A 58954-nucleotide genomic window follows, 5' to 3' on the forward strand; every position below is an offset into this window, starting at 1 on the left:
CAAAGTGCTACAGAGTATAGGGGACAGGTATAAGGTACACAGCTAGTTAAAAACAGTTAAAATTTCAGGATACTATCAAGCATGGAAAATAAAAACAGTCCCCAGAAATAGATAAAACCCATCTAAAAAGTCATTACAGTGGATACAAACAATAAGTAAAAGCAACAAAATAAAGTAAAACACTCAATAAGTCATTGTGCACTAGAAAGCCTGTTTAAAAAAAAAGGTCTTGAGGCCTTTTGTGAAAAGCTCCACAGATTGTGTGGCCCTTAGAAATTCTGGGAGAGAATTCCAAAATTGAGGGGCCACTGCCTCAGAAGGCACTATTCAAATACAGGCCATGGGCCATCGGTCTTGTTCATATCCAAGCCTGAGACGCTGTTCCTAACATGAACAAGGGGACTGCTGAAATGCCTTTGACTGCATTGTCTGCCAAACCTGAAGTCATAAACCTTTCATCAGCTCGTTAAATTGACACAGCATCAACAGAAGGACAACATCACTTCTGAGACTTTATTGAGCTAATGAAATGAATAATCCTAATTTTTTTATGCCCTACCGACTCGCTTTGTTAACTGTCGGCTCGCCCTCCTTCCTCGCACTCCTCCTCACTGTGTCCCTGCTGCATGGTGACTCAGACACTGCAGAGCTGCTACATCTGAATGGCACGCTGGATGAGTCACACACAGATCTGACATTGTCCGCCTCTGGAAAGTTTCTTTTGCTTTCGAACAAGAGCAGAGTTACTGCACAGACCCAGACTTACATCTTCTGATTGGTTTCGGACCGTTTATCTGCTCCAGCCGCCGCAGAGTTGGTTCTGCTGTCATGACAAAAGCGTCAGAACACTTGTTTCCAGGCTCTCCTCCGCACCTACGTGCTACATAAGCAAGAAAATTATAATGGTCTTGTCTTCACACTGCTCTGACCACTGAGGCACAATTCACTGTGGATCTCTCGGCTGGCTGCTCCTTTGAGGGAGAAGACTTGTCTTTTCTGCCCATCTGTCAGTTTTTCTCCCGTCTGCTCACTCATGGAGTTGGCAGGCTTGGTGCTGACAGCTCAGAACCCGGTAAACACCTCATTCTGCCCATTACACACACAAACACATGCAAAAACCTTCAAAGGAAGCTTTAATAAGTCAGCCGGACTCAGTGGTTTCCTGTCAGCAATGACTGAAACTAACAGTTGCACAAGCAGTTGATACAAGAAAGCTTTGAGATGCTTCTGAATAACGATTTATTTATTTCAGACGCAGGGACAGACTGAAGTCACAGAATTTGTGGTGCACGTTCAGGCTGATCATGATTTGCGATCAAAACCATCTGGTATTTCAGCAATTCTTGCAAAGAATGCCTACATGTGTCATAAAGACATAAAAAATGTCATTGTTTAGATTCTATGGATTTCATCATTGAACCGATTATTACATAAGTAACGATTCATGCGTCATTCCTGAGAGACAGAATCTTCAGATGCTTTATTTCAGCTCATCTGCACAAGGTAGAACCTTTCTAAATAAAAGCCTCTGTAGGCAAAGAATGTGGTGCTTTCAGTGATCAGTTTGTGTGTGTGTATACATGCATGCACGCATGTGTGTGTGTGTGTGTTTGTGTGTGTGTTTGTGTGTGTGTGAAAGTGTGTATGTGCATGCATGCATTTGTGTGTGTGTGTGTGTGTGTGAGAGAGAGAGAGTGTGTACGTGCATGCACGCATGTGTGTGTGTGTGTGTGTGTGTTTGTGTGTGTGTGAAAGTGTGTATGTGCATGCATGCATTTGTGTGTGTGTGTGTGTGTGTGTGTGTGTGAGAGAGAGAGTGTGTACGTGCATGCACGCATGTGTGTGTGTGTGTGTTTGTGTGTGTGTTTGTGTGTGTGTGAAAGTGTGTATGTGCATGCATGCATTTGTGTGTGTGTGTGTGTGTGTGAGAGAGAGAGAGTGTGTACGTGCATGCACGCATGTGTGTGTGTGTGTGTGTGTGTGTGTGTGTGTGTGTTTGTGTGTGTGTGAAAGTGTGTACGTGCATGCATGCATTTGTGTGTGTGTGAGAGAGTGGGTGCATGTGTGTGGGCCTGTTGCATGTAGGTACAAGCGTAAAGAGAAAAGAAAGTAAGAGAATTATCTTCTATAAAGCGCCTCTCAAGATAAAAATCACCAGACGCTTCATAAGAACAAAAAAATATACATTCTAAAAAAATCTGTGGAATCCAGGAAAGGCGGAATAGGTAGAAAGAGCAGAATAAGGAGAGGGTGGTGATGACGGCCCCAACAAACATGTGAGTCTTCAGCTGCTTCTTAAAGGAGACCACTGAGTCCACTGATCTCAGGCTCAGGGGGAGAGAGGTCCAGAGTCTGGGGGCCACAGCAGCAAATGATCTGTCACCTTTGACCTTTAGCCTGGTGCTGCACAACCAGTAGGCTGGACCTCAGGGACCTGCTGGGGGTGTAGGGACTAAGAAGATCACCAATGTAAGATGGTGCTTGTCCGTGTAAGGCCCTATAGACCAGAACCAGGATCTTGAAATGAACCCTGAAGTTGACTGGCAGCCAGTGAAGCTGGAGGAGAAGCGGGGTGATGTGGGTGCGTTTGTGTGTACATGTGTGTGCGCATGAGTATGTGTGTGTGTGTGTGCGTGCGTGCGTGTGTGTGTGTGTGTGTGTGTGTGTGTGTGTGTGAGTCTGTGTGTGTATTTTATTGATCACTGCAACTTTACATGCATTATTTCTGTGTCCCTGCCCCCCCCCCCTCCCCTTTTGTCCCGGGGTTCAGCTCTGAGAGGAGTTTCTATAGAGACCAGGATCCATGAGCAAGAAGGAGGAGAGAGATGTGGTTGTCAGGAGAGACTCTGCATTCGCGAGGTTGAATCTGTAAAAGTGAACTGAAGGAGGATGTTTATTATGTTCATATCTGCTTTTTTACACCCATTCCTGCTAAATTCTGCTCCAGCAAAGACTAGCATCCAATCGGTTATTCATCCATTAGCAGCTTATTACAATTTCAATGTAAACCATAAAACATCTCTTCCTTCAGCTATCGGTGGCGCGTTGAGTGACAGAGTGATCTCTGTCGTGTTGACAGGGGTTAAGAGACTCGCCGGTGATAATACAGCCATTTCAGGCACTCCATCACTTGATAATTACATTACGCTGCTACTCCATTGCTTCCACTCGCTGCCTGTAATCTTGTTAAAATCCGAGTGATTGGGATCCCGGTGACAGAGACGAATGGCTGTGAGTCGGTGGAGGTGGAGCCGAGCCTTCTTCGTGTCTGGCTGAATGTTTTGAAGTGCTCTGAGCCTTTGTTGGGTAACCATGGAGCTGCAAAGGCATACAGCTGGAAAGCACAGAAAGTCCTCCTCAGCTCACATAATAGATGCAAACATCTGATTTTTGCAGCTTTGGGAGGAAATTCGGATCTTCGCTGCTTGGCTGTCCATTTTATTCTTTTACATTGAATGTAAGGACTTCTGTTTTATAGCTGCTTTTATTTTCATTCTAAGTAATTATGGCTCCCTCCTTTTTTAGCTTTAAATCCAGCCTTGGAGATGAAGTTGCTATGCTGCCCTCTGGTGTTCAGATTTGACACTTCCTTAAATACTTTTCTGAGAAGTTGCTGTCATGGTTGTGTCTTTATTTAAATCAAATGTTTAAGCTGTGACTATTCCAAGTAATCTTACTTTCCTCCCCACTGTATCCGGAGAGCCATTTCCAGTCCGGCTCCACATTAAGGTGCTGGGATTTGACGCGTTGTTTAATCAAAGTCAAAGTTTTGCCCTGCAGGTCCAGACCCATCAGTCTGAGCGGGGGTAATCACAATTCAGTTTTCATGACTGGAGTCGGCTGACGAATAATTTAATAATCAGTTGTATGACCTCCTCAGACTCAGTAGCAGAGGCACAGGTTTTATGCTTTGGACTGAAACAGTAAAATTATTTCATTCACAATTAGAGCTTTGAAGAGGTCCTTCACTCAGATTTTTGAGGTCTCGAGAGCATGGATGTAATTTTCACTTTAGAAGTGGGGTGTGTGGGTGTGTGTGTGTGTGTGGGGGGGGGTCTTTACAGTATACTCTAATGGGAAACAGGCTTTTCCGCTTGGTCCTAGAGCTCAACCAGTGTCAATTTAATATAGCGGAATATTGTTTTTGAATGGTTAAAAAGTGCAGGGGTCAAAGCTTGACTTTGGAAAAAGTGGGGGGGGACATGTCGTCCCCCCCCCCGTCCCCCCCCGTCCCCAAAAAAAAATTATGTAAATGCTCGACAGGAGCCAGTTGAGGTGGCTCAGGCATCTAGTTATGCGTACTGGATGCCTCCCTGGTGAGGTTTTCTGGGCACGTCCAACCGAGACGAGACCCAAAGGAAGACCCAGGACACACTGGAGGGAACGTGTTTCTCGGCAGTCCAGGGAACACCCCAGGGTTCCCCCGGAGGAGCTGGTCCAAGTGTGGACCGCTCTGCTTCGGCTGCCAACTCTGGATAAGCGAAGGAAAATGGATGGATGGAAGGATAGATAAATAGTTTAATTCTATGGCTTTAATTATTATTAGTGCATGAGATAACATTGAAACCCCTTTTTGTAAATCAATGAGAGGCCGACCGATATGGTTTTTTTAAGGCCAATGCCGATGCCGATTTTAAAAGAATTTAGCTGCCGATAGCTGATATCTAAAGCCGATTATTAAGGCTAATATATATTTATAGGTTTAGCAGCACATTGATTGTGAAAGCCAACTGAACACTCACTGTGTGCAATAGAAATTAAATAAGCCAATAAATCTCTCAACATTTTATGAACTTTTAATATAAAACAAACTCAAATCATTTTTAAAAACTTCCTCCTTTCTTCAGTCTAGTAGTGGTGGCAGATGGTCACACAGGTGACTAGATTTATTTTTATTTTTATCGGCTTTTAAAAATAATTTCGTCGACAAATGGTTGATAAAGAAAAAAATTGAATATATCGGTCGGCCTCTAGAATCAACCTCACAAAACATGAAACATTCCTTATTTTGGCACCAATACTGTTTTGTAATCTGCATCTGACACAAACTCTAATAATAGTTACCCATCTCTAATCCTGTGTTCCTGCACCGCCCAAAGGAGGAAAAGTACTTTTTACCGTGATTGCTAATGCCCGAGCTTTAAAATATTATTATTTTATGTTGAGAACTGATGGAGTTGCAGCAATTTGGCCACATTTTAAAAGTAGATTTACACACAGTCTAACTCACAAAGCCTCGTGTATCTGTTCAGAATGACTATCATTCATTTGTAACATTTGTAAAACTGACAGAGTTGTAGCCCTTTTTTGTAATATGTTGACTGATTGCTCACTTTTTGGTCCTAATGGAAAAAAAAACCATATCCAGCTAACAGCAGCGCGTAGACGCATATAACACACAGAGAGAACTTTTAAATTTCATTCAGGCACCTCATTCTTCCTCCTTATCAGATCCGCTGTAATCTGACAGAATAATAAAACACTTGTGAGTCTCTAATAAGTGTGTCCCCATCTGATGGGCTTCAGGTCCTCTTGACCCAGGGGACCAATTTGAGTGTTGCACAGCACATGGTGCCCTGCTGAATGATCAACCCCACCACCTCCACCATCACCCCGGAGAAGAAGAGGGGACACGATGAAAGGAGATTTAGGGTTTAGTTGCCGTGGCAACCTAAGATGCCATCTGTCGTGTGTGTTGATCCACATACTGGCGCTGAGACATTGTTTTAATGTAATCAGATTACTTTAAACTGAAGAAAAATGATTTTAGGCTTTAAAGGGAATTTCAGATGTAGCAGTTATTCAGTTTAAAAGCACTGATGCTAAATAGATTCTCTGCTGGAGATGAGATGAGATGAATGATAAATGACCTGTATTTGATATAGCGCCTTCTAGAGTCCTGGAACCCTCAAGGTGCTTTGCAACACAATCATTCATTCACCCATTCACACACATTCACACACTGGTGGGGATGAGCTACAATGTAGCCACAGCTGCCCTGGGGCGCACTGACAGAGGCGAAGCTGCCGAGCACTGGCACCACCGGTCCCTCCGACCACCAACGTGGGTTAAGTGTCTTGCCCAAGGACACGACAGCGACAGACTGAGTGGGGCTCGAACCTGCAACCTTCCAATTATGGGGAGAGCACTTAACTCCTGTGCCACCGTCGCCCCCATCGATGAGATGAGATGAGATCAGAATACTTTTTTTTTTGTCCCTCAGTGAGGAAATTCCATTATTGCTCAAGTACAGTCGAATGGCACACAAAAGATATCACACAAGAGTAGAATTATGAGTCAGGTTAATTATTGCACACAGTAACGATAGAAGAAGAAGAAGAAGAAGAAGAAGAAGAAAAAAATATCATTTCTATAGCGCCTCTCAAGATAAAAATCACGAGGCTAGTAGAAGTAAACATTCTACATCTAGAAGGTGATGACATTTGTAGTGGTATGCATGAACGTATGGGTTCCATATGAGCAGTTTCCATCATAAAGCATAACAGAGGCAGGAAGGGAAAACCTGTGGTATCTTTCCTTCAAACAGCGAGGGTGGATCAGTCGGTCACTGAAGCGGCTCTCCAGAGCAGACAGGGCATCCTGCAAAGGGTGTGACTCCTGGTCCACCCTGTCCATCTTCATCCCCTCTCTCTCTCTGTGACGCTGCTACTCCTACAGACCATAAGATCGCTCGTGCCAACAGAGTCAAAGAAGGTCTTCAGGAGTGTCCCCATCACTGCAAACGTCCGCAGTCTCCTCAGGAGGTAGAGCCTGCTCTGGCACTTGTACAGTGTGTCTGTGTTGTGAGACCAGTCCAGATTGTTGTTCAGGTATTTGTATTGATAACGAAAACATGGAAGGACTCCACTTTTTCATCTAAAGTAAACAAACTAGTCCCCAGATGTGTTTTCTGTCTTCCTTTCCTCACCAGGGCTGCGATCCAGATGTTGATGGGATGTTTCATCTCAGCGGCTGCGCCTGATTCGCTGGTACGTATGGTTTAACTGGCCTTTAAAAAATCATCAGTATGTTCACCATAACAAACCTGCTGACTCAGCATTTCAGCCAGAAACAGGAAGTGATTCACCGTCTCAGACAGCAGAAGGAGCGGCGTTGGGAAATGATCAACTGATATTTGATCTGATATGTGTGAGTGGAACTCTAACATCCACAGTCACAATAGTAGCGCTCAGATGAACGCTAACCAGCGAAAGTGAGGAGGAGGAGGAAGAGGAGGAGGAGGTCTGTAGGGAGGTGTTGTTTGGGAGGGAGAGGGGAGGGTCTGATGGAGGCAGGACTCATCCCGGGGGAGGGATGGCTAACGAACCAGCAGCCACACCTGAGACGAAGACTCAAACGCAACGCTTCAGCTCAAACTGACTTTTAAAATGTGTTTTTTTTAAATATGTTTAAAAATTAAAATAAAAAAAACCCCGCAACAGTGATTCAGCACATTTAGAGTTGACCAAACTCTCAACCTGTGCAGTAAAACGTCAGACGGAGAAAAACTCTGAAATATAAATGAAGACATCAGGAAGAATGTGTGAAACTTTCAAATAACTGATGGCACAACTAAAGCAGGGGCAGCGGTAGCTCAGGAGGTAGAGCGGGTCGCCTCATGATCGAAGGGTCAGGGGTTCGATTCCAGCTCCCACCAGGGGTATTCTGCTGTTGTGTCCTTGGGCAAGGCACTTCATCCAACTTGCCTGTGTTGGTGGTGGTCAGAGGGGCAGGTGTGGCTATGCAGCAGCTTATCATCACTGGCAGCGTGTGAATGTGAGAGTGCATGAAAGCGTCTTTGAGTGTATTATTATTATGATTATTGTTATTATTATTATTATTAAAGCGATCAAAGGCAAAACTCACAGACGTGTCACTGCAGCAGCTGCCAAAAAAAACTTTTCAACAAGTTTTAAAGATAAACTAAATCGGAACAACCCCGTGTTGATTTTCCCATCGTGTGGTTTCCAACCCCACTCGTAAGCTGACACCACAAACTTGCAGGCATGTTTGGGAGGAGAGTTTGTTTTAACTCCTGCACCGTTGTCTACCTCACGTGCGGCGAAGACGAGGGCGACGAACATCTGGCTGTGAGTCATGTGTGCACGTGAGGAGAAATCCGACTAAAGAAATTCGGCTTTCAATCAGAAGCACATCTTTAGAGGAACGTCCTGCTTTTACTCTGGTAAGAACAGCTTTTGTATGTTTTTTTTGTGTTCATTCCACTGATTATTTGAAAAATAACACTAAACGCATCTTCATCATTGGTGATGGTGACTTCATCACATTGACTTTATTTTATCACAGGCATTTAAATAACGTTGGTCATTTTAGATGCAAGATAAGCTTTGTGAAGCATTTCAGCCAAAAAAAGTCATTATTAAACTACTCTAAAGTAATTAACATGTCTTTTAACTTTTAAAAAAAATTAAACACTCAAAAAAATGTTCAGCTATGTATTTGGATACTTGTGAGCAAGTGAAGCTTTTATTTTGGTAATTGCTTCTGCAGAAATGAATTATTTCTCATCATCAGAGATATCAGTGGATATTTTGTTCTGACATTCTGGGTTTTAGGCACATCTACATCAAATGCTACTTTTTCTAAATTTAAAGAATGACGTTCTCCTTTGTTCTGCTGCGGGAGATAAACCCATCCTGTGCTGGTTTGGAGTTTATTTAGTCTAGAAGCAACTGAAGGGAAGCAGCGGTCACAGATAAAGATCAACCTGGCTGCTCAGGGGCAGGAGTAGCTCAGGAGGTAGAGCAGGTTTCACGTTCGATCCTAGCTCCCACCACAGAATGTTGCTGTTGTGTCCTTGGGCAAGACACTATACCTGCTTGGCCTGCTGGTGGTGGTCGGAGGAACCGGTGGCGCCAGTGTTCGGCAGCCTTGCTTCTGTCAGTGCGCCCCAGGGCAGCTGTAGCTACGTCATAGCTCATCACCGCCAGGGTGTGAATGGGTTGATGACTGTGTTGTGAAGCACCTTGGGGGGTTGTAGAACCAAAAGAAGGTGCTATACAACTACAGGCCATTTTTTGGTACCTCCTACATCCATTTAAATTAACCCTAAACCGTCTGCTGGCGCAGGGTCGTCCACTTCAAGTTCTGAATCTTAAAGTGATAATGTGTGTTTTCCCTGGCGATAGGGGGCAGTATACCTAAATCATTACAAGCAAGTGGTTTTTGTGTTGCAGTAAGACCTTACCAACGGATGGCCATTAGGGTCAAAAATCCCTGGGAGCATAGCCTCCAGCAAAACGACAAGCACAGCTCCCTTTTCACAAGCGAAGAGGTAAATGTGTAAAACAACGTTTATGAATGGCAAAAGTTTTGTAACCGTTTGTTACAAATCAGTAAATGTGTTTGGCCCTCACGCGCTCCCGTAGAAAGAAACATGGCGTCTCAACACTTTTCACACCCGAAGCGTCGAAAACTGACATAATGGGGACTCGTCCGGGATTTTTGCATTAATACTATTTAAATTTTGCCCGAGCCTTTCAGAATAATAGCCTACGGTTGTGTATAGGAACGCAGAGGTCATAACAGTGACCAAGCTTTTGTCTCCGTCGCGTTGGGGCTCCCTAGCAGACAGGGTATCCTGCAAGGGGTGTGACTCCCGCCGCGCGTGCCAGAGCGTCAGTTTCTGACACTCGTGGCAAAACGTACAATTTGCTGACATTTAACCTCTAACCTGTTGCTATTTAACCTTCCCCTCACCCCCTACCCTAACCTTAACCCGGTTTCTCATTCTAAACTTCCTGTTAAACGTGTTTGAGAGGGACGTCACAGCAACCCTGCAAACAGTCAACGTCGCATGGATGTGCAGATCATGTCTATGTTGAGTCTGTCAGTCCAGACCACGTCTGTAGGACGTCCAAACCAGGTCTTTGCACAGTGAAGGAGCAGTTTTGAATGCGCAAGAGGGTTGAGGTTAGGATGGGGGTGAGGGGAAGGTTAAACAGCAAGAGGGTAAAGGTCAGAATTCGGGGAAATCTCCGTTTTCCTGCGGCAGTCGGAAACAAACAAATGCTTGGCCACCCATCGTCAGGTTTCGATGCTTCGGGTGTGAGAATGTGTTGGATGTCTAACATCGCCCAGAGGCTCAAACCCGCCCCCATGTATTTTAGACCTGATTTTTATGGTTACATATTCTGAAGCCGCAAGTATTTTTCAACAAGTGGGCATCATTTCATTCATTTTCAACAACATTTAAAAGGATATTTCCAGAGATTAAGGGTAGAAACTACACATTCACTTTAAGAGCTTTTACTTTAGGGTTAGGTCATAGAAACACCCAGAAACAAGTACGTGCTGCTTTCTGTCACCAATGTCATATTTGATGCCGCCATAAAACAAACGCTGTCCCAATTGTGTTAGCTAGCTGTTTTTCAGACACAAACCCTGTTTTTTGCTCTCTTGAGACGACGGTGTCAAAAATGCGCTGAAGGCCAAATGCACCCAGATCATCGATCAGCCGGTCTCTCTGCGCAAGCATCTGACGCTACAGCTAAACCCTTCATGTTGCACAAACCTTTAGATTTGAGTCATTTTAGAGGTTTCCATCTGACATTCACCTCGACCAGGGGAGCCAAAATACAAGTGGCCAGGGGCCACGTAAAAATGTTTCTATGAGTTGAAGGGGTCAGAAAGAGGAGGCTCGTGGGCCGCCTACTGAGGACTACAGCATTCATTAATGGTTGTGACTTTCACTTAAAGAAATCCTTCTTTGGAAGACTTCAAAGAGCTAAATGAATAAACTGGAATAGACACACTGCAGCTTGTGTGTGTGTGTGTGTGTGTGTGTGTGTGTGTGTGTGTGTGTGTGTGTGTGTGTGTGTGTGTGTGTGTGTGTGTGTGTGTGTGTGTGTGCAGATGTGGACGCGGAGCTGGAGCATCAAGGCAGCTAGTGTCTGCGAGCTAGGCCTGTGGGTGACCTTTGCTCAGCCTTCCCAGCAGATCGTCCCTGTAGCCGAGGTGTGAATATTACACCTGGATGTTTGGCTAGAGTCAAGCTCTCACAGCCTGCTGCTCAACCTGTAAACCAAGCAGAAAGTTGGCAGGCTGTGCCTTCTATGTACACCTTGTAAACAGGTCATGCAGACCTGTCTCATGTCTTAACAACATGTTCACAAAAGGGCCCTTTCACTCTGTCCTGGGAGAAACGCACGTCTGTGTCCTCCACTTCAGCTCTTTTTTTTTTTAACAAATAAAGAGTTTGACGGCAGAAAGTCATAAAAAGTTGGGCAAATCTCTTGGTGAGGGCTTTTCTGTTTGGGGTTAGCATTTTCTCTTTCCAGCTTCATTTACTGGTGTGAGTGTAAAATGTCATGGTATGCTGCTTATGGTGGAGGACTGGTGTCTGGTCCAGAGGGAGTCTTGCCCCATAGTTGGGAATAGTCAACAGCCAAAAAAAATCTAAGTATCCAAAAATCATCTCCATCCATCCACATCCATTCAATGTCCTCCCCTTTTCCAGGGTCAGGTCACAGGGACAGCAGCAGAGAGGCTTAGACTTCCCTCTCCCCAGCCGAGACAGATAGTCCCTCCAGCTTGTCCTGGGCCCTTCCTTTGGCCCTCTCCTTCTGGTTAGACGTGCCCAGAAAACCTCACCAGGGAGGCGTCCAGGAGCCATCTCAGCTGGTTTCTCTCAATGAGGAGGAGCAGCGGATCTACTGAAGCCCCTCCTCGATCACTGAGCTTCTCACCGTATCTCTTAGGGAGACCTCAGACACCCTGCAGAGAAAACTAATTTTGGCCCTTGTATCTGTGATCTGTGATGAGGGTTGGAATGTAGATCATCTGGTAAATGGAGCAGTGATGCGCAGGTTAGAGTTTTTTTTTTCTTTTTTTCCACAAAAATAAACAATAATTAACAAGAATCTGCTTCTAGACCTGCAGAAAGAGAAAGAATAGAAGAAAAAAATGGGACACACAACAATACATCAGGAGCAAGCTATCACTGCGTCAACCTGATGATGAAATATAAAATCAACATTGTTTAACTGAACAAGCACACGATAATAAATCACAGTGCATTTAGTGGCAACGACAGCCTTGAGACATGTGTTTAACGTGCCCAAGCCCATACTTATGAGAGCACCATGTGAGCACCTGTGTGTGTACACGCGCTTGTTTATGTAAGGTTTATCTATAAAAGCGTCCAATAGAGAGTGTGAGGGACCACAGATCTGACCCCCAAAGATGTGTAGGAGACGGGGGGAGCTCCAAGTCCCAGAGATCCAGGCGCTGCCCCAGAACACAGGAACCCCAAGGAGACTGCAACCAGAAAGGCCCCCGCCCCCCTCGAGAGGCACAGAGGATCGCCCCGGGGGGCCACAACCAGCAGCCGGCAGAGCCCCTGGAGATCTCAGCGGCAAGTCCACAGGCCCGCCCGCAGCCTCCCACCCCCTAGCCGGCCGAGCCCGGGACCCAGGGGCGACCACCCCCGCCGAGGACCCAGCAGAGCCCAGGGACCCAGACCCCACCAGGCAGCCACCGGGATTGACCAGGCAGACGCCAAAGAGCTTAAATCCCCTGACCCGGGAGCCATGAACACTCAGGCAGACCAAGGCACCACACCCCACACCAAGTGTGGCAGGGGGAGGGGAGACAAGATCTATATCATAAAAAGAAGTCCCAGGAGAAGAGAGGAGTCAAAGGCCCCACCTGGCATATACAGTCATACACAAACACAGTCACACACTCCCTCCCTCATGCTCACACATGCACATACAACCCAAGACTTACAAAAATGCACGCCTGACACCCACTCATGCTCCCCATACACACCCTATTCACACTGGCCCTGGTACTGCTGCACACTGGGTACAACCATCACCGGTTACCAGAGTTTGACCCTTTCTGCTGGGGTACTGATGAGCAGGCTCCCCCGCCCAAAGCTGAGCACAGCAACCCACCACCCCAGACCCCAACCGGACAGCCAGATCTCCCTCCTAGCCTCCAGCCCCAGGAAGCCAAGCGACAACAGAGGTGTGCTAAGACCCCTAGTCTCCCTCCGCCTGCTCCAATATAGTGTAGTGTGTTGATGAGGTGTAGAGTTTTTTTCAACCCGCGGGCACCCCAGATTTGATAACGTCTGACCCGCACCAAACCGCCCTGCATCACTAGGTTTATTTTTACAACCCGCGCCGCCCCGACCCGCCTCATTAAAAACACGTTACTGAAATGCTTTTATTCAGACACAGGTGCGTTAAACAGGCCCCCAAATTGGCACTGGAAAATGTTAGTAACATTTACATTTTTAAAGGCTAAAATAAAAAAAATTAAATTGGCAGATGAAGAAAGTTTAAAATTAAATTAAATAAGGGTTATTTTTGTTTTGTTACCCTACTAATAGCGCAATAAACCAACACAAAAACAGCACCTAGAGCGCCTGCTTGGGCAAACAAAATAGTAAAACATTTTACTGCTTTTATCAAACATTTTGAAAGCCAACAAACGCATTACCTGTTATGTCCTTGTTTTGTCCAGCAAATGCTGCTGTTGTTGTCTGCGCTGATTACCTCGCTGAATCTTTCCCAAACTCACGATTTAGCAGTTTGTCCCCCCTTTCTTTTAAGAATGTAAACTCCCGAACAAATTTTATCCAAAATATTGTCCTCCATCGTTTTGTTGACGTGGCTGCCAGCCACCTGCTTGGAGCTTAGGTGCACTTCACTGGCGCGTTCTGTACGTGCCTACGTCATGAGGTCGAAGGTCATCTGCGCGGAGTTATGTTTTAAAACGTGGCCGTGTTTAAATAAACTGTCTTAAATATTGTGTTTTATAAAATTAAGCATTGATTAATATTTTTATCCTCTGTGTGCATATGAGCCCGCCCCAAACCGCACCGCATTTAGTGACCTGACCCGCGGGTACCGCGGGTTGGAAGTCAATCCGTGCACCACTAAAATGGAGAGCTTCTCCATCTGGCTCAGCTCTCTTTTCACCACGACAGGCCGGTACAACGCTCGCATCACTGCAGTTGCAGCAATCCATCCCGCTCCATCTTTCTCTCACTCATGAACAAGAACCAGAGATACTTCACATCAGGCAGGACCTCATCCCTAATCTGGAGAAGGCATTCTAATCTTTTCTGACTTAAGAAGACGAAATCTTGCTAAACCATTTCAGGTTTTAAAATTTGATTTGGTCGAAGGGAGACAGAACTGTCGACCAATCAGAGGCAAGATGTCCAAACATCAGGAAATAGGACTGAAAATCCTGCTATCTTCAGCTCAGCTCTGACTTGGCTTACTTCTTCTCCCTGAAAAAGGAGCGCCAGAGCTTTTTTTTTTCCACAGAGATCAAGTCACAAGGCATTCATTTATACTAGAGTCCACAACAAATGTGTTGAAAAAAAATGAGCGAACTAGTTCTTTAACTCATTCGCTGCCAGCTGTTTCCTGATCGGTAAAGCCCTTCGCTGCCGGCGTCTCTCACCGTTTATACTGTTCTTTTTAAGAGTGACAGAACGTTGCGCGCTAGGATGATGTTGACGCCAAAACAACCTAAACAAAGCGGAGACTCACCTCTTACATCAGGAAGAATCCACGCATTCCGAGCTTTATCCATTCTTTCATAAACCGTTGTTGGATTGTGATCGGCAAACGCTTTTCCGTTTCGCGCCTCACTTTTTACAGCAGCGGCCCAAAATGATCTCCTAACACATGGATTTTCTGCTTCCTGATCACGTGACGTGTGACATATGCGGATGACGATCGGCTTTAGAGCTGAGATGTTTGTTCTCACAGTGCGGGGGCTCGCTCCAATGACCACACAGTAAAAAAAATGCAGTGAACGGTTGGATTTAAAAGGACGACTTTAGTCATCAATGCCAGCGAATGAGTTCAAGCTCAAGCACAAGCACAAGGCCTGGAAACAAGGCAGAAAACCCCTCAGTCAATTAGCGACTGCCAGTCTCCGACGTAGCATTTTCAGCCTGGCTCAGTAAACGTTGAACCACATCAAAGCAGCTACTGGAACTGTTACCGATAGAAACAACTTGAAATAGTCGAGTCATTCTGAGCAGGTACTAGTGGGAAAAGCCCACCAGTGCCCCCAAACCATTGGACCCCAGCAGCAGCCTGAACCACTAATTCAGGACTGGATAGACCCGTGCTTTAGGTTTCCATCAGACTCTGACCCGAGTACCGGAATGCTGCAACCGAACCAGGCGAGGATGTAGCATCCAAGTAATTCATCAAATCTAGTCTTTTACTTTGTGCAAATTTTCCCATATGTTGAATGTTCTTCTAAAACTTGAGCGCAGAACTCACAACAAAACCGAACTCAGTGACATTTTCACACAGATTCAATGGTTGTCTTCTTGCTCAGCCCAGTCTCAGGTGGCATTCCTGCACATGCAGTTGTGTGCAGTACTCAATCAAGACATAGGTTGTCCCAGAATGCTGCAATATTGATCCCACCGTAATGACGTCTTCGCCCATGGCGCCACCTAAAGGTTTAGGGTGAAAGAAATCCATCAGTGTTTTCTGGCCCTGGCCTTTAGGCAGCAAGACTTCTCCAGATTCCCTGAATCTTTTCGCTACATCATAAATTATGGAGCTGAACTCAATCTGAGCAATATGTGTAAAACTGATGAAGGATCATTTGAGCTGTTTTATTCTTAACTCCAGTTACTGTAACTCTGCTGAAATGTTCTTATTTATTTTTAAATCCAGTCCAGCTGTCCTGATCCGAACATTGTTAACCTCTGGATACAACCTTTAGCGTCTTGAGTGCTGCACACCTGAAAACCCTTCAACAGTCCTGTTTTGATAGTGAATCTGGACCAACGTGATCATTTTTAGATCTAACTGACATCAGAACACTCATGCAGCTTCATGCTGCGTCAACATTGACTGTTTCTTGGTCTCCATGTTTGCACAGACTCGTTACTTTGAGATGAAATTTTAGCGCCAGTCACCTGCTGCAGGTTGAACCCTTTGTTTGCTCCGAGCAGCTTTCAGCAGAACCAGTGGCCCGCTGCTTGTGTTGTTGCTCCAATTCCAGCTGGTTAGCAGCAAGTGTTGCTAACAGCCGGTGCAAGTCTCTGCATGGGGCTGAGCGTCATGATGGAACTGGCTCTGGGAGCAGAATAAATGAGCCATGCAGCAGCACCGGGAGACCAGCTCAGGGCTGCAGCTGTATGTTTTGTTTTAAACACGGGCTGTCTGCACTCAGTCAGTTTAATCCCTTTGATTAATGGCTGCTTGTTCAGTACTGTTTGATTGGAAGTATGCAGCCTGTGGTGAGGATTAAATCAGGTGTTGGTGAGGTTTTAGCTTTGCGGCTGCATTTGGCTTTTGACATGTTTAAAACAAAAGAAAAAAATCTATCTTGGTATTATTGCCTTATTTGTCTTACTGTGCTGAGGTTTGGGGAAATGCAGGTAAAACGTGTGTTGAGACTGTATTTAAATTACAAAAAAAGGCAATTAGAATAGTTAATAAATTTTGATACCTCGAACCAACCCATAATCTATTTAGTCAAACTAAAACGCTAAAATTAGGAGATATTATTAAAGTAAAAATCTTAGAGATTCTTCATAAAGTAGTTAATAATAATATCCCAAATTGCATAAAAGTTTATTTCAAACCAAGAGATGATCATTATAATCTCAGAGGTGTATTTATGTTTGAATGTGTAAAAGCCAGAACTAATGTGAAATCAAGATGTTTTTCCGTTGTTGGTGTGAAACTGTGGAATGAGTTAGATGATGATTTGAAGAAATGTACTTCTTTACTAAAGTTTAAAGCAGGTGTAAAGTGTCACATATTTACAGGGTATGAAAAGTATGTATAGACATTAATTAATTTTCATTGTGGATATTTATATTGGGGAAAATAAAAGAAATGTATATTGGTTATGTATCTTAGGTGGAAAATAGGGTAGGCTAAAATAAGCATTGCTTCTGCCTATTCCTTTTTTGGTTTAAATTCAAATTGTTAATATTGTTTTGTTTGAAAAGAAAAAATTTTATGCTAATGCTATAAACCAAAATAAAGACCGAAAGAAAGAAGAAAGAATAGCAAAAATTGCAGTAGCTTTAATTGAAACTAACGTTAATATTTCGATTCACCAGGATCCACCAAAGTCCAGTTGAAAGGGAAGCAAGGACAGCAAAGCAGGAATGATGATTCCCAGCCTGGACAATCCTCTGAGTCCAGGGAATCTGACTGGTTTGGGGATGAACTGTCTTCTATCTCCAAAGTATAGACACTCAGGACCTGGTCTCACCAGTCCTCAGGAATACAGCCAGTGGCTGCCTTACCGCCACCATGCCAGTCTGCTGCCCATGAAGGAGGACCTGGCTCTCTGGATGAACAAGATAATGGGTGAGGCTGTTTTTTATTGTTATTTATTTAGAAAAAATCAAATTAGACGAAATAAGGAAATGTCTTTTTTTATTTTCTCATAATCAGTAAGTTAAAATCTATACAAACACTAAAAAGTTACACAGGAAATCCTTTTACAGGCAGGTTTCTGTTAGAACATGTAGTTTGTAGTACAACCTGTTCAGAAAGTCCTGTGTGTGTGTGTGTGTGTGTGTGTGTGTGTGTGTGTGTGTGTGTGTGTGTGTGTGTGTGTGTGTGTGTGTGCCTGTCTGTCTGTGCGTGTGCTTGTTTGTTTGTTTGTTTGTTTGTTTGTGTGTGTTCGTGTGTCTGTGTGTGTGTGTGTGTGTGTGTGTGTGTGTGTGTGTGTCTGTCTGTCTGTCTGTGCGTGTGCTTGTTTGTTTGTTTGTTTGTGTGTGTCCGTGTGTGTGTGTGTGTCTGTGTGTGTATGTGTGTGTGTCTGTGTGTGTGTGTGTGTCCGTGCGTGCGCGTCTGTGTGTGTGTGTGTGTCCGTGTGTGCGTGTCTGTGTGTGTGTGTGTGCGTGTGCGTCTTTGTGTGTGTGTGTGCGTGTGCGTGTGTCTGTCTGTCTGTGCGTGTGCTTGTTTGTTTGTTTGTTTGTGTGTGTGTGTGTGCGCGTGTGTGCATGTCTGTCTGTCTGTCTGTCTGTGTGTGTGTGCATGCGCATCTGTGTGTGTGTGTGCATGTCTGTGTGTGTGTGTGTGCATGTGCCCGTGTCTGTCTGTCTGTGCGTGTGCTTGTTTGTTTGTTTGTTTGTGTGTGTGTGTGTGTGTGTGTCCGTGTGTGCATGTCTGTGTTTGTGAGTGTGTGCGCGTCTGTGTGTGTGTGTGTGTGTGTGTGCGTGCGCGTCTGTGTGTGTCTGTGTGTGTGCGTGTGCGTGCGCGTCTGTGTGTGTCTGTGTGTGTGTGTGTCTGTGTGTGTGTGTGTGTGTGTGTGTTTTCTACAGGAGTGATCCTCACAGCAGACAATCTGTTAGATGAGTTGGATAACGGTGTTCTCCTCTGTCAGCTGGCACAGCGGCTCCAAAACAAGATGATTCACTTCAACAGCAGCAAGGTGCTGATTCAGCACAAACACACGCTGAGAACATGTGTAAAACTAAACAAAATCCACTCCACGTGACCTTTCAGATTTATTTTGTCATTGTTTTAAAGATACAACCAGAATGATGCAACGAAAAAGGGGAGAAAAACTGCAGCGATTTTTTTTTTTACATAGATACTTATCACTTTATTCTTGAAATTAAATATAATAGTTTAAAAATACAGGGCTGCACAGTGGAGCAGTGGTTAGTGCCTTTGCCTTGCAGCAAAAAAGGTTGTGGGTTTACGTCCCGGCCTGGGTTCCTTCTGCATGGAGTTTGCATGTTCTCCCTGTGCATGCGTGGGTTCTCTCCGGGTACCCTGGCTTCTTCCCACAGTCCAGAAACATGACTGCCAGGTTGGATAGTTAAAAAATACAAAAGTAAAGCAGGTTTACAGGCAGGAGCTCTGTGTGAGGAGTTGGAATATCGCAGACTTAGCACAAAAATCACAAATCTACAATTCGGTCCACTTGAGTGGAAATGGAAATAATTCACAAAAGTACAAATAAACACATCATTTAAACCAATGAAAATCATTAAGATACTAGTGGTATGTGTCCACCCTGAGAGTGGGAGGTCGGGGTTCAAACCCCAGTCGGGTCATACCAAAGACTTTAACATGGGACCCAATGCCTCCCTGCTTGACACTCAGATTTAAGGGGCTGGACGGGGTGGGGGGGGTGGGGGGTGGTGGGATGGGTGGGTTGGACTGGGGGGGTTAAGGCACCAAAAAGTTCCCGAGCACAGCCACAGCTGCAGCTCTCCGCTCCCCTCAGTCAGATGCAGAGGTGAATTTCACCAGTGTGTGATGATGACTAATGGGACTTTAAACTTTCACACAGTTTAAAATATACATTAAATATAATTAAAAAAAGAATATTTTTTAGGAAACGTAAAGTTTTTATGCATCTTTCCTGTTTGTTATTGTTTTATTTATCTATGAAAGCAGGACTTTGTAAAAACCCAACCCAATAAGATCTAGGTCAGCGTTGGCTCGTGTCCTCTCCAGCTTTCTTTTACTAATCCTCACTTTGCTGCAGTTGTGTTTCAACAAGTTCTCGTTCCTTTTGTCATCCTTACACACTTGCACTAATGGAGGATGCTAAAGCTAACGATGGCGTGCTCTTATTGACACACTGCTGTAATTGTAAAGACGAGTGTGTGTTTGAAGTCATCCTGCAGGTTTATGAACCAATTATCCTGTAAAAGGTGAGTCGGTGGAATCATTTCCACTGCAGACTCACTTCCTGTGTGTGATTCTGTGTTCATAACAACCACAGCCTTTTGTCCGACGAGTGATCCACTGGCGAGCTGACGCCACTTCTGGATCCTTTTTTGCCCGAGATAATACCGCCAACTTCCTCCACTGGTGTCGACGGATCGGCATTGATGATGCCCATCTTTTTGAGTCAGAGGATTTGGGTGAGTCAAGATGGAAAATTGCATCTCATATTGGTTGTTTTTAAGCCTCGACGGTTATCCTGCACTCACAAAGACCTGAAAAGGTGTTTGAAAGCAGAAGAGTTTACCTTAGGTTTTGTTGGATGATTGTTTTCCGAGAAAATTCGCAGGTGTCCTGCAAATCCAACGGGTGCAGTCAAATAGAGTGGGATGGGTTGAGGGGAGGTGATTATCTTGGTGTTTTGTGTGTGTGTGTGTGTGTGTGTGTGTTGGGGTGGGCGGGGGTGGGGGCAGCTAGGCCAGTCCACCCCTCTGCTGTTGTGTTCTTGGGCGAGACACTTAACCCCCCTTGCCTGATGGTGGTGGTTGGAGAGACTGGTGGCCTCGGTGTTTGGCAGCCTCGCCCGTGTCAGTGGCCCAGGGCAGCTGTGGCTACATCGTAGCTCATCCCCACCATCATGTGAATGTGTGTGTGTGTGTGTGAATGAGTGAATAACTGATTGAGTTGTGAAGCACCTTGGGGGGTTGTAGAACCCTAAGCAGGTGCTATACAAAGACCATTTTCCATTTACCACATTAAGCACAACCTTCCCCGTTCACTTTTTCTTTGGGCATGTCTGAGCAGGGCCACAGGTGCGTGAGAATGATAGTATGCAGGTAAATCCCCCCCCCCCACCCACACACACACACACGTTGCTAATTTCACAAATGGAAGCACATTTGTTTTCTTTTCTACACAACAAAAGTTATCACAAAGTACTACAGCAGCAGGCTGTAAACCTGTGGTTTTAAAAAAGCAAAAAGTCCTGATTCTTAAATAGCCAGTCATCTATAGCAAGCACAGTGGGGCGACAGTGTAAAGGAAAACTCCTTTTTAAGGGGAAGAAACTCCAGCAGAACCAGAACCAACCCCGGATATGGCAGAACCTAGCCCAGGAGGGTTTGGCCAGTCCACATTTTTATCGAGGATAAGCATAAAAGACAGCAAAATCAATAAAGCCAGCAGAGTGAGTCCAGTATGTCCTCTAAACCTATAGTAGTATAGCTAAAGGGATAAGCCATGTAACCGAAACTAAACATACTAATACATCAAACATAGATGAGGTCTGGAAGCTGGATCCATAAGAGAGGAACCAGGGAACTGAAAGCTCCATTTTAGTTGTATATCACCACTAAGCCTGCAGCCTGAGATCTGATCGCTCTGGAGCAAAAATGTGGAAGAACAACGTCTTTAAAGGTGTGGTTCATTTATTTAATCAATACATTTGTAGTGGTCTCTATCAGTAGTAAATGGCCTGTCAGATGCATCGGTTTCAGGAAGTACGAGTCAGCTGGTGGAGAAGGGAGCTCAAGATGGCAGGATTTGGAATCGTATTTCCTGAGGTTTGGACATCTCATTTCTGATTGGCTAACAGCAACGCAACTCTACAACTGACTCTGTTTGCTCTGCAACGTTGATGTTTTATCTCCATAAATAACACAAGCCTAAATGAGTTCTGCCATGTGGTGGAGTTGCTAATGCTAACGTTAGCGTCTATTAGCCGAGACGTCCTCCGCTGTTTCCTGGATGCTAAACCAACAACAGCCTTCCCCATCAAGATGGGTGAGTTCATGAATGTTAAGTGACAGTGTGACGTAGATCTGTCAGGATTTTCTAATCCTAGACTTTCATTGTCTGTTTTCTATCAGAAGTTAATGCAGGAGGTAGGTGTAGGAGACTATTGTCATGTTCAGCCTGCGTGAAAATGTCAGAGTGGCCTAAAACAATCAGAACAGTGAACCACACCTTTAAATCATCAACTAGCAGCTGCTATTTCAGTGGTTTTTTTTTACATTTTTGTAATCATTAAAAAATATCTGTGATGATTTCATTAATAGATTCAACTCTTCAAAAAGTGACCGATTCTAATCAAAAATAATCATTAAAACAGGTTTTCAGTCTTCCGCACCTTTACAATAAGATCAAGCTGCCTACTAAAAATGGGCAAATAAGATCTTTCTTCCTGTCATCAAGACCTTGACAACACACACACACACACACACACACCTCCACTGACAAAAGGGTAGGTGAGGTTTTTATATCTCAGCGAGGACCTGGCGCCCTCATGCCCTCAGGCCAGAGCCCACAGGAATTCCTGCTCATCTTTAAAGATAGAAAAGCACAATAGACGGGATTTTCCTTGAAATCGGCCTTCTCTCCCACACTCTTTTGTCCAAAACTGATTTTTATCTCTGGAAACATCTTACTTTTCAGATAGTCCGTTTTCTTTTTCATTTATTTATTTTTTAAATCCTGCTCTCTTTGTCCATCATGCGTCTGGTGTGTGAAGTCCTTCACAAGCAGCCCAGGGAGGTGTGCCTGTGCCTGATGGAGCTAGGACGCATCGCAGCACGGTAAAACAAAATTACAGCCTGTACATTTATTTATTTATTTATTTATTTATTTATTTATTTATTTATTTATTTATTTATTTTTTACATAAAAAGTGTGAAGAAGTAGAAATCAGAAATAGTCTGCAATAACTTAGTGGATAACCTGCACATCCATTAAAGCTGAATGCAAGTTTAGAGCAACAACTGGTTTAAAATGTAATAAAAATGTATTGTAGTTGTGATAAACAATGAAACAAGATTCAGAGTGAGTGCATGAGGAGCACAAGTCCTGAAAATTACATTTAATATGAAAATTTCAAAAATTAAATGTTTCTTTTAAACAAAGTCCAATTTTTATTATTTTTCTATAAACTATTTTTAAAGTATTTTGATCATTCTGGCTCTAATATTGATTTTTACTTTTACTTTAGATGTTTCTGACTTATTTGACTTCATGCAGCAGCTGGTGCTCGGACCTCTGGCTCCGAATCCCTAAACGCCGTCAGACGTTGTGCTGATGGATCTTTTGTTGCTCTTCACCATCAGGTACGGCGTGGAGCCACCGGGGCTGGTGAAGTTGGAGAAAGAGATAGAAAGGGAGGAGGCGGGGTGCTCGTCGCCATCATCTCCTCTTTCCTTTTTTCCTCCAACATCCTTGTATTCACCCCCCTTACCCCCTGCCTCCCCCTCTCCTACTTCATCCCTCTTTCCCAGCTCAACTCATCTTCCTGAACCTCTCTCCTCCTCTGTGTCCTCTGATCTTCCATCAGCCACATCAGACCCGGCTCGCACACCCTCACCCCCTCCTCAGCTCTCCCTCTCAGCCTCTAACCTTCGTACAACCACAGCTTCAACACAGACCCCTTTGTTCTCCTCATCCTCTACTACTAACACATCTGCTCCAGCTCCGACATCAGGCAAAACTCTGCTATCTGCTATCGATGTCTGCCCTGCAACAATAAACAAACCTGCAGCCACTCCTCCCATTACCTCTCAAGCTGCAACACAAACTCCACGTTTATCCAACAAATCCAAAACCCGGAGAAGTTCGAGCGCCAGCAATCTGGATGATATAGTATGCATTTCATTTCTGTTTGGCCTTCCTCTTACAGCATCTGGCTGGTTGACGCTCAGTCCTTTTAAAAATCTCTTTCAGGTGAAAAGTATGATTGAAACCCCTCCCTGCAGCTGTCCCACCAAGTTTCCTGTTGAAAGACAACCTAAAGGTTGCTACCGTGTTGGAGATAAAGTTCTGTTCATACGGGTAAGCATCCATCTAATCTTAAACCACTAATCTACACACCGCGTGTGGAGCACCGTCCCGCTGGTCAGCACACCTGAACATGTGGCACATTCTATACTTAAAAGCTAGCCAGCAGGGTTTCGTGCATCATTTCCTGGTGTTATGTTCAGATCTTCGTGCATGATCTGAACTCCAAGTACTGAGAATGGCTCAGCTGCTACCACATTAAACATTAGCTAAATAGCTGATCCATTAGGTTTGAGTCAGTTCTGTGTTTCGGTTACTCGTCTGAAGTGGCCATCTTGAACCAAATGAAATCCCAAAGTGGATCCATCCATCCAAAATGGTGAGTTTACTTAACCAAGTTGTGTCCGCTGGTTCCACTAAACCTAGCTGCCTAAACGTAAGGAGTATTAAATGTTTACTTTTAACATAATGTACATTAGTCTATGTTTAAGCAACTTGGTTTCATTTCATCAACATGTTATTTTGTTGAGTTTAGACCATTCCACTACTAAGTTCCCACCTTGAAACTGAAGGGTTGCAGGTTCATGCCTCACTCAGTCGTTGTGTCCTTGAGCATGACACAAAAAGAGCAGGTTCCCTGAGAAACTACTCTTTAATTATTATTTTAGAAAATGTTCAGTCACTCTGAGTTTAACATGCAGGCTGAATGTGAAAATAGTCTCCTACACATTAGCTTCTGATAGAAAATAGACAGTGAAATGCTAGGATCTGAAAAGCCTGACAATGTGACATCACACTGTCACTTAACATTCATGTACTCACCCATCTTGACTCGTGACAGGGAAGGCTGTTGCTGGCTTAGCATCCAGGAAACAGCAGAGAATGTCTCGGCTAGCAGAAGCTAAACATTACCATTAGCAACACCACCACACAGCAGAACTCCTCCAGGCATGTGCTATTTGTGAATAAGACATCATTGTTGTAAAGCAAATGGAGTCGGTGGTAGAGTTGTGTTTCTCCAAATATCAGGTAATAAGAGTCCAGATCCTGCCGTCTGATACTTTCTCCTCTGGCAGACTTCTACATCCTCTAACAGGTGCACCGGAGCTTTTTTTCCCAACAGAGAACAACTTACAAAGCTTACATTCCTACTGGAGACCACTGCAAATGTATTAAACTATGAGTAAAGATGACCTTTAACCCACTGTCGTGGCTACATCGTACCTCATCACCACCAGAGTGTGACTGTGTGTGTGTGTGGTGAATGACTGTTGCCTTAAAAAGTGCCCTGGGGGGTTCTAGGACTTTAGTAGGTGCTATATAGTTACATGCCATTTTCCATTATTCAGTATTTGCAAAACTGATGAATCACGGCAAGTTTTGTGTTGGCTAGTATTTGAGATTCACCAGAAACTAACCAGGAGATTGGTTTAAGTGATTTAATGACATCACCACTCGTGGGAGGGGCCAAAGGGGTCAGGTGCGGTGTGTGACGGGTGTAGTCAAGGGCAGGGACCTTGGCGGTCCGATCCTCGGCTACAGAAGCTGGCTCTTGGCACATGGAAAGTCACCTCTCTGGTGGGGAAGGAACCTGAATTGGTGTGTGAGGTTGAGAGGTTCCGTCTAGATATAGTCGGACTCACCTCAATGCATGGCTCTGGCTCTGGAACCAGTTTCCTTGAGAGGGGTTGGACCTTCTACCACTCTGGAGTTGCTCCCACTGAGAGGGGCCGAGCATGGGTGGGCATTCTAGTTGCCCCCCATCTTGGTGCCTGTACGTTGGGGTTTACCCGAGTGAATGAGAGGGTAGCCTCCCTCCGCCTATGTGTGGGGGACGGGTTCTGACCGGTCTGTGCTTATGCACCAAACTGCAGTTCAGACTACCCACCCTTTTTGGAGACCTTGGAGGGGGTGCTGGAAAGCGCTCCTGCCGGTAACTCCCTCGTTCTGCTGGGGGACTTTAACGCTCACGTGGGCAACGGCAGTGAGACCTGGAGAGGTGTGGTTGGGAGGAACGGCCCCCCTGATCTGAATTTGAGTGGTGTTTTGTTATTGGACTTCTGTGCCAGTCATCAATTGTCCATAATGAACACCATGTTCAGACATGAAGGTGTCCATATGTTCTCTTGGCACCAGGATACCTTAGGCCACAGCTCGATGATCGACTTTGTTGTTGTTTCATCTGACCTGCGGCTGCAAGTCTTCGGCACTCGGGTGACGAGAGGGGCGGAGCTGTCAACTGACCACTACCTGGTGGTGAGTTGGCTCAGATGGTGGGGGAGGATGCCGGTCAGACCAGGCAGGCCCAAACATATTGCGAGGGTCTGCTGGGAACGTCTGGCAGAGTCTCCTGTCAGAAGGAGCTTCAGTTCCCACCTCCGACAGAACTTCCAAAATGTTCCAGGGGAGGCGGGGGACATTGAGTCTGAATGGACCCTGTTCCGTGCCTCCATTGTTGAGGCGGCCGACTGGAGCTGTGGTCGCAGGATCGTCAGTGCCTGTTGTGGTGGCAACCCCCGAACCCGCTGGTGGAAACCGACGGTTAGGGATGCTGTCAAGCTGAAGAAAGAGTCCTATCAGGTCTTTTTGGCCTGTGGGACTCCAGAGGCAGCTGACGGGTACCGGCAGTCCAAGCGGAACGCGGCTCGGGTGGTCACCAAGGCAAAAACCCAGGCATGGGAGGAGTTGTGTGAAACCATGGAGCAAGACTTCCGTACGACTTCAAGGAGATTCTGGTCCACCATCCAGCGCCCCAAGGGGGGAAAGCAGTGTGCTACAACACTATCTATAGTGGGGACGGTGTGCTGCTGACCTCTACTCAGGACGTTGTGGATCAGTGGGAAGAATACTTTGAAGACCTCCTCAATCCCACCGACACGTCTTCCAGTGAGGAAGCAGAGTCTGGGGACTTTGGATTGGCCTCTCAAATCTCTGGTGCTGAGGTCACTGAGGTGGTTAAAAAGCTCCTCTGTGGCAAGGCTCCTGGGGTGGATGATATCCGACCGGAGTTCCTTAAGGCTCTGGACGTTGTGGGGCTGTGTTGGCTGACGCTGCTCTGCAATATCGCGTGTACATCGGGGGCAGTCCCACTGGACTGGCAGACCGGGGTGGTGGTCCCCTTATTTAAAAAGGGGGGGCCGCAGGGTGTGTTCCAACTACAGGGGGATCACACTCCTGAGCCTTCCTGGTAAGGTCTATTCAGGGGTTCTGGAGAGGAGGGTCCATCGGATTGTTTAACCTCAGATTCAGGAGGAGCAATGTGGTTTTCGTCCTGGCCGTGGAACAAGCCCTATACCCTTAGGGGGATCCCGGAGGGTGCGTAGGAATTTGCCCAACCAGTTTACATGTGTTTTGTGTATTTGGAGAAGGCGTTTGACTGCGTCCCTCGGGGGACCCTGTGGGGGGCACTCTGGGAGTATGGGGTACCAGGCCCCCTGATACGGGCTGTTAGGTCCCTGTATGACCGACGTCAGAGTTTGGTCCGCATTGCCGGCAGTAAGTCGGGCTCGTTCCCAGTGAGAGTTGGACTTCGCCAAGGCTGCCCTTTGTCACCGATTCCGTTCATAACCTTTATGGACAGGATTTCTAGGCGCGTCCAAGGTGTGGAGGGCATCCGCTTTGATGGCCTGAGGATCAGGTCTCTGCTTTTTGCACATGACGTGGTCCTGTTGGCTTCATCAGAACGTGATCTTCAGCTTTCGCTGGAGCGGTTCGCAGCCGAATGTGAAGCAGCTGGGATGAGAATCAGCTCCTCTAAATCTGAGACCATGGTCTTGATTCGGAAAAGGGTAGAATGCCTTCTCCATGTCAGGGATGAGGTCCTGCCCCAAGTGGAGGAGTTTAAGTGTCTTGGTGTCTTGTTCACAAGTGAGGGAAAACTGGAACGTGAGATCGATAGGCGGATTGGTGCTGCTTCTGCAGTGATGCGGGCGTTGTACCGGTCTGTAGTGGTGAAGAGAGCTGAGTCGGAAGGCGAAGCTCTCGATTTACCGGTCCATCTACGTTCCTACCCTCACCTATGGTCATGAGCTTTGGGTAGTGACCGAAAGAACGAGATTGCGGATACAAGCGGCTGAAATGAGTTTTCTCCAAAGAGTGGCTGGGCTCTCCCTTAGAGATAAGGTGAGAAGCTCAGTCATCTGGGAGGGGCTTGGAGTAGACCCGCTGCTCCGCCTGTTGAGTTGGCTCGGGCATCTGGTCAGGATGCCTCCTGGATGCCTCCCTGGTGAAGTTTTCCGGACACGTCCAACCGGGAGGAGACCTAAAGGTAGACCCAGGACACGGTGGAGGGACTATGTCTCTCACCTGGCCAGGGAACGCCTTGGGATTCCCCCGGAGGAGCTGGCTGGGGAGAGGGAAATCTGGGCCTCTTGCCTTGGGCTACTGCCCCCGCGACCCGACTCCGGAAAAGCGGAAGAAAATGGATGGATGGATGATATAATGACAATTTAAAAGTTTTACATTTAAATAAATGAATGAAGAACATCTTTTAACTTTTGTTTGCACTCTACGCATCTCCTTAGGACATAAAAATGCACTTTAATTGGTATAAACATACAGTCTTTAACTCAATCTTCACCAAACTTAATAAAAATTCCTTCCTTTTCTACCCCTAAATACAGATGTATGGTTGTGAAAAGCTGAAGATAGTTGAAAATGCAGCAGACTCACACAACGATGATTCACATCATAAGAAGAAGTGAGCTGCGATTTCCCTCAAGTTTTAATTCAACAGTTAAGTCAGCAACAAGTGCGGCATGTGTCAGGGTGACTGATACGCCAGCGCTCAGTGCCTTTCAGCCTCCTTCAGTCATCCTCCACCCGTACATGCGTATGTGTGGAGGCTCACGAATGGGAGGCAAGGTTGCCTGGCAACCGGTGGTCAGGATAAGACTGGGCTGACAATGATTGTATTCAGAACATAGACCTTCAGCAAAGAGTACAGGTCTGGAGGAAAAACAAACGTGCCTCTGGGTGGATGCGGAGACGTGACCCTGGCGTGTGGTTTAAATGGCAACCCACCCGGGAGCCGGAGTCCACGTCTGTGTGGGGAAGCTTTCAAAGATAAAACAAGGTCTTTCTTCACCCTGTCCTCGTGCATCAGTCCACACAGAGACAAGAAATGAAAGCTTCAGAAGGTTTGCTCTTTATAAAATGTAGATTGAGGTAAACTTTTCTAAACATTTGTTGTTTTGCTCAACCTCTGAAATAAAAGAGATGTTTAAAATAGGCAAACATTTTGTTATTATAATTGCTTTTTTCTTCTTATGTGCATTTAGGAGTTAACACAGACTAGGATGATAACCTTCAGTCACACAAATGTTTCAGTTTGGGTCTCTGGTTTTAATCATTCAACACTTTTTCAAGCCAGCAGTCTGTAAACAGTTTTTTTTTCTGTTTCCATTAGAGAATAAAGCCCAGTAAGCAGGTTTCCCCAGCACTCATCTGTCAGCGACTCGTGTTTAACACCCGAGTCGCTGCTGAAGGGGAAAAAAACGGCCTTTGTTTTTGTTTTCATTGTGATATTTAAAGGATTTGTTTTGTTCTTTATCTCACCTGATTACCCATTTTTTTTGTATGCAGCCTTGCAAAAACAGCCTCTCACTGTAAGCTGTCAGGGTTTTAACCCATAATTACTAGGATGTGGACACAAACGCGTGATTTCTGTTCCGCTGACAGACAACTACACCTCAGCTGTCTGAATAGGGCGATGTGACCCATCCACCCTGATGTCATCCATCATCTTGATCCCCACGGATCTCTATATGCGTGCAGGAAAACACGCCATAAACTTCAATTACCATAAAGATAGGCCCCTGTGCTGCTCCTGGGAGGGCAGCCGGTGTGTACAGACCTTTTAAAAGAGCAGATACTATTGATTACTGAGACAAAGTCATTAGCAGGGGGTTTAATCAGACAGCTTGTTAATGAGCGACTGAGCGTGACCGCCCCTCCTCGTGTAAACTTTACACCCAGCACCACCACGTCTGCCTTCCCCCAGCCCCCCTTCTATTCCCTCTGGAGGATATTCAATCACACCATTCGTGGAGTGCTTTCCATTCTTTGGTGCTGAAAAAGAGGAAGGCTGTCTTTTCTTCCTGAAACCAATTAGGTTCTCCATCAGCTTTGTATCGCAGTCTGATGGTGACCCGAAGAAAAGCTCATTTAAACACCTCCAAATATCATGCAAGTGCTTTTCTTTTCAAGGCTTTTAGAATCAGAAGATGTGGAGCTGAGCAAAACCGTTGAAGCATGCCTTTTTTCCTGCTTTCACTCCATCCTGTTAACATGAAACCCCATTGTCTCGTTTCTTTATCATATTTGAGCTCTTTATTTTGAAGCTCACTGTGAATCCTGATGTTGCACTGAGAGGAGGAACATTAAATTTATATGAAAAAGGGTGGAATTTGGTAATAAAAATTAATCTAATTAATCAGAGGCTTTGTAATTCATTAATCTTGATTAATCAAGAAGGAAAAGAAAGGAAACAATCTTTTATCTAGCGCCTCTTAAGATAAAAACTGTGAGGCATGTCACAAAAAAATAAAGTTAAAGTATAAAAAGATTTCTAAAATGATTAACAACATATTTTAAAGGAGAAAAGAAAAACAAATGTTGGAAGGGGAGAAAGAAAATGAATAGGAAAGAGGGAAGTCAATGGATCCCGAGAAAGGCGGAATAAGGAATGAGGAGAGGTTGGTGATGAAGGTCACACCAAAACCTGAACAGTTGAGTTTTCAGCTGCTTTTTAAAGGAGACCATTGGTCTCAGGGTCAGGGGGAGAGAGTTCCACAGTCTGGGGGCCACAGCAGCAGATGATCTGTCACCTTTGGTCTTTAGCCTGGTGCTGCACAACCAGTAGGCTTTGGCCACTGGACCTCAGGGACCTGCTGGAGATGTAGGGACTGAGAAGATCACCAATGTAAGATGGTGCTTGTCCATGTAAGGCCCTATAGACCAGAACCAGGATCTGGAAATGAACCCTGAAGTTGACTGGCAGCCAGTGAAGCTGGAGGAGAAGCGGGGTGATGTGGGAGTGTTTGGAGGACTTGGTCAGAAGCCGAGCAGAAACCCGACTCCTCCACAGGAAACAGAACAATACATTACCCTCCTCGTCCTTATGCTACATTTCTGATATAACATTTTTGACTTGTGTCACAGCAGCTTGTGAGTCAGTGCATGTGGCTAAAGCCTGCCTCCTGTTGGCAAGTGTGTCCTATTCCTCAGTGCACTCATGCATATTTCAGTAGGAGCTGAGGGAAGGAATCAATGGAGCAGCCGGGGGGCGGGCATGTGGGAATTCAGACATTCGTTTAGGAGTTGTCGACATAGAACAGTTAGTATGAAAACCTGAAGGGAAGGGGGTGTGACAGAGACAAAAAGCAATGAAGGTCTGCTGCAGAAAAAGAAAAATGTCAACCAAAGAGGTTCTGCTTTCCTTTAGCTGATCCTCCGGTGAAAGACCTGACTAAAAGTCCAGGATGTAGATTTTGTTGTTGACATTTATTCTGTTTGAAATTAACCTTTAGATGACCACTGAATTTCTGTGAATGAAAGCGGGTCAGATGAATATTCCTTCGGTGTGTGACAGGGAAGAGGTTTATCCGGCATGTCGGACTTGACCTCTGTCGACCTGAACATTTTAATCTGCAGGATGACAGCTGAGACGAGCCTCGTCTGGTGCTTCCTCTGTGGCCGACCCAGCCTCTGCACACGCCTGTGCTTGTACCGTCAGTTTTTTATGCCTCTCCCATACATGCATCCTCGCTTTAGAGGAGCGGATCAGCTTGTATTAACACAATCTTAATGGTTCTGTAATGAAGGGTTTATTGCCAGTGGGGCGGGGGGGGGGGGGGGGGGGGAATGCTGCCTTTGCAAGGCCTCTTGGGAATGCTCATGGCTCACTGGGAGAAGGTTTCAGCTGAACTCATCTCATTTTCTCCTCTTTTTTTAATTTTTCAAGGCTTCCTATTGTGCCGCTAGTTGCCATGGCAACAGTTTGTTTTCAGCTCTAATGACATGCGTCTATAAAAATACATCCGCAGTAAGGAGAGCTAGCATACAGTGGTCTTTTTTTTAAATAAACATTTGTTTAAAGGTTTTGTGTGTGTGTGTGTGTGTGTGCATGTGCGTGTGTGTGTGTGTATGTGTGTGTATGTGTGTGTATGTGTGTGTGTGTGTGTGTGTGTGTGTGTGTGTGTGTGTGTGTGTGTGTGTGTGTGTGTGTGTGTGTGTGTGTGTGTGTGGATTAGTGCAGCCTATGTGCTGGTGCTACGAGGTGAAGTTTCATTTGGTTTAATGGGATTTTGACAAAGCAGGAGATAATTTGCCTTTCAAGCCACACATGCACAACAAGCTTGTAATTATTAGAGGTGTGTGTGTGTGTGTGTGTGTGTGTGTGCGAGAAGGTTCTTGTTCTAAGGCTCTTGTTCCAGTCATCATCTCCTCCCTGGTTTGATTGTGTTCTGTCTTCCTTTTGCAGATGTTAAATGAGCGTCATGTGATGGTGCGTGTTGGCGGAGGTTGGGAGACATTTATGTGTTACCTGCAGAAACACGATCCCTGCAGAGGAGGAGGTGTGGGGACACTGGCCAGACCTATGGTCGAGGTCTGCAGGGGCAAAGCGAGGCCATCTAGTCTCAACGTCTCACCAGATAGTTACATGGTGGTCGGAGCTCATTATCGCGGGAAGAAATAGACTCCGACTGATTCTGGCTTCAGCTTAACCTGAACAAACGGAACCTAATCCGTGATTTGTAACATCCATACGAGGTTTGACAACAGATGTTTTTCATAAATCTAAAATTTTATTTATATATAAATATAAATATAAATGTTCACTTGAAGAAGTCAGAGATGATCATGGAGGCGGTAATTGTGACATAATGTATAATTTAACTACTTTGTATTTTTAACAGAAACAGATTTGAAGTATCATGCATTGATTCTTTTCATCTTTAACCTTGTTATAAATAAACTAACATTTACAAAATGCTGTTATAAAGAATAAATGGAAATATTTTGCAAGAAGTTTTATTATTGTAGTGAATCTGAGTAGGTTTTGTACCAGATGTTAATTATTGGTGGAGAGCATGAAGGATGGAAAACGTCATGTTTTGCTTCTCCTCTAGGTGGCGCCACATCCTCAATCACAAAATCGTGTGTAACCTTTGCAGTGCTCACTGATTCATCCTGCTGCATCATTAGCTCGATTAAAGCAGCAACAAGACACGTTTTCAAAGATAAAATGCTTTTTAAAAGAAACCTAAGTGGTGATGATTGACATCATGATGTGTTTTTGGAGAGAAAAACTGCAGCTAAAGGAAAGAAAATGGAACCACTGCAAATCTTAACAATCACATATTTTATTTCATTAAAATAAATTAATTAAAAATGGACATATATTTTAGTTTAAATATTTTTGATATATTTAAAGAAACTAACTAATGAAATCATGCAAGATCGTTTTTAGGCCCACACAACATCTGAAGTGGATGCACTTATAGAAAAATGATGTTTAGAAAAGAAAAGGCTGTGCTACTGAAACAGGAGCCCCACCCAACTGTGGTGTTTTAATCAGTCGACTCGAACACGGGTAGGTACCACTTTTGAAAAGGTTTTGAAATGTTCTGCTACTGTGTGCTACTCTTCTCCGCCGAGCCACAGCTGCATGTTGCCGTTTTTTGGAATTGACTTGTTTTGTGGCTGTTTTTGGATGAAAACCTGTGCTGTAATACTTTCAGGCGGCACATCTGAATAAAACCAACACTGGAAAGGTTTGATTCTCTGGCCGGCGACACACAAAAACTTTGCAAGAGTCACGTGAAACTGTCAGTCAGTACTTATACATTACAGTTTACTGCTTTTAACATTAAGGTGGATGAGTTTGTGTGAATTCAAACTGTGGAAAACTCAAATTAGCAAACTTCTCTGTCTTCCGCAACAACCATAAGAGCCCTATACTCATTAATTATATATATATATATATATATATATATATATATATATATATATATATATATATAATTTGAAGCCAACATCTTTGCCAAGGACACAGCGTGAAGCTTGTTGCATGCTCTGATCATCTTTGGTTGACAACTCCAACCTCACTTTGTTTCCAGACCCCAAAGAGACAAACTTTACGTTTCATTGATTTTCCCTGACTGATGGTGAAAGGACTGAGCATCACAAAAGTGTTGGGAAACACACAAGGAAACCATATCTTTTTCTATGAAAGCTGGTAGAACCTTCATGATTCCCACCAGATGGTCAACACTTGTAGCAACATCATCACACATGGCTGTATTGTTCCTTTGTCATGAACTGGTGTTGTGTTGTCATTTACAAAAATAAAGTCGCCCTGTTTGCTGAGGGATGAGCGAAGCACAGGGGAAAAAACCCATTTGATGCAAACTCAAAAACATAAATGTCACCAAATAATTTGCTTCGTACTTTTAGAACCGTTTACGTTGTTCGCTTCCATATATGGTTCAGAACTAAACTTATTTAGACAGACTTTAAATGTTCTTTGCCTAAAACCATCATATGAAAGCCTTCCCTGAACAGCCGTCATTAGGAAAAAAAAACATTTAGGATTAGGAATAGGGTTAGGGTTAGCCAGTCTGATCACAGCCAAAACCAAAGTGTGAGCTAGCCTTTCCACCGGATGCATAAGCCACTTCTTTGTCAGCTCCACGAGGAAGAAACGCACGCGCATTGACTGAGAAGTTTAACTTTCTGACTTCTCCACCACCTGCAGAGCGTTGCAAAGCAATTCCCCGCCAGGACAACAGAGGGCGTAGCGCTTGTTTGAGGTATCCTGCCACTGGTCCACAATAGTGTATATACTATTGTGTTTACATTGTTTCAATGTATTTCAGAGGCTTTCTAACATGGACAGATTTGTCCCTCATCCCTCTCCACTTCTTAAAGTTAAAGTTAAAGTCCCTTTAGTTGTCACACACACTGATGTGTGTGCGAAATTTGTTCTCCGCATTTGACCCATCCCCTGGGGGAGCGGTGAGCTGCAGACACAGCCGCGTTCGGGAACCATTTGGTGGTTTAACCCCCCAATCCAACCCCTTAATGCTGAGTGTCAAGCAGGGAGGCATTGGGTCCCATTTTTTCAAAGTCTTTGGTATGACCCGACCAGGAATCGAACCCTGATCTCCCAGTCTCAGGGCGGACACTCTACCACTAGGCCACTGAGCTTTACTTTGTAAAGTACCATTGTAGTACCATTGGTACTACAATGGTACTTTACATTGTACTTTCCTTTAGATCAGCACTGAGCTCTTCATGCGATGGGCACCTCTAAACCCACATTTCCCATCATTTCCGTTAATGAATTAAATGCTTGCTGCATATCTTTGTACTCCATTAGCAACTGGTAGATAAAAATCCATTTTTCAGACTTTTACCACAAAGTGTTCTTCAAACTGTTCCATGTATGCCACTAAACATCTTTTTGGAGGGGGCAATGGTGGTGATGTTGAAAAATTTAAAGGAAGCAGTGTCCTGACCAATCACAAGCTTGCAGTCTCCATCACCGTCTGCGAGTCCATCGGAGAGCTCTTGCGCCGACGCATGGCGTTGCGTGTCTTCGTACCGACGCAGATGGAGAAGTATAAATTTGGCTTAAGCCCTTTCTACTGGGAGAGTTTTAGATGCGAGGTGGCAAAAGCGTGGTGGACGCTGCCGCATGAAATGACAGCAGAATTGCAAGACTATGTGTGAAATTGCCAGGTCACGCAAAAACAAGCAAGGAAAAAGACGGCAGCATGTCTCCAAAAGTTTGTGGTGTGTTGTGGTTCTACGTTTTACTAGTTAAGCAAAAGTAAATTTGCATGTGATGCAACGCGACAGAACGCTTCTGCTCTACGGAAGCATAGAGCGACCACATTAGAGCGATATCACGTAATAACATCCTAACTTTATTTTTCCAACAATTTAACTTTCACGTTTGTACAATATAAATATTATATTGTATCCATCCCAAATGCAACAGTTTGTGGCTGGTGGTAACGCACACATCCACTAAAACAGCAGCTAATTGCTGCGTACTACGCTTCACCAATGTTACGCATGGAGTATGCCTTCGGTGGAAAGACTTACAAAAACACTAATCTTAAAAGTTTCATAGAAGTTCAGACAAATGTTTTATAATGTCCATCAACTCAAGTTTGCATTTCACTGTGTGGCAGGAAGGTGTAGCTCTTCTGGTGCATCAGGTGATTAGGTCCATAGAAACTGACTTCCAAAATAAGAAAGTGATGTAATAGTTTCTAAAAAAAAAAAGTTGTGCCTAAACTGCCGCAAAATTTGAAATATTGGAACTTTTTTAAGACAGTGGAAACAAGCTTTGGTTTTGGCTGTTCTTAAACTAGCTGTTAGCTTATCAGTCCAACCTGAGGCCATTCAGAATGACCACCACAAGTAAGACATTATTTTTTACACAAAACACTTAAAATGCTCAAATTTACCTTTAGTCTATTTCAACGCCAATGTTTTCTTTAATTTTAATTTAAATAAATGAAATAATAAATAACTGTCTTTATCTATTATTGTGCTGTTGCCTAACTTACCAAAGTAACTCCCAAAATGTTCTCCAAACATTCTGTTTGCATACACTTACAAAAAAATGACCAAAAAAAAAGCAACCGATCACTTTAAGGAGATGTTTTTACATTTAAATTTGAAAGATAAAATAAAATGTTAATTAAATGCATCATAATTATGCGTAGCAACATTACTGTTTGGGTATTTCCCCCAACACCAGGTCTGTGTCTACAATTAAACCACCAAAGTGTAATTAAATCTAGCACATTGTACTTTCCTTTAGATCAGCACTCAATCAGTTTGTATTTCTTGGTATAAAACAGGGTTTAAAGATCAAAAGGTTAAAAATTGTTAACAGGTAAACAGCCTCAAGTGTGTTTTCTAGATTAATAACTACATTTCTGTTTTTGTGCCACTTAATACTCATAAAAAACACATTAAAATTAAATGTTTAATAAGGTTTTAATTACGATTATCATCTACGTCTTCCATCTTTTATGTGTATAATCACATGTTTAACAGTATATGAAGATATTGTGTTTTAATGTCTGATGTTGCAACAACACTGTAACAATGGCTTTATTTTTTTTTTATTGAATGCCCAGTACAAAAATGCTGACGGACGTTGAAGAAAATCAAAATAAATACTTATTCTGTAGTTTGGTTTCATTGATTCACTCTCGGGTTTTGTTTAAGCTGCCAGCAGACAACTGGGTCATCAGTAAAGGTGTGGATCACTAGAATACATTTGCAGTGGTCTCTAGTTGGAACGAATACCTTGTAACGCTTACTCTGGGGAAACAAAGCACTGGTGCATCTTTTTCAGGAAATAGAAATCATAGCTGAGCTTCAGACGACAGGATTTGGAGTCTTACATCCTGACATTTGGACATCTCTCCTCTGATTGGCTAACAGCAACGCAACTCTACTGACTCTGTTCGCTCTGCAACGTTGCTGTTTGATCTCCACAGATAACCACAAGCTTGGAGGAGTTCTGCTGTGTGGTAGAGTTGCTAATGCTAACAGTTAGCTTCTACTAGCCAAGAAGTCCTCTGATGTTTCCTGGACGCTAAACCAACAACAGCCTTCCCCGTTGTGAGCGTCCATGAATGTTAAGTGACAGTGTGACGTAGATCTGTCAGGATTTTCTAATCCTAGAGTGTCACCGTCTGTTTTCTATCAGAAGCTAATGCAGGAGATAGGTGTAGGAGACTATTTTCATGTTCAGCCTGCATGAAAATCTCAGAGTGACTTATAGCAATCAGAGCAGTGAACCACACCTTTAAATCACCAACTAGCAGCTGCTGTTTCAGTGCTTTTTTTATACTTTTGTAATCATTAAAAAATGTCTATGATGATTTCATTAATAGATTCAACTCTTCATCCCACTTAAATCAGACAAATATTTAAAAAAATCTACATTTTACAAATAATGATTTAATTCTACTTGATGTAACATTTTATAAGAATACTTTTGTGTATTTGTAATCCTGCTGGGTCCATCAGATGCTGCAGACATATTTGGAGTCGTTTATCACATCCGGCCGTCTGATTTATGCAATGAAACATCACTGCTAGCATTTTCTTTTTCTTTAAATTTACAAACAGTAAACACACATCTTCAAAAATCCAGACAGGATGCTCTAAAACTGATTTTCTTGTGTTTGTGTTCTCAAGGTTAATCCAGAGGAATCAAGCTTTTGTGTAAAAGCTGATATGTGTGTGTCCTTAATAGGAGTGTGAGTGGCTTTATGTTTTTCAAAGAGCACCTTTTTAAGACAAATTCTCCTCAGAGAAAACAGTCACCATTAGATCGCCACAAACTCTCAGGAGTCGAAACACAAAAACAAACAAATGTCCACGTTGTGCTATCGATCGTCAGTCATTTGCTGCTGTACAGGTTGCTCGTCCCCCAGCTCCATCAAAAATATTCAATGTGTGAAATTTGTTGTTATTTTTCTGCTTCTATCACAACTTAGGCACACGGCACACTGACGGAGGATGGCGATGTTGGGGGTGCTGTGACGTGGTAGTAATTAGACTAAAACTGTCTCAGAGTTAAACATCAAGTTGGAAGGGTGCGGCTTGTGTGTCTGGTGAGTTGGCTGACTCCTTCGTCACACGGTTCCGTTCTCCTGCCTCGGTTTGTGGGTTGTCGTGCGGGCAGGTGTGCTCAGGGAGGGAGCCAAGGTGCAGAGGAAGCCAGCCAGCAAGGTGAGACCGAGTCCCCCCCAGGCACAGAACATGGACCAGCCATAGCCATGGCTAATGTCTTCTGGGAGGCCGTACATGTAGCGCGGGTAGCGGGACAACTCAAAGTTGATTCCTGCCACGCATGTGCAGAGGGAGATGATGCAACATGTTCCTGTGTGAGCAGAAGATACCACAGGATCAACTGGTAAATCCTGAAATGTGCTGTACATCTTAGAGACAAGTTAGTGCAAGGCAATGATTTGCTCTCTCATGTTAATATGTGCCCTCAGCTGCAGTGGTGCCCCCAAGGGGTGGCCAGGGGTGGCCATGGAATCTTATTTCCTGATATTTGGACATCTTGCCTCTGCCTGGTTAACAGCAATGACTCTGTTCGCTCTGCAACATGGATGTTTTATCTCCACAAATGACACAAGCCTGGAGGAGTTCTGCCATGTTGCAGATTTTCTAATGCTAACGGTTAGCTTCTAGTAGCCAAGACGTTCTCTGCTCACTATTGGAGGCTCAATCAACAAAGCTTTCCCTGTTGCAAGCCAAGATGGGTGAGCCCATGAAGTTTAACTTGACGTTATGACTTGAAAATGTCACTGGCCTTTCTCGTCCAAGCGTTTTTCGTCTGTTTTCTATTGGCGGAAAATGCAGGAAAAAAGGAAAGAAAACTATCTCCACATTCAGCCTGCATGTTAAACTAACAGTGACTGATTATGTTTCAAAAAGAACAAGTAAAAATGGTGAACTTTGTCTTCAAAAAACAAGAATGAAGGAGCAATGCAATGCGCAGCTAGCTAAAGGCTAAATGCTCCCAGAGGTACTAGGACCAAATTGTGCGCCGTCCAAAATATGTGGCCATCCCTATGAACATTTTCTGGGGGAGCCACTGCTCAGCTCTCACTGTGTAAACACAGTAATTGACTAAATTTAATTTGTGTGCTTGCATGTTGACGTGTACTTTCACAGTACCTCCCATGAGAAAGAGTAGCCCAGCTACATACTGCATGAGGTCATGCTGCTGGCAGCACCCCAACACTCCGATGACCCAGCCAAACAGAATGATGGACACGGCCATGCCCACGAAGCCAGCCGTCATTCTTCTCAGATCTGCAGACAGAGTCAGAAATGTCACCGAGTGAGCTGTGAGTTAAAAGTGCAGAACCATGAAACTGAAAATCTCAGTCTGTGGATTAGAATAACTCAATAACTCAGATTTCTGTGAAGGAACAAACACAACATGAGTCATTAAGATAAATGCTCTAAGCTCAGAAGCTCTGATTGTTCATGAATAAATGACATGGAAATATTCTAAAGCTCAGAGTCATTTGAGAGGGCAGTAATTATCAGTTCCTGTTCCTGGGGACAACTTCAGAGTAACATCAGCTTTGATCCTGCTCAGGTCTCCTACGAAGAAAGTCAAATGTATGAGATTTCCACAGTGATCATGCACCAGTGTGTTTTTATTTTTTTACTTTAATTTTTAATATCTGAGTACATTGACCGGTCGACATGTACAATCTTCACAGCAGGTTAGTTTTCCATCACGAGTTGCCATGGTAACAAACCCAGGTAAAAAGTGAACCAGCAGAGTGATGGTGGAAATCTCAAACTAAACTTCAATTTTAAACACGTTGCCAAGTCGTCACCATCATCATCATCATCATCATCATCACCACCTTATCTTGATAATGACCTGCCTTATAAAGTCAGAGAACTCCAAAGCGCTTTACACTGCAGTGTATCATTCATCCATTCAAACACACACTCATGCACTGATTGTGATACACTATAATTTAACCACAGCTGCCCTGAGCCAGCCACACTGACAGAGGCAAGGCTTCCAAGCACAGGCACCATCAGTCCCTCCGACCACCACCAGCAGGCAAGGTGGGTTAAGTCTCTTGCCCAAAGACATTACAGCTGAGTTCTCTGTCGAGAGCCGGGATCAAACGTGCAACCTTCCAATTAGTGGACAACCCACTCTGCCTCCTGGGCTACTGCTGCCCCATCATCACCATCATCAGCTTCATCATTATTATCCTCTTAATCACCACCACCACCACCATCATCATCATCATCACCACCACCACTACCATCATAACATCATCATCCTCATCAATGTTATCCTCTCATCATCATCAACACCATCATCCAGAGTTCTCTCTGTAGTTATGCTGCTATAGGCTTAGACTGCTGGAGGACATACTGACCACTTTCCACACTCTTCTTCTTTCTTCTACCACTTCTCTCTAATTGCATCATTTCCTGCCATTTTTGCTCCTAACTTTATTTTTCCTTAAGTGTTTTTCTCCCCAGAAGAAGCTACAGTGGTGTTCCGCATTAGCTAGCAAACTGTTGCTAACCCCTCAACATTCTCCATCTCCTGATAATAACATTTTACTGTTGAATTAATTAAAGATTCACTAAAGTTTATCTCTTTCTACATAGAATATTTAAGCCTAGTCTTAAAAGTAGACAAGGTGTCTGCCTCACGGACTAAAGCTGGAAGCTAGTTCCGCATGAGAGGAGCCTGATAGCTAAAAGATCTGCCTCCCATCCAATTTTTTAGATATTCTGGGAACCACCAGTAAACCTGCAGTCTGAGAGCGAAGTGCTTGGTTAGGAACATATGGAACAATTAGATCATTGATGTGTGATGGAGCTTGATTATTAAGAGCTTTATATGTGAGGAAGGGGATCTTAAAATCTATTCTGAATTTAACAGGTAGCCAATGTAGGGAAGCTAAGACAGGAGAGATATAATCTCTCTTTTTGATTCTCATCAGAACTCTAGCTGCAGCATTTTGGACAAGCTGAAGACTTTTAACTACATTCTGTGGACTTCCTGAGAGTAATGAATTACAGTAATCCAGTCTTGATGTATTAAATGCATGAACTAGTTTTTCAGCATCACTCCTGGAAAGGATGCTTCTAATCTTAGCAATATTCCGAAGGTGGAAGAAGAAAATCCTACAAACCTGTTTGTATGATTCTCATCATCATCATCATCATCATCATCATTGCCAACTTCATCATCGTCATCACCACCAACATTATCATCAGTTTCACCATCATCCTCATCATCTCTAGGCTTATTTTATTGTTTATTTAAGCTTTATTGCCTAATTATTATTTTGTGCCTTTGCACAAACAGCTTCCCATTGTCTCTTGTTTAGTGTCACACACTCTCAGTGTGCCAGGGGCACCATAAGTCAAGATAATAACCTGCAGAGATTGCATCACCCATATGCATCCGTTATGTCATTTAATGGTGTGCACGCTGTCGTGCATCATGCATGAATCTACAAAGATCCAGTCAGATTGAAGTGCTCCGTTCTGCTTATTTTTCTGGATGAAGTCACTGTTTATTGTTTCAGACTGTCCAAGTGAGAAAACTTTCAGCAAAAGTAGAATCTCATCTAGCAGTTTGTTTATCCAGTAAATAAAAATGTAATTTGCAAAGTTAATACAGCAATAAATCTCCTAGTCACACAGTGCTAAGGACACCTCACTACCATAGGGACATTTACTAAACAAACACATTCAAGGTTTAAAATATTTCATGATTATTTTTTGACAAATGAAGCCAAGTTCAACCTCTAACAATTTGAATAAGTAATAAATATGTAGATAAGTTAATCTGTGAATCGTGAGAGAAACACAGTGATATGAACAGGGACGGTTCCCTTTAACGCTCAGCCAGCACAGGTTATTGATTATGTGACAGAAGAGCAAAGCATGAATTTTTAATACTATAGTGATGAATTGTAGCCTCATATTCACCAAATAGAGCAAAGCGTGATTAGACAAGTGTTAGTAAAAGTGAAGGAACTGTAACGCAGCAAAAGCATCATTCCTCGTCGAATATTGGTCCAGGTCATTTCTCTAGTTGAAGACCAAAGTAAAACCAATCAATCAATGAAAAATGTATTTGTAAAAGCAAACGATCACATTAATGAACTGCCGCTATTCAAAAAAAATCTGAAATTGTGACACCTTTGCAACTATAGGACCATCCAGTTGTTGGTCTCGTCGAACCCCCTCCACTCATTACACCCTCACGTGTTTAGCAACAGAACACCTCTGGTGTGTGAGGTTCTCTGCTAAATAACATCAGAGAAGGAGAAACAGCCGGCTGCTACCACGTCAACTTTAAGACAAACTACCAGAGTCCCAAAAATAAAAAATAAAACATCACTTGAAGTCACAGACAACAAAAGACGTTTGGACCTAGAAAACAGAATCATTAGAAAAGTTCAGACTTACGGAGTGCGTGCCACTCGTCCTGGCGTATGGTCTTTGTGATGTTGACGGGTAAATTTCGTGGAAGGATGGACGAGGAATAGTGGTACTTGACAGGAGTACATCTTTGAATTATTCCTGTTGAAATCAGAAAAATTAAGACACTTTAATCTGGAGCAGGAATCTCAGTGGAGGGAAAGCTGAATTTTAAAGCTTTTTCCCTCCTTTGGGTTTATTAGATGATGGCAGGCAGCATCAGTTCACATTTTCTGATCAGGCTCCAAAAATGTTGTTGTTCTCACTAAAATTAAAAAGAAATCATAAGGAGGAATTAAAAATTATAACACCATTTTGATCCCTGGATCCAAACTCTGTAATCTAGCTCCATCAACTGTTTCTGTCATTTAATTAGCAAAGCAACAATTTTAATCATTTAAATAAAGTCTGAGTCAGTTTGACAACCACTCTAGAGTAGCTGGTGTTTAGTTTTTAATCCTCATTTATGATCTTCATGTGGCCTGAAAATAAACTGACAGCCATTGAGCCAAATACGTGGAGCTGTTTTTACCTGGAGCAAACAGAAGAGCACACATCACTCCTATTCTAATGTCTCTGCACTGGTTACCCATTAGCTTTAGAGTTCATTTCAGAATCCTGACTATAACTTTCAGGGCTCTACATGGTGTAATGTCCGGTAATGGTCAGTTTTTAAGTGCAGTTTGACCCTTCGATATCTGGTCGACATGGAGACACGAGTCTGCGTGTGTTTCCTTTAATCTGCCGGATCCTGCATCCCATCAGCTGGCTCAGAGTCTTTCTGCAGCTCTGAACACATGATAGCGTATTGTTAACAATCATGTTCCCCCCTCAAGGCCCAAGCTTCCCTTATCGTTCTGCAGGACTCTTCAAGCCTACGAATGAAGTGAACACTCTCAGCTCGGATTAGTTGCTTAATCAAAGAACAAACTCTTAAATATAATGTGAACATTTAAAACTTAAAGGTTAATTAGTCAATAAAGAATAATTTGGTTGATGAACAAATGTTATATGAACACTAAATGAAATGTTTTGATTAATCTGTGAAATGAATTTAATATATATGGCTCAGTCATGTTTTGATATGACAAGGCCATCACCATCTACACTCACACAAGGTTAATCGAGGACAAAGTAAAGTTAAGTCAAACGCGTGACGCATAGATATTTTCTCACCCACGGATCAGAACCTCTGTATCTGAAAGAAGGTGTGTGTTTCTGAGATTCTTGGTAATATCCCTTAAGATGGCATGCTCCGATTTGTTAAGAAATTAATATGACGTCTCCTGACGAACCCATGCAGTTGGGACACCTGAACCCAGAGGAGAGAGAGAGAGAGAGATGCTACAGAGAGGGTCTGTACGCCAACTGTGGGGCTCCTGGTCATCGGTGCGTAATCTGCCCCCTGAATCTTTAAGTAGGCGGATTGGTGTTGCGTCTGCAGTCTGCTGTACCGGTCTGTCGTGGTGATGAGAGAGCTGAGCCTGAAGACAAAGCCCTCGATTTACCAGTGGATCTACGTTGCTGCTCTCACCTATGGTCACAAGCTTTGGGTAGTGACTGAAAGAACAAGATAGCGGATACAAGCAGCCAAAATGAGTTTTTTCCACAGGGAGGCTGGGCTCTCCCTTAGAGCTAGGGTGAGAAGCTTGGTCATCCGGGAGGGGCTCGGAGTAGATCCACTGCTCCTCCACATCCAGAGGAGCCAGTTGAGGTGGCTTGGGCATCCGATCAGGATGCCTCCCTGGTGAGGTTTTCCGGGCAAGTCGAGTGGGGAGGACACCCAAGGGAAGACTCAGGACACGCTGGAAAGACTCTGCTGGCCAGGGAACACCTTGGGATTCCCCCGGAAGAACTGGCCCAAGTAGCTGGGGAGAGGGAAGTCTGGGCAACTTGGCTTAGGCTGCTGCCCCCACGACCCGGCTCTGGATAAGCAGCTGAAAATGGATGGATGGCTCTTTAACTCATTAACTACCATTGACTTCTAAAGTCATCATTTGCATTTTTTACTGTGTGGGCATCGGAACGAGCCCCCGCGCCGGGAGAACAAACATCTCCTCTCTAAAGCCGGTCTTCATCTGCGAACGTCACAGGTCACATGATCAGGAAGCAGAAAATCCATGTTAGGAGATCGTTTTGGGCCGCTGCTGTAAAAAAACTAAGTGAGGCTCGAACCAGAAAAGCTTCTGCCGATCACAATTCAACAACAGATTATGAAAGAACGGATAACGCTCGAAACGTGTGGATTCTTCCTGATGTAAGAGGTGAGTCCACTCTTTGTTTCGGTAGTTGTGGCGTTGGCATCATTGTAGAGCACAATGTTCTGTGACTCTTAAAAAAACAGTAAAAACGCTGAAAAACGCTGGCGGTGAATAAGTTAAGTAAATACATCAAAATATGACTTAAATCATTTTCTGATTTGTACTTTTATTCTAATACATTTTCTAAAAGTTTTAATTTGTCTTTTGTCCGACCCCCACCCCTGGTCCATTGGAGACCGTCAGTACACTTTCTTGACTGCTATTTCAAAGGTAATAACACTTTAGTTGGTGTTTTGCCCCCATCGCAAGGCAAACAGAGTCAGTGGTAGAGTGTTGTTGTTTTGGCCCAATCACAGGTGAGATGCACAAATATCAAGAAATAAGACTTCAAATCCTGTCATCTGATGCTACTTCCTCCTCTGGCTGAATTCTCTGTGCTGAAACAGGCACTTGAGCTTTTTTGCCCTCTGAGAACAGCTTATAAGGCATTCATTCCTGCTAGAGACCAATGCAAATGCATTAAAAATACAAGTGAAGCCCCTCTTTAATGGTCATTTATGAAAACGTTTTCTTGCCCGTTAGCTGACATCATTGCGTTTTAACCATAAAGGAAGCAGAATTCCAATAAACCTTTGAACCTTTGTTTGGACACATGTGTGCAATAGAACTTATATTTATTTTGATGATTCCTGATCATAAACATGCAGCAGAACAGAACAGCTCATGGAAAACAGAAAACTCCCAGATGTAATAAAGGTGCTTTGTACCCAGAGTCCATTAAGAATAATCAGTGCAAAAAGGAATTCATAAACAGAATCAAGCTGCTCGGTTTACATTTGCACTGGAGAGGAAACTAAATATGAATCTGAGTGAAATATGATCCCCAGAGTCAAACAGCCATCTAAACCGTATAATAAATGTTTGACTTGACTAAATACAACATTTACTTTCTGGGCCATTAAAGCCACATTAAATACACTATTATTATATTTGCAAATGAGGCTAAATCTAATATGCAGCTCCCTTCTGGCTGCTTTAAATTCTGTATAATAAAGAAATGAAGCAAAGAAAAATATTAGCCAAACTTCCCAAAAGCAAGTGCATGTGTAGAGAAGGGTGCAGAGCAGCATTATGCATAAAGGAAGAGGAATGATCAGTCACTCTGAATGAGATTCTGGAAGAGTTGGTTAACATTATTGAGCTATTTGAGCTCAACTGATCAATTGTGTTTCAGCACCTAAAAAACACACCAAACCCCCTCACTCAGCCATGGTGGACACCCAGAGAGGGGCAGAGTTTTGTGAAGGTGCTCTGATTTAGCTTCCTGATCCAAACCAGGACCCAGCCGAGGCCGGAATGGAGCATTTAGGAACCATGTTTACTTTAAAAACAGAACCAGGTTCTGTTTACTTATAAAATGTTGTGTCTTAAAGTAAGACCCTGGGTGATTTGTTGTGAATGATGCTGAGTTTTAAAAAATGTAGCGTTTCAGCACCATGGACAGCAACTCTCATCAATAAGGAAACGGCCTCTGGTGTGTGTGTGTGTGTGTGTGTGTGTGTGTGTGTGTGTGTGTGTGTGTGTGTGTGTGTGTGTGTGTGTGTGTGTGTGTGTGTGTGTGTGTGTGTGTGTGTGTCATCACGGCCTGGCGCTCTCAGCTGTACCTTTGTATATCAGGTCCTCGGTATCCAGGTCGAAGCCTTGCCGGTGACACTTCCTCCAGAGCCCGGACACGGTGGAGTTGAACTGCCGGCTGCAGTGGGACTCCATCGCCGACGCGATGGCGTCCCTCCCGTAGAAGTGGCGCTTCCAGCCGATGAGAGGAGCAACATCCGGGCCGCCGCCTCTCCGCTCCTGGCTCTTTGGAGGCATCTGGAGGGGGAGGTTGTGGTTGGAGATGTAGCCGTAACCGGGGTCGTTAGGCTTGTTGGGCTTGTTTCCATAGTTCTTACACCTCTCCCGGTGCTTCCTCGCGTCTGTCTCGTACCAATAGTCGGTGCAGATCGCCATGGCAAGAAGCCCCAGCGCACAGAAAGCCAAGAAGAGCCCTGCGCTGGTTAATATTTTCATAGCGGCCATCTTCCTCGCTCGATGGAGAGCCCAGAACAGTCACAAGAAGGTTCCTCCCGTGGCCGTGGAGGTGCTGGGACCGCGTGAAATAATCCACGTCGGCACACCTCAGAGCTGTCCGCAGTCCTGCCCCGGCAGCATGGTGGTGCGAGGCCCGCGTCGTGTGCACCGGATGCTGCGGTCTATTGTTGTAGTACCCGGTGGATGCTGTGTTGTTCCCACCATCTGTTATGGTACAGGAGGAGGAGGAGAGGGGATGGATGGCGACCAACGCTGTGAGGAGGAGGCAGGGGCAGTGATGTAGTCGCGCTGTCTCTCCGGGTTGCTGCGGGATGCGGAGCAGATCTGCTCCGTCTGAGGGGGAGAGGAGGGCATTTGGTATGCTTCAGCGAGCACCTCCTTTTGCTGTCAGTAAGAAACGCGCTGGAGAAATCTTACTGAATGCAATTATGCATTTTATCCTAATAAAACGGCATTTCACACTGAAACATCAAGGATGGACAAAAGTCAGTTTTACTGTTTATGCAGGAAACATTCAAACATTATATTAAAAAATCTCTGAACAACAAAAGCTAAAGGATATCAAATGTGTAGCAAATTGTGAATACATACTAGAAACACTTAAGTTAGAGATCAACTGAAGGACCCTACATTCTTAAATAAAAATGGAAACTTAAAAACTTATTAAAATAAGTGTATGAGGTGCTGATTTTTATGAAAAACTAAGCCTTTTTGAGCAACTTAGACTTTAAATAATAATAATAATTTTTTGAACCCAACCCATTAAAGGAACCTTTGGAAGGTGAAATCTAAAGATAAACCTATGTTTAAACATTTAGCCAACATCCCATATTAAGCTGCAATAACATAGAACTAGCTTGCCAACACAAAAAAGGTGCAAAAAATTCCCTTTGAAATGTCTTTCTGTCCCTTTGATGATAAATGATCCATGGTTGAATTCACTCATGTCACCACAGGGAATCAGAGACCTCAGACAGGAGATGTCTTCACAACCTATTTTCATAGCTTACTTCTGTTTTACTTCTCTCTGAATTTGAATTTTAAAACTAAGTTAAAAACTGTCAAATCTATAATTTAGATTTTACGTAAATATACACTTAGAATACAAAAGTTCATTTATTCCAGTAATTCAACTTAAAAGGTGAAACTAAAATGTGAGATAGATTCATTACATGCAAAGCCAGATTTAATGGCTTACAGCTGCTGAAAACCCCAAGTTTTATATCTCAGAATATTTTGAAAGGGTTCAATAAACTCTCATCAGCTAATGAATCCTAAACACTCACAAAGGGTTCCTTTAAAGCTGAGTCAGGTAAATCCTGGTCCTGGAGGACCAGCATCTAGCATGTTTTAGTTGTTTCTCCTCACTTGCTTCAGTGGTTAAATCACCTGCTCACTGATGGAACAGGGAAACATCTAAAACATGCTGAATATGGCCCCCCAGGACAAGTACAGAGCACCCGCTGCTTTAGTTGGTCTCAGTCTGAATAATTTAAATAAATAGACGTTTGCACACATTCCGCCTGTGTGTACTAACCTCTGGATAATTTGATTTAGTGAAACATTTAAATATATTTGTAGAAAAGCACACTTAGGTGCTTGTCTCTTTGTATCTGCACTGCCCATTGTGCCATTATTAATTAAGTAACCAGAAGGTCATTGGCACGTGTACACATCATGCAGGGCTGAATCCAGGGTAAAGTTAACTTGCTCTCACGTGTCTTGCTCCATAACAACAAGCTTTCTGACGCTGAGAGGGCGTGTTCTGATGTTTTGTTAAAACCAAAATCTGCGCAGCTCAAGTCCAGTTCTTGAACCAACCAGAGGTCGAGGGTCGGACGCCTAAGCCTCACTAAGCTGTTCTGTCACGCCGATAGAATTGCTCCGAATAAACGCACCTGTAACCAGCTGATCCAAAACTCCTTCAGAGTTATTGATTTTGAGACGCAAATAGTTTCTTCAGTCGTTGTGACCCGGAGACATCTCAGGACCAATTTGAGTCGCACTAAGGTCCTTCTACCAACCTCGTGCTCGGAGGAAACCATCTCCACCTGACATCTCGGATCCACAGAGGGTCTCCTGAACTGGGTGAGGTAGACACCTTCCGACATCGTTTTGCTGACGATTGCCAGATTTACTCTCCATTGTGTCAGGAGAAAGGTCACTCTATCCAGTCCTTTGTGTTCTGTATTAATGAGGTGAAGTCTTGGCTAATGGCCAACTACCTACATCTGAATGAGGGAAAGACAGAGCTCATTGTTTTTCACCCCAACAGCAGGAATGTGGATCGTTATGTTGATCTTGGGCCTCTTTCTCCATACTCAAAACCAGTTGTTACCAGTTTGGGGGGTGAAACTTGATGCAGGACTTAAATTTGATGCTCACATCAATTCTGTGATCTGGTCCCGTTTCTTTCACCTGAGACGCCTTGTAAAAATCAAGCATATGCTGTCGAGAGCCCACCTGGAGCGGGTACTGCATGCCTTTGTAATTTCTCGGCTTGACTACTGCAACTCTCTCTATGCAGGGTTGTGTCAGTCAACACTGCGTCGCCTACAGGTTGTGCAGAACAGCGCAGCCAGGTTCCTGACTGGGACCAGAAAACGGGACCACATCAGTCCGGTTCTGGCCTCCCTGCACTGGCTTCCGGTTTGCTATCGCTCACAATTCAAAATCCTCGTCTTTGTTTATCATTTCTTCCAGGGTGGTGGTCCCCCCATCTGGCCACGCTCCTGAACAAACATTCCCCATCACGTGCTCTGCGCTGCTCTGACCAAGGCCTGCTCGCTGTCCCTCGTTCTAGGTGTCGTACCCGTGGGGACCGGGCTTTCTCAGTCCTAGCACCGTTACTCTGGAACCAGTTGCCACCCTCAGTTAGGCTGTCCCCATCTCTGCCAGTCTTTAAGAGTCACCTAAAAACACACCTCCTCCGCTTGGCGTTTCCAGAACATGTTTGATTTTGGCCCTCTTTTATGTTGAATTTATTTCACAGTTTTCATTGGTTCACTCAATCCAATTGTGTTTTACGCATTTGTCCTGTACCAGAATGTTTCATCTATCTTGTAATTTCTATTTTGTAATTTCTATTTTGTAATTTGTATTTTGTAATTTGAATTGCTTTTATTGTTGATTTATTAATATATTTACCTACAACTGTACCATGTTCAGAGCTTTGGGCTTCCTGACAGGGTTGCGGAAGGCGCTTTATAAATAAAGCTTTGATTGACTGATTGATTGATTGATTGACAGATGGCGTCTGTATGCTGTTATCTCTAAGAAACCACTAAGTTAGCTGCAAAACAATATTTTTCACCCAGAATGCGCTTCTCTCTCTGAAAGAGATCTTCTGAGATTCACCCACGCATCCAAACATCACATTTCATTTTAGTTTTCCATCCAGACCAAGCCCCCACAATGTGGCTCTAAAAATGGTCCCATCCCGGAAGTAAGAGAAATTGCAGTTCCACCCTCATCAGCTGGGGGCTGGTGTCAGAAGCGAGCAAATCCTCATTGACTCCCATGTTAAAAATGCCAATTTCACAGCAGAAATAAACATGTTTACAGCCTGGTACCAAAACATGTTTTTTGTCTAAATTATCTAGTTTATACTCATGACAACTCTGAGGGGGGGGGGGGTGAATTTTTTTCTCACTCTTCTGTTTATGTGTATTGAAAGCCTAAAATTCTGTATAATTAATGAGCATCCGACACACCTGACCACCGCCTCAGACCCACGTGACCACAGAGCTAGCTCCGTAGAAAGGCCTCAGTACAGCCTCGATGTCTCCTGTAAACTGTTTCGGGATATTGAGTCTCTGTGCTTGTGAATTCTGTTTTGGATATTATTGGTCAATTGTTGGACTAAATGACTTGCTGTGGTATTAATTGCACTAATAGAGCGTCCAACGAGTCTCCACTTAATTTTTTTCGGTAAGTTAAAATCTATATTTGTATTTTATGTCACTGCTGCCTTTAAATTAGCTGAGTTTACCGAAGTAGCTAGCTAACTATCAGTTTAACATGTAGCATGTACTGTTTAACCATGAAATTTCAATGTAAAATACGGTAAAATAATTAATAGGGCATATTTAGATGGGTAAAAGGGTAAAGGTGTTTTCATCTGAACCCTTAAAACCTCCAGCAGGCTACACTGCACTATTGACGTGTTAGCGCGCGGCGCTAACAACTTAGCGACGTGACATGTCTCTGAGAAAGCGTAAAAACACGGATGCTTATTCTGAAGCGGGAAAATAACACTTCTTCTTAAGCAGAGCAGGATGTCGCCTCGGCTCGTTCAAGGCTGAGCCGGACTGAGCTCGATAACATTGACCAAGCACAGCCACTGGGTCATTGGAGCTGCCACCAGGCCTGCTGAAGGAACACCAGCAAGTTTCATCAGACTCGTAAAGTTTGTTTTTGCTGGGGACCCCCTGTATTTTACCGCTACCTCCTGCAGTCTTCCCCTATTAAAATTTAAAATGTGTAACTTTATGTATTGGGATAAATGACTAATATTCATGTTAAACTAAAATGTTAGGCATTTAGGGGGGAAAAAAACAAAATAAACATTATACAGATGTCAAATAAATCAAACTGTAACTAAACTATATATTTTCAAAGTCTCAATTCTGGATAAAATCCAACAACATATGCTTTATAAATAACAAACACAACACATGGCTTTTACACACACACACACACACACACACACACACACACACACACACACACACACACACATGCATGCACGCAAGCACATTCACTCACACGCACACACACAGTGCTCTGGTGTACCAGTGTGTTCATGAAACCAAAGAAGTCCAATTGCCTTCTTTAAAAATCCATTTGATGTCATACTGAACAACAGTTGTATTTGATTCTAATTTTAATGATTCTGTTTCAGGTGGAAATGCTGTGTGAATCCTGTGTAGCGTTGTGGTTTATGCTCTTTTATGAAAGAGGAACCATTCTACATTGTAATTTGTGATATTAATTTTATTAAATTAATAACCAAATTGTATAGTTTTAAGAAGACTCAAAGGTTGTTTTCGTCGATAAACTGACGATAATATCTGTGTGTCTGTGTTTCAGTTCAATGAAGAAACAAATTTGACAATTAAAAGTTTTAATTCTTCAAATTAAACTAATGATTTTGAAATTGACAAACAGGAAATAACAATCAACATTGGCAACTTTGTGGGACAATCTTTAACAGTTGATATGCTGTTCTTGATCAAATAGACCTTCTGTTGGAGGTGCTGAAGGTTGAGAGTGATATGATGTGATTATGGATGCGTGTGTGCAAAGTGTAGTGAGAATTGAACATGAGGTGAGATGAATGCGTGTGCGCATCTGATTTTGCTTCAGGAAGAAACACGTGTCTGAGTGAAAAGTGATGGTTTGAATAAACTTAGGTTTAGTTGTAAAAGATGCATCAAAACGCTATCTGTCGTGTTCTGTCTCACCGAAAATCGGACCCCATTTTAGATCCGGGACACCAGAGGATGTTCATCCAATCCAATCCAATCCAATCCAATCCAATTTTATTTATAAAGCGCATTCACAAGGCATTACAACCAAACAAGGCGCTGTACACTAAAAATGTTGGTTAATTAAACAGGCGTTATATAAACATGTCGAACACAGATAAAAGATAAAAAGGAAATACAAGAAAATTCCCAAAAATAACAGCTAAAAATCATTAAGACACAGGGTGAAGTAAAAATAGGAAAAAAAATAAAAATAAATCCAGGTGACACCAGCGGCTGGCAGAGGAGACGGAGGTGTCCGCGGCCCGGTCCAGAGATGCCCTTGGTACACGTCGATGGAAAAGCGTTTTGTCGATGCGTTTGTTAAGTTTAGTTCACTCAGAAATCAAAAGACTCGGGATGAGTCTGCGTTAGAAGTTGCGATTCAGCTATTCTGTCTGGCTGACAGGAACAGCGTGGGGGGGGGGGGGGGGGGGGCGAGCCGATCGGCTCTATCCCCCCTTTAGCGTTTATTCAGGTCTTCTCTCTTTCGTTGTCAAGCACGAACTGAACTATAAGACTGAAACTTACCAAAAGCCTTTCTCTTCTCAAAGCAAACGTGTGCGTCAGCAAATGTGTTTTGGAGTTTACTGTGAGAATCTGTGTGTGGGTGTGTGAGTGTGTGTGTGTGCTTGAGTGTGTGTGATGGTTAACAAACATCCTCAAACATTATCTAATTAAGTATGGATTCATTAATCCATTATAATTACCCAAAGCATAAGAATCATTCACTTGATTAAAACACATTTATAATGAGCAAAATGATAATGATTATTCTTTAACATTAAAATCAAGAAAAGAAAGTTTTAAGACTTGTTATGTTATGACTACTTTTCCATGAGAACTCCTTCTTCTGGTACTGCAGGTGTTCAGATGTTATGGTTTCCAGCAGACTCTTGCAGACTTCATGTCTGCAAAGGTCTCAATCTGTGGGTGAAAGTTCTCAGCGACCCAGCTCTTTGACCCAGCCGAGTCAAATGACCTTTGTGACAGAAAACCCATATTTCCTCACATTACATCTGTGCCATGTGGCCCATGACCTGTATCAGCCCGGTTCTGGATGTGGCCTTGCTGAGTTCTCTGTAGCAAGGTTTTCTGGTGCTTGTGGCCGTTCCAGAGTGCACCTGATCCAGTCTAACACTTTACATCCCAGCACACGCACGAACTCATGCTTGTCGATGTTTGTTGTTCATGATGTTTGTGGTTCATGCTTTACATGTTTATAGTTGTTCATCCCACGTTTTCTTGATGACTCTTAGAAATGTTTCTTCACAGGTGCAGCTGCTGGTTGCTGTTTTTTATGTTGGTTTCCTAGTTGTATGAATTTTTCTCTTATTTACTTGTTTATCCTCTATCAGCAGTCTTTATTCCAGATTGGTTCAGCATTTACATGCTGATGTGGCGATACATAACCCAAACCAATATTACTCAAGGGGAACCTCGTACACATTAAGGCTCCTCTTGATAGAGCAAATCTGTTCAGCACATTCTGACAGACAGACCACCATTCTTCTGTCATGTTGCTGTACAGGACATTTTTAGAGTTTTTCTATTTAAAGATAAATAGGATTTCATTTGAAGTGCAATACTTTCACATTATCATTTTCCCACACTTTCTGTATACCTGTAGTTTATTGTTTTTCAATAAAGAATGACAAATTATTTAAGTTTGGTTTTTGTTGCACACAAATATAGATCTGTAAAAAATATCTACAAAGCTAATATTTACATAACAAGTATGATTGGGTTTTGAAATACAGCACTCTGTTTATTTTAGTAAGATTTTTAAACCAAGTAAAGTTAGTAAAGAACACATTTCTATTGTCTGCTAAGAAACTGTTGGGATTTAAAATGGGCCTGTTGTAGAAATAACTTGTAAATGATTATTCCTCACTTTTTTGTCTTAACCAAAGAAATTCCAGTAACTGAGCAAAAACATTTATTTTTAACACTACATTTTATAAAACACGGTGCAAAGTGTCAGCACATGTATGTCGATGGTCCGCCCCAATCAAACCAGGAGACACAGACGTCAGGGAGGCCAAGGTTGTCTCCGACGGTCTCTGCAGCTCTCTGGGCACCACGCCTCACGTAGCTGTCTCCAATGATCCAAATGGCTATGGAGAAAAAATAACAGGTTTGTCATAGTTGTTTAAAGTACAAAACCATACATGAAGTGGTCAAGACAGGTATTTGGAACTTACACTTGCTGCGTTGTGTAGCTGATGTTGGAGACACACAGGCTGCCATGGTGACCTTTAAACAGATCTAAGAAAAAAATGTAATAAAAGAATGAAACTTAAAAACTCCCAGACCTCATGTCATGATTGCTAATCAGCTATGGCTGATTTATTGTTTGGATCACAGTGAGTTACACTAATTCTAATATATTTTTATTTCTATTACACATACATACTTTTTAACTGTTATTTTCACACGACTGTTATCAGGCTCTCTTGTTCTGGTTCTGATGATAATTCCGAGTCTTCCAGTAAGTTATCTTGTGCTTACTTCATCTGTATAATGTCTCTTTACTTTTGGTGAATTGTACTGAGTCCAGAATAAAGGCTACTTGGCTGTACAAGATACAAACAAGTATTACGTTTTGGAAATGTATGAAATGTATTTAGGCTGCTAATTTAGCTCGAATACTAATAACTGCCGTATTTTCCAGACTATAACTCGCACTATTTTACATAGTCTGGCTGGTCCTGCTACTTATACTCCGGAGCGACTTATACAACAAAATATGTAGGCTACACCGCGCTGCTGTGGGCCGACTCCGATTTTGTAAGAAAAATAATAAAATGTCCCCCCAAAATACGACTTAAATATATTTTCTCTTCTTCATTATACATTGAATTGCTGGTGCGACTCAGGAGCGATAGCCCGGAAAATACGGTACTGAAAACTTGCTCAAAGCAAAATGTTTTCATTACGGAAATAAATTATAAACTTACCGATTTAATACTTTTTTAATCCAGGTACTTTTCACGAACAGGCGCCGAAAACCTCCACCTAAACTTCGTGTTAGGTTCAGGTCGATTTGTGTTCCACAGTTAGCTCCGGTAGGGTCGAAGCTAGGTGGCTACATCCGTTAGCTCGGTTCCCACCTCCGCGTTAGCTTAGAGCAGGGATTCCCTAAGTGTGGTGCGCGCACCCCCGGGGGTGCGCGAGCTGCCGCTAGGGGGTGCGCGAGGTGAAAAGTGTAATGGCTACGGAGCTCAGAGAAGTCTGTCATATGTCACCATTAGCGTAGCCAGAAACTCATTTGTGGGTGGGCTTAAGAAAAAGGGCACAATAAATTTAATTGAAAACAAGTATATTTTTGCGCGCGTGTCCTCCACATGTGCCCTAGCTTCATAATAAGAATGCGCCAAGCTTCAGCACTCTGGCCTGCGCACGCCGATATGTTCCGTATTTGATCATTTTTAACGGTGAATCTGAAGGTGGCGAGTCATTCTGGCAGATTGTAATTAACACCCTGTCTCATGCAGGTGTTCTGACATTGTAAACCTCACACACAGAACATTGTGGATGTAGCAAAATAAATCAAGGAATGATTCCCATTCAGGCTATTAAAAGCGCGCTGAAGATCTGAAGTTTAGAGTGCGTCTGTCAGAGGTCAGACGCGTTCCAGCGGAACCACGGCTCACGGGTGCACAAGTGAGCACATCTGGGCTGAGCAGAAGTTTAAATAGCGCCAATAACGAGACACGGTGACTTAAACGCTGCGAGTTGTAAGTCGCTTGTAAGTCACTTGTAAGTCGCTTTGGACAAAAGCGTCTGCTAAATACATAAACATAAGTTGTGAAGCGCGTTCCATCCGAGAGCCGCATCACCAAGTGGAAAGTGAATGCGTCAAGCATAAACCAAGCTTCATGGAGCTGTGCCGCGCGCGCACACACAGACAGACAGACAGACAGACAGACAGACAGACAGACAGAGAGAGAGATTCAATAAGCGCGCACGGAGCGCTTACAAGTTTAATTTATCCAGACAGAGAAAAAAGGAACAAATACGGCGCAAACTCCGGCGCGCCGTCAGACTGAAGGCAGAAATGAGCGCTGCCTCCTCTGTGATAAAAACTTTTAAGAGATTTTATAACAACATTTTTCATTCAAGGCCAAATTAAGATATTAGCTTCTATTTTGGGATGACGTATTAAAGTCGGGTCCGCTCCAGCCAGTGACTCCGAACCTGAACTCATGTTACTGCAGCATTTGCTATTCCAGTCCGCGTGGCAGCGGATCGCAGATTCAGCCACACCATAAAACAGCAATAAGTCGGTCTGAGGTAAAAGTGAACCTCATGGCTATATCGTTTCCATATTTTCCCCTATAGACATTTGTTTACGCACAAGTAGGTGATCAGCTCAGGTTTATGCAGAGCAGAAGGAAGGAGAGCGCTCTGGTCGCACATGTTAAACGTTCCTACTTTAAGAAAACCGTTAAATTGCATTTTTTATGTGCTACCTGGGCACTCTAAATATTTATTTAAAATTAAATCAAAGGAAATTGTAATGGTATCGAATGTTTATTAATTACTATTTAAAAAATGAAAGTGATGGGGAAAAAGGTCGATCATATTTTTTTAACCCTGTCTGTTTAGCTTGACGTCTGATATATATATATATATATATATATATATATATATATATATATATATATATATATAGCCATGTCCTGATGTGGGGGCTGGGGGGTGCGTCGACATGGTCGGGACATAGAAGGGGGTGCGCGGCTAAATAAGTTTGGGAACCACTGGCAAAGAGTTAGCTCGAAGCTAGTTCGCCCGGGTGTCGTCACTCGATCCCAGCTTTACAGCCCCACCCTCAGCTCCTCCTCTCTTACCTTTTATGGAATTGTCTGGGCTGGACGGAACATGTGACACGGTCAAAATGGCGGTGGCGGCCACCTCCCATTATAGACAAAAAACATGTTATTGGAGTCTATGGAATCGAATTGTCCAGTATGTACAGTCTATGATCCAGACACAGGTTTGCTTTTGATAACAAGTTCTAATATCAAAGCTGTTACAAATTGTCATTTCTTTAAATTGTCATTTCAATTGTCATCTTTAAAAATTGTTAGTAATAAATTTTTAACTTTTTAAACCTGACTCCTGTTTGAAATGAAACACAGAAAGGTGTATATTTTGTTATTGAATAAGCAAAGAATCCATTAAGTCTTCTGTTTAATAAATAAACTTTTGCTATTAAATTTAATTATCTTAAATTAAAAATTAATCTTTGGATGAAATATAGACCAAGCCCGTTGGTGTATGAACTTCCATCGATTGTATAATATCCTAGATTTTTATGCATGATATAGGTTCATATGCTGATGTGCCTGATCTTTTCTCAGGATCTAACCAAGCTGACAGCAAACAGTGTTAAATCCTAGTGTGTAGATTGTCAACGCTACAACACCAAAACAACTTTTGCAGCTGAGATGCTCTGCCAGGTTGCACATTAGTGCATCACCATTAGGTTGACGGTGTATGACTGAATTATTTATTCATTTATGTGGAAACATTCTGAATCAAGTCAAATCATGTAACTTCTGACTCACTGAAATGTTCTCTCCAGAAAAATAACAAACTCCATTTACACAAAACTACCAGAAGCTACTGTTATTTAAAAAGTAAACAAACATCATCTCATTGGTGTTTATATTTCCACCTCAATGATTGTGATTATGTGTACATTTGGATTTAGAGCCCTATGTTTTACTTGCCTTTAACTTTTCTCTTCAGGATGACTAAAATGAAAAGTGAAGTTGTTGTAAATAAAAATGTTCGCCAAAGCTAACCCAGACGTTAGAACCGACAGAACGGTGCACTCTCCACATCCGGAGGGGTCATCCTGTTCGTGTTCTGTGCTGCAGCCACAAGAATCAGTGTTTTTTTTTTTCAATTACAGGCTACTGATCACGAAAAAGGGTCTGTGTTTGTGACTCAGCTCTAATTCACGCTGCTCCTGATGGATCGCTTTGGGGATCATCAAAAAGAAACCGGTTGTTTGTAAATCAGTGTTTTTTAAATCCCACCCGCAGGCCTGGTAGCAGAGCCGTGAGCCGACTCTGACGGGCTGAGAGAGTAAACCTGGGCTAACGTATGCCGTTGTGGGATTGGACTGTACGCTTTGTTGCTCGGGTTTGCTCCGTGTGCGTTTGTTGACAGCGTAAACGGCGGTTGTTGATTTTTGAGACTGAAGAAAGCTCCCACAGACAATATGCTGCCTGAAGCCTGATGACTAAGGAAGGCAACCTGCAGAGGAGTCGTTATGGCAACGACAGCTTGCCAAAAACAGTCAAAATTGGACAAGTGTGAACACACACACACACACACACACACACACACACACACACACACACACACACACACACACACACACACACACACACACACACACACACACACACACACACACACACACACACACACACACACACACACACACACACACACACACACACACACACATCCCATATGAGAATTTGGTCTCTTTGCAGTAAAAATCTACACACAGTAGACTAGTTTTGGAGCAGCAAGGTCATCTCAACATTCTCGATTAACAAATAAAAACACTCTTATATCATGTTAAATA

General features: G+C 43.4%; 2 protein-coding genes across 2 annotated transcripts; one reads left to right on the forward strand and one right to left on the reverse strand.

The window, feature by feature from the left end:
* Positions 1-17111: 17111 nt before the first annotated feature.
* gas2b (growth arrest-specific 2b) lies at positions 17112-32418 on the forward strand. The gene is made up of 7 exons (XM_015953158.3): positions 17112-17342; positions 18305-18414; positions 19723-19864; positions 22174-22237; positions 22763-23291; positions 23373-23480; positions 31909-32418. The coding sequence occupies exons 1-7, from the start codon at positions 17138-17140 to the stop codon at positions 32122-32124; spliced, it is 1374 nt and encodes a 457-aa protein (XP_015808644.3). The 5' UTR covers positions 17112-17137; the 3' UTR covers positions 32125-32418.
* Positions 32419-35342: 2924 nt separating this feature from the next.
* tmem276b (transmembrane protein 276b) lies at positions 35343-47190 on the reverse strand. The gene is made up of 4 exons (XM_015953159.3): positions 46390-47190; positions 42453-42566; positions 39156-39293; positions 35343-38349 (listed from the first exon to the last, which is right to left on the reverse strand). The coding sequence occupies exons 1-4, from the start codon at positions 46802-46804 to the stop codon at positions 38102-38104; spliced, it is 915 nt and encodes a 304-aa protein (XP_015808645.1). The 5' UTR covers positions 46805-47190; the 3' UTR covers positions 35343-38101.
* Positions 47191-58954: the final 11764 nt, after the last annotated feature.

This window comes from Nothobranchius furzeri, chromosome 9, assembly GCF_043380555.1.
Source record: "Nothobranchius furzeri strain GRZ-AD chromosome 9, NfurGRZ-RIMD1, whole genome shotgun sequence".
NCBI lineage: Eukaryota > Metazoa > Chordata > Actinopteri > Cyprinodontiformes > Nothobranchiidae > Nothobranchius > Nothobranchius furzeri.

Bases quoted from the DNA above. Each gene is read 5' to 3' on its own strand.
- gas2b (XM_015953158.3), top strand. From the start codon at position 17,138: ATGATGATTCCCAGCCTGGACAATCCTCTGAGTCCAGGGAATCTGACT. The intron at 23,292-23,372 runs GTATGCATTTCA...AATCTCTTTCAG, and splicing joins CCAGCAATCTGGATGATATA to GTGAAAAGTATGATTGAAAC. The intron at 23,481-31,908 runs GTAAGCATCCAT...TTCCTTTTGCAG, and splicing joins ATAAAGTTCTGTTCATACGG to ATGTTAAATGAGCGTCATGT.
- tmem276b (XM_015953159.3), bottom strand. From the start codon at position 46,804: ATGGCCGCTATGAAAATATTAACCAGCGCAGGGCTCTTCTTGGCTTTC. The intron at 42,567-46,389 runs GTACAGCTGAGA...TGATTTCAACAG, and splicing joins CGAGGACCTGATATACAAAG to GAATAATTCAAAGATGTACT. The intron at 38,350-39,155 runs GTACTGTGAAAG...CTGCTCACACAG, and splicing joins GCTACTCTTTCTCATGGGAG to GAACATGTTGCATCATCTCC.